This window comes from Berghia stephanieae, chromosome 2, assembly GCF_034508935.2.
Source record: "Berghia stephanieae isolate SIO BIC M18660-M18661 chromosome 2, UCSD_Bste_1.3, whole genome shotgun sequence".
NCBI classification, from domain to species: Eukaryota; Metazoa; Mollusca; class Gastropoda; order Nudibranchia; family Aeolidiidae; genus Berghia; species Berghia stephanieae.
Window position 1 is genome coordinate 121,220,366 of NC_088361.1, and position 72,089 is coordinate 121,292,454.

Here is a 72,089-nt window from a genome sequence, read left to right on the forward strand (position 1 = left end):
AAAACAATTTTAAACCAAACATACTAAATGTTTTTAACCGCGTCACAATGCTATAAATAGACTTTTTAAAATATTTTATCTTACTATCTTTTGTTTCTGTACTCTATGTTTATGTGATGTTATACTTTTCTGTTTCAGAAACCTTTACCAAAGGCAGCTATTTGCTTCATTTGTATTTGAACATAATTATTTGTCATAAATATAGTCATTTCTTCAAAGAGATGAAAATCTCTTTATTGTATCTTTTTAATATAAATTTTACCTTCGCCGGTGTCATATTAAATACATCGGGTTTCCCTATCTGGCTGATGACTTTTTGCTTTATCTGAATAGATGCCATATTGATTTACCTGGTCTTGAGGCTTGTTAAAATCTTGAATTATATTTGTTATGGGGTCTTGTTTTGAAGGGGGGAAAATAATCCAGTTCTGTCACCCCTTCTACATGTTTGCCTATTCTCTTCACTAGTCCAAAGGTGGAGCAGTGTTTCAGTATGTCAACAGAATAGCCAAATCAATAGCTGAAGCACATCAAAAAGTAAAAATTGACCTCCTTGTTGGGTGGGAATAACCCATCCAACATTTCCACAGGGTATATCATCAAGCCAATGGATTTAGGCACTTGGCATAACATGCAGGCACCAAGGAGCAGAGCCACATAAAAAAGCCGCTGGGGCAAAATATGAAGCTTCCATCTTCTCACAAGAAGATTTAGCTGATCTAACACGACAGGAGGAGGTTGAGGGTCTGAAGTGAAAAGGAGATCGTTTAAATCAATGCAGACCAAATAAATATAGCAGTGATGAGAGACCTTGGTCAGTATTGGTGAGTTGATTTTTTTTTTTTAAAGATGAAAGCATTAGTAGTTTAAAGACAACAGTTATGGGCAAGTTAGGTGGATATTTATCCTTTTTTTATGATTAAGAGAAGCTTTCTCCCATAGTGGGCAGAGAGGTACTTGCTTTGTCTTCTATACCCCTATTCATGTTTTCCAATTGCTTTCTGTCTTTGTCTTGGAATGAGATTACTTAGTTTTGTCATGACTCTGACAGGAGACCTTGGCTGGGAGGAAAACAGTCGAATGTAGTTATAGTTTTAGGAGATGATATTTTTTTCCTTGTAAATCATCTCTCTGTTATGTATTATTATATTTGTTATTTTGAATTTATATTGTAAGCATTTGAGTGTATTCCTCTTAGTAGAGCCTGTGTTCGTATCTGGATGAGACTTTTAGGTGATCTCAAACTAAGTACATTGATGGTATGCTCTTGGAATCTACACCAATTCCTTATTTGTACAATTCCCCTTCGTCTTAAATTTTCTTGTGTTCTTTAATTGTAATTCTAGAACTTTTTACTATCCCATTTTCTTCCTTTTTACTGGCGCTGATATGACCTAAATGTGTTGCAAGCGCCGTAAAACCCTTAAAAACAAACAAACAAGAGAAGTTTTGTGCATAATATTTTCACATAGTCTTTACTCAAAAAATATTCAGGCTTTTTATTTGTTCTGTATTGGAGGGTTTTTTTTGGCAAAGAGCCAAATCCCTAAATACAGCCGTAAAGTTTGAGTGGAGATGAACATTTTGGATATTTTAATTATGTCAATGCAGATGAATACTGTAAAAATATTGTAATTTATTTATAAATATGTATGTGTGTGTGTGCGCTATTATTTGTAATCAGCCTTCTCAAACAAGTATTATGTCATGGTGAACCATTCACTAATAAATGATTTTGAAGTGAAATTAACATGAAACACATGAATTTAACCCAAGTTTCATACTTAGGACTGTAAATTCAAATTTTAGCATCCAAACCACCCCGACATAATACTGTTTTGAAGTGATGGATCACTTTTGGTTTTAGTGCCTTTTATCGAAAAATAAAACTACTACTACTATGATTCAAATTATATGCAATCACTGTTGAAAATGAATTCAGTTGACAATAAAAAATAAATCTGCTGATAACTTGTCACTGTTTATTTCTTATGTTTTTGCTATGTTACACACTTCTGTGAAACTTTGTGGTGGAATATAGCTAGGTGGAATATATAGCTCTGAGGGCGTGGAGACATTGGTTGTCTCTGGGCTGGTGGGTTCTTCATCGGTTCAGCTCCTTACTATCTCCTCTATCCCCATATTTTATCATATCGTCTTTTCTTTGTGATTTTGCTACTTTGTTCTGGAATGAGACCATCTGGTTTCTTCAAGGCCCTTTCTGAAGTCTTCTGAGACGGATGGATTAAACTTATTTTTTTTATGGTGATATTTTTTTAAATTTGCATATTGATATGCAATGTATAACTCTTGGTGGGAACCTGTAGTCGTATCAAGGTGAGACTTTATGGGTGATCTCAAACTGGATACACAGATTAGACACACAGTCACAGATGGAATGCTGTTTAGTTATTTGTTTGAACTAGCCCCCTTTTTTGTTTTCTCTTTGAAGCTTTTTAAGTCTTGATCTTTTATTTTTGAGGTTTTTCTGTTGCTGGTGATGATATGACCTAAAACAGCCACAAAAGGAAACACAATGGTTATGTTAGGGTGGGGGGCATAGAATCCCTAACCGATGGTGTCTTCATCAGTCCAATGCCTTACTATATCTTCTATCACTCTAAATCACATGGCTTTATGTCCTTGTTCTGGAGTGGGGTCATTTGATTTTGCCAGGACTCTCTCTGTAATCTTTTTCTGAGACGAGAACAATTGGACTTATCTTTTTTGTGAGAGTTGACATAAAAGGTATATTATATGTGTGCGACTATGTGGTCTTGTGGTATGACACTCACTTTTGGATCGGAAGATCCAGGGTTTGAGCATCTCTTGGCTCATAGTTGAGTCCTTGGAAAAGGCTATTTACTCACATACTCTCACTGCACTCAGGTGTAAAATGTGTAACTGGCCGTTAAAAGCGTTGTCTCTTTCGGAAAACATTGTAATATAGCCTAACAGGTGTCATGTATCGTTCAATGTTACGTGTTGCTATTGGTCTTTTGTAAAGCGCTTTGAGCATGTTTAGTGGATATTGCACTATATAAAACCTCAAGTTATTTTTTATTTTTTAAAAAATTTTCTTTGTAAATCATCTCTCTGTCATATTTGTTGTGTTGATGTTAGGTTTATATTATAAATGATTATTTTATAACTATCTGATTGTCCATTTTGGTAGAGATTTTGTAGCAGTGTCACTGTGGAACTTTTAAATGCGTTCAAATTGCTACAAGGATTGCTCTTTGATCTCTGTTATGTAGAGATAAAGACTTGGTCAAATCACAATCTCAAATTCTTGATCTTGCAAATTAGTGTTGGAGATGCGTGTCAGAAGTGACACATAGTATGATAATGATATCGTAGTAGTAGTAGTAGTAGTAGTAGTAGTAGTAGTAGTAGTAGTAGTAGTAGTAGTAGTGTAGTAGTAGTAGTAGTAGTAGTAGTAGTAGTAGTAGTAGTAGTAGTAGTAGTAGTAGTAGTAGTAGTAGTAGTAGTAGAAGAAGTAGTAGTAGCAGTAATAGTAGTAGTAGCAGAGGTAGTAGAAGTAGAAGTCGTCCTTCAGAGCCATTAGACCCATGGAGCCAGACTTTATCCAGGTGATTGTAGTGTGAAACAGACAATAGCTTGCTACACTTTCGATGAGATGGTAGTCTACCCCATCACTGCTAAGTGGTGATGGGGAGGGTGTCACAAAAAAATCACTGGGACCATGGATCTAAATGTCAGGAGAGCCAACGAAGAGGAGTTTTCGATGGGTTGATCAGCTGTTATTACTGTGTCATACCGAAAGTGGGTTCTTTCCATCTCAAGTTGATCCCGCCAGCTTCCTCAGAAGACTGTTGCATTTCTCAATCTTCCGGGCAACTCCTTCGAGATGCATCCGATCTGCAAGGCAGTCTAATGTAACCCACAGGTATTTCGGATTTGGCTCATATAGAAGAAGCTGGTCCCCGTCGACCGTTCAGTTTACGGGTATGCATAGGTCACTGCATAGGTGAAATATAATGGCCACGGTTTTCAAAGTGTACCACTTGTCAAAGTAGGAATTGAGTCTGGTGACGTCCTAAGTACGCTTTCGAGACGGGTCCACACTTTACTTTGAGTAACGAGCACCCAGTCCGTGTATCCCAGCCTCAGAGAGGAAGTGTTCGGCATGTCGCTAATATAGACAGTAAACAACATTGGTGCCAGAACAAATCCCTGAGGGACCCCATTCATCAGTTTCCTGACTTTACTTGTAGTGTCTCCCAGGGCGAGGTGGAATTGTCTATTCCCTAAGATTGAAGAGAACAACTTCAAGGTCTTTTTTGCACCTTATGATCTTTGCAAGTTTGAGCATTAACCCTTTGCACCAGACCATATCCCATACTGCTGATAGGTCTATAAATACAGCACCAGTTTGCTGATTTCTTTCAAACACTGCCTCAATATGCTCTGTAAGGGCAATGACATGCTCCGTGATGCACCTCCCTTCCCTGAAGCCTACCTGCTCGGCTGGCAGGGCAGCATCTAGAACCAGCCCCCATCGGTTCAATAGAACATGCTCCAAAAGTTTGTACAAGCAGCTCAGAAGTGATATGGGTCTGTAACTGTCGGCTTCCTTTGCCAGTTTCCCTGGCTTCAGGATGGCAACTTTTTGCAACGATGTCAGACATTGCTTCTGCCATCCAGGCCTGTGCCCTGGGGTCCAGATGCATCACCATATCGGGATATATGCCGTCTATCCCTGCTGCTTTGCCATTCTTTACTTCACTAAAGGCTGCACCCACTTCTCGGGGACTGAATGGGGATGTCCAATCCGACTTCTCTGCAGGTGGTGAGTCCAAAATCGTATGGTATGCCTTGTGGACACCACGCTCAAAAGACTGATTCAGGACCTGTTTCCTGCGGTTTTTTATATTCTTGGCAATTGTGTCTGCCTCGCACTCTGGTGCAGCTGTCGCGAAATTCCCGTCAGGATCCAATTACTTTATCAGTCGCCAGATGTGGCAGCTAGTGTGTAAAATAGAGACTTTCCACAGTCTCTTGCAACTGTTTCTTCCTTCCTTCTGCCAGAGATTGAAGTAGTCTATTGGCTATATCCTGGGACTGGGTCTGCTGGTACTCCTTGTACAGCTTTTCCAACTCCTCCGTCCAGCAGGGTGTGTAGAATTTCTATTTGCCCCATGGAATGGAGCAGTGAACGCTCTTAACCAGCAGCCTGTTAAATGCCGGAAGTAACTTCGCAACTGTTGACTGTAAACAGCACATTTTTATTTGCCATAAAATAAATACTTTGTTATTTCGAAACCAAAAAATATTTTGTTGTGACAATTATTATTTGCAAAAATCATACATATCATAAATACATATAAGTTTAAAGTTAAACTTTAGAAGTTGAATTGGTTAAAAGTCTGCGTTAAAAGGGGGTGGGGGGGGGGGGCGTTCATCGTTCCACAGGGGAACGATTGCCTTAGTATGGAAATTTAAAATCTAGTTTTAAACTAATTTAGCGTTTAAAAGGGTAAAGTAATGTGAATTCCATAAGCCTAAAGTTAACCATTATCAATGAGATAAAGATGTATATCATAGCAACTCTTATTATTGCAAAAATCACAAAGAAGTCGGAGAGTATTTTATAGAGAATTAAGAGTTAAGAGGTATATAAGTCTAAGGTAAACTCTTGAGATTTAGACACAATACTCCATTAAAATGGAAATGTCTCTGCGCATGGCGGAAGTCATCGTATTTTAACAAACGAAAAGAGAACCACTTCCACTTTGTTTTGAGTCATTTCCTTTAAGTCCATGCTCGGGATCTATCTCGGTCTTATGCGTATGAAGTAAGTGTTAGGCTAGTATGCATTAGAAAATTTGTAAGCTGAGGGTCATTTAAATCAATTGACGTGGTCAAAATTTTCTGTCAAAAAAACTTGAGCTTTTATAGAGCAATATCCACTGAACGTTCTGAAAGCGCTTTACAAGGGTCCCTGACCAACAGCAACATGTAACGTAGAACGAGACATGACACCTGTTAGGTGATATTACAATTTTTTTCCGACAGAGACAACGCCGTTCAAGGCCAGGTTCTCATTTTACACCTGAGTACGGTGAGAGAATATGAGTAAAGAACAGGTGTTTGGTGTAAAAAATAAAAACGACTTAAAGTGTGTGGCGATCGGTAAAGATGATGTTGAGATAGTTGACTATTTTAAATATTTAGGAATAACCATTGATAGTTCCCTCAATTTCTCTCAACATATTAATATAATATCTAAGAAAGTTGCCCAAAGATTATACATCCTAAGGAAATTGAGAACATTTCAAGTAAGGAAGAAAACTATGTTAAGAGTTTATGACTCATTGATTAAAAGTGTAATTGCGTTTGGCTGCACCATATGGTTTGGAGGATGCCGACTTAAAGATAAATCAAAAATTTCAAAATCTATCAAAGAGGCATCAAAAATAATAAACCATCCTCTTGATGGAGTAGAAAGAATTCATGGAAAAGCAATAGAAAGGAAAGCATTCTCAATTACCAACAATAAAAAACATATTTTATACCATGAATTTAGTCTTTTACCATCTGGGAGAAGGTTTTGTCAGATTAAATGTAGAACTAACAAGTATAAATCAACGTTCGTTCCATCAGCAATAAAAATTTTGAATATTTCATATGGTACAGAAAAACCAAGGATTGATTCGTTGACTGATTAACTGATTAATTTATTTAATGTAAGATTAACTGACCAATTGATAATGATGATAATTTTTGGTGTCGAATTGCCACAATCGTAACAAATTGAAAACGAAATGAATATGTTTATGTTGTGTATATCGCACGTGTGAAAGAAAGAAAGAGAGAGAGAGAGAGAGAGAGAGAGAGAGAGAGAGAGAGAGAGAGAGAGAGAGAGAGAGAGAGAGAGAGGGGAGAGAGAGAGAAAATAAGTAGGAGTGAAATATCTGTTCAATCTTAGTTATCGTTTAACATTATAACAAGTGTAACTAAATGACAAATTGCCATATTTATGGACAATAAAGATCTATTATTATTATTATTATTATTATTATTATTATTATTATTATTAAAGAGCTTTTTCCAAGGACTCAAATATGCGCCGAGCGAGGCTCGAACCCAGGACCTTCCGATCCGAAAGCGAGTCATAACGCTAGACCGTATAGCCGCACAAAACCGTCCAAAATGTAAAAAGCGTTTTGTCAGTGTAAGAAAGTTGAAGTTTGTGCGGCCATGTGGTACCGTAGTATGACACTACAGATTGCACAGGACTACTCTGTGTATGGCACCGCCTTCGGATGGGGGGGGGGGGCGTCTTGTGTTCGCGTCCTGCTCTGAGCGGCGCTTAGTTGAGTCCTTGGAAAAGGTTCCTTGCCTACTTTCTTTCACAGTACTCAGGTGTAAAATGTGTACTTGGTCGTCAACAGCGTTGTCTCTGTCGGTAAACTGTAACTTCGTTTTGTCTTGTCCTACCTGTTAGAGTCTTGTGGTTGGCTAGGGACCCCATGTAAAGCGCTTTGAGCAGGTTCAATGGATATTGCGCTATATAAAAAGCGCAAGTTTGAGGCAACGCATTGAAAACCATTTTTGTAGTAATTATATTCTTCGTACTTCTATTCAATCGCTTTGTTTACATATCCATTTTTTAGTGCTCAACTACAAACATAAAAGGTCGATTTTAACAATCAATCAAATAACATTCTGCTGTCTTCATAAACATCGAGCAAATGTATTAAAATTTAAAATACAAGACGAAAATCTCAAGTCGTTTATTAAGATGCTTAGATTGAATTTAGTAGTCTCACATTATTTCCTGCAACCTCTCAAATAAAGATTTCATTGTTATCATAACTATGGATTTCGTCAAGCTTGACTCTCAGGTTGTGATCAGTTTGAAACGGTGCCTTTGGGGAAATTCTGAATTAAAACAAGATGTTTTCTCTCGTTGGTCCCAAGGTAAGATTATGTAAATGTTTAAAATGTTGGTAAACATATCTGAAAAAAATAAGACTGAGACCAGTCGAGCAGTCATTATTTTACCAACCAAAGTAAGAGTATTCTTTGAGAAGGAGTTAAAAGTAAGTTCTGTCTCGGCGGCTTTTGACTTTTGAAATTAATGGAACTTTCTTAGTCTAGACTAGTTTTAATTTAAAAAACACGAGAATGGGGAACACTCGTCCTCCCATGTATTTATTATTCTCATCAGCCATATTATTCAACAACAAGACAATACAACCGTCTTTTACTAGCTGGTCTACTTTTGTATCATAATGAAGTGTGATCCTTTCTCAATGATTGAATGATTGTGTGTAAAATTTTTACCATTTCAAGTCCTGGTTTAAAAGATTAAAAAACAGACAAGATTCTACTTAATGTACTGTTGAATGCCTTTTATAAACCCATTAGGTCTCATTACTTTTTATCTAAATATAAAATGTTGAATATATTTAAGTTATTACAAACAAAGTAAATGAAAGCAAATAATTTTAGCGTAACCACCGGATTTTAGGGTCTTTCTCTGGTTGTCGATATTGCCTCATATTACTATTATTATTATTATTATTATTATTATTATTATTATTATTATTATTATTATTATTATTATTATTATTATTATTATTATTATTATCATTATTATTAATATCATCATCATCATCTTCATCATTAATTATTACGGCTGTCATTATCCCCAGACACCTGTCTGGTTGGGGGGGGGGGGGGGGGGAGGATGGATGGGACATTTATCCCTTGCAATGTTCTGTAAAAAGAAGACGGAATTTAAAAAATAAAAAAATAAAAAGTTGTGGAACCAGGATTCGATGCATATTGTGTATATGTAGTAACAACTGATTTAATGTTGGTTAATTTTATGTTTTTATAGATATTTTATTAACTTTCCTTATTTCTATGTGCATTCGGAAACATTCCATATTCTGGACTGTGGATAATCGTTTAAAAGAGCTGAGTTTCAAATATCTGTCTGGGGATATCGAAATTTGTTTATCCCCAGACAGGTGTCTGGGGATAACGAATTTTCATTATTCCCAGACATGTGTCTGGGGATAATCACAGCGAATTATTACCACCACGACCATAGACTAGTAGCAGTAGTAGTCGCAATTGTACTAGTTGTTAGGTATTGAATTATTATACTCTCAGTTGTTAATTCAAAAAGATATTTTTGTTTTGAACTGCTTATTCTTATATTTTCCAACCTTCCTCAGGATTTATTTTCAGTGATTCGTCACCAACAGCTTTAATACAATACCATGGTGGACCATGCGCTATTCTGGTTCCTGTGCAAGCGTTCATGGTCAAAGCTGCTCTTTCTCATTGTCCCAATGAGGATCCCAAAACTTTGTTAACTCTTATGTGTAAGTGTAACTGGCAGCAATATATGAAGACTAAGGTTTTACTTTGAAAATTAAGATGTGAACATTTTTTTCATATTTTCTTAATAAGCTTAAACAGTAGGAAGAGAGTTTTGACAGTAGGGCAAAGTCAGAAATGTGACAGGACAGAATTCAGAGAGATTTTATTTGATAGAATCATTCATATGGGCATCCATCGTCTCTTCTTCAATTACATACTAGAATCAAGACTACTATGACTACTACTACTATTACCACTAAAAGTACTACTGTTGCTTCCGCTGCTGCTACTGCCACTTATGATTGTAGTAATGCCCACATCCCTTACATTTTGTATTTATTTCCAATTCCATTGTATTTATTTTCTAACAATAGGCTACACTTTATTTTATTTCACTTTCTATACTGCACTACACAGTTCCTCCCTGCTTCTCCTTGTTTGACTTAATTAATTGCGCACCTTTTATAAATATCTATTGTTCTATTTTAATTCATGCTTCCTTACAAAAGAGCATACTATTTCCTGCCCATCAACGTTTTTGTTTATTCACCTTAACAATGCCATTATCACATTATCTCATTCGTCTGTAGTGATTCATTCATCCTGTTTTGTTGATAAACGTCCACATTATCTGTTTTCTTGTATTAGATTGAAGCTTACATTCAATTTCACATTGTTTTTTAAGATAATAAAAAAACAGGAATGTAATGACTGCTCAGCAGAAATTGTCTTTAAAACTTTGTTCTCCTTTTATTTTCAGCGGAAAAAGCCAAAGATTTACTTCTGGAGGCCCTGTTAGATATTCTAAATCAAATGACAGGTAGTGAAGAGTTTGTTTTTGTTGGTTGTCAGTCACCCATCAACGCTGGCAGCACAAATGAATCAACAGATGAAATGAATCCTCAACAAAATACAAGCATGGCTAATCAGTCTTCAGATGATCTGAACGAGATTATTTTTCACTCCAGTTTAACGTAAGTCCTAGACATAACTGATCACATGCTTTTTTTAAAAAAAAAAACTTTCTTAATTTGGGCAACTTCTTGGGTTTTGGGAACCTAGATGCCATGGTTGCTAATGTGTATCATGGCCTTTTCTTATATCGATTACTGTATGATAGAATAATATATTTTTTTATTGCATGAAAATGTGTGCCACTTTTCAACAGGAATCACTGATATCCCAGTTATTCTATTGAATATGTTGTTTTAAAAAACGTTAGCATCGTAGGCATACTCTGTAGTGTCACTTTTGGTGGCAAAAAACTTCTCTATAGTTTCTAAGAAAAAAATATTTGACTTAATACTGACATTTTAGGAAGTCTTTTGACAAACTGACTGATTAATCTTCAGATGTTTATTTTGATTATATTAATGTTTATTAAGGGAGCAAGTCAACTTTGAAACTTGATACAGCCTAAGAATTTAAGCAAAAATATATGATTTTCTCTTTTAATATCTATTTTCAGCATCCATAAGTGTTCAACAATCGCAGATGCTAGAGCAGTGCTTAGTTCATCACTTTCCTCTCTCCAATCTCCATTTGGTGTTTTATTGTACCTCTACTCAATTCTTTTAACTAAGGTAAAATGGCCTCAAACAAATCTTTTAACAGTACAGATGGCTTAAAATGCTACAGCTGTTGAAATAGGCTTTATAGTAGGAGTTCAAATTATATAGCTTTAGTGTCCAAACTTTTAACACTCCTCTATATAAATGTTGACTGTCATTTCTCCATTGTAGTTATTTTCAAGTTCTCTGACAAACAAATATACATTTTTGATGTGTGATATAGTTTCAAATTTTTCCATAAGCATTATCATTGAAATTAACTGGTGCAAATCAATAGTTTATTTTTGAATCTGCCTTTTCAGCTTTATGATTCTGTCAATGTGTATAGTTGACAGCTCTGTTGATAATGGGAATCATTATAGTTTTTGAAAGAAATTCAACTTTGTCACTGAAGGTTAAGTGCAAAAAAAAGTGTTTTGTTTTTTAAAATTATTTTTGTTTGTTTTATTTTTTTATTTAAAAAATATTTGTAAAAAAATATATCTATACTTGCCATTTCATTTCTTATTAATTTCTTTCAGGGTGTAGAGCAAATAAAGAATGAAGTGGAGGATCCCTCAGAACCTTTGATTGACAGTACCTATGGCCATGGAAGGTCAGTTATATTTTATTTTGGTGTGAATTGTCTCATATGGTATTTTCAACAATTTGTTTTTATTTTTGAAGTGATATTACCTTGTCTTGTGGTGATTTTTATTCCTCCACTGTAGAACAGGAGTTAACAAAGTTGGCTGGACATTTCTGGAGCTTCTGGTTTTTAGTTATTAAATTCAGGAGATTATAAAAAAACAAAATCACTGACGTTGATGACTAATAATAAAAAAAATCCATTGAATCTCAGTTTGGGAGAAAAACGCAGGTAAATGCAATATGATGCTTTATTTAGACCTGTAAATTCTCAGTCAATTAACTGAAATCAGTCAATTCGTCAAATTCAAATATTTTTAAAAAGGAAAGAAAGAAATGAAGAAGAAAGAAAGAATTCATGAATCGTAGTCGAATGACCGTGAAGTAATTAGGAATGTTCCACAGCGCTACGCATAGCTCAAGGGCCATTTATATTTACGATAGATATATTGCCAAGGCTAAGCGAGCTTCTTAGAATTGCCGTGTCTGAACACACCCCAAGTGTATTTTCACACAGCCTTCGTGAAATTTTCTTTTCACTTTCCAAACCTGTCGTGATCCCAATGGTAGCCAATTTTAACTGAGCCGCCGAGTGATAAATTTCACTGTTTCGTTTAAGCCAAAATTGACCACATTTACTTGGTAGAACCTAAAAGTATGAAAAAGTTTAATGCAAAAGCCGGAAGTGCGTTATGAAGACACCTTCAAATCGAAAGTTAAATGATTGTTACAAGCAGATCTCAATTGCCTCACGTTGTAAACAAACTGCCGTTTCTTCACTGATGTGATACCTAATTATAAGAAACAATTGTAAGTAGCCTGATTAATTCCCACGTAAATTAGTTTTCTGCCATTATTTTGCTCAAGTGAGCTTGCTGTTTACTATTCATCTCGATTCTTTGGATTTTTCTGATACGATACGAAGAGTTTCCGTGAGGTTCAGTTTCATTTCAGTCTCAGTCAATTTTTATAGAGCTCATTTACAGGTCTATTTATTTTAATGACTGCATTTTCGATCCATCAGTGGAAAGAACTTACTCAACAAATCAGAGAAGCTGTCAGAGCATCTCAGTCCAAAGATTAGGAGGCAATCTGTAATGTCAAAGTTTTAGATCTATCTTCGCTTTATTTGGCAATCTCAGTTCGCATCCGGTCAACATGGCAGCAGCAGCCTCTTATGGTTTTCACACTACTATGTTATGACGATCGACCCAATCAGCAAAGTCCAGTCTGCATTCGTGCACCATCACAACACACGATTCGACTAGATGCTCTGCCGTCTCAGGTTCTTGCCCACAGCGGGTACATGATGTACAGGTAGAAAGACCCCACCGATGAAGCACACTTGCCGTTAGGAAGCTCCTCGACCGAGGCCGATTCGCAGCTACCCAGTGTCTCCTCTTACTGGTATCAAAGCCTGGCAACTTCTCACCAAGCTTAGAGGAGTGTACGTCCCCGCCCCCGCGAGGGATTGAATTCGTCCAAACCGACTTCCATCTCGTATGTGCAGCTCTGTTCATAGTCAGAGATTCTTCGTACAAGGGTTGCCGGGACTTATTTCGGCTTGAAACGGGGGTGCCGTTCATTATGCGCTTCAGAGGGGTATCCCCATTCCCTCTCTCTTAGATCTTACTCACCAGTTTCCCGTCATCTTCTCCCTCCGGACATCAGGGGGTTGGATCGCTGCCATTATCGGGCCCCATTCTCTAGGGGTTGTTGCCAGCGTTCCTGACACTATGTGCATCGACTTGCGAAGTTTTACATCCACCTTCTCAACGGTTCTGCTTCTACCCCACACTGGAGCGCAATACTCCACGGTAGAATAGCATAGTGCCAGGGCGGACGTCTCAGGAGCGCTTGGCTAGCGCCCCAAGTCGATCCCGCCAGCTTCCTCAGAAGACTGTTGCATTTCTCTATCTTCCGGGCAACCCCTTCGAGGTGCACCCGATAGGTAAGGCTGCGATCCAACGTCACCCCTAAATATTTTGGATGCGGCTCATATGGGAGTCAACATGGCTGACACCTGTTGATACTGTTACTGAGCTTTAGCTCAGTGTATTTTGTCTAAAGCTTTTCTTATTTTTTAGTGAATGGATACTACATTAAATATAAACATTGCTACTTTAAATGTTAGATCTTTGAACAGTAATATTCGAAAGGTACAACTCATAAATGATTGTGTAAAATACAATAGATCTGTTGTATATTCAGGAAACAAATAAAAAATGGTGCCGACAACAATCTAAACAGATTTAGACTTTTGTGCTTTCCAAACAGTCCTCCTTATTATGGAAGTTGTTTTATTATTAACAACACTTTTAGCAAATTTCCATTCAAGGCATAGGAAATGTCTAATAGAATATGTGTTGCCCAGCTCAATCTTAAGACTACTAAAGGTAAGACCATTTTACTTTTGATGATGTATCAGTTTTTTAAATATACCTTTTATTTATTTTTTTTTCAGCCAAAGTTTGATCAATTTACTCTTGACATCTAGAGCCAGCTCCAATGTTTGGGACAATGATAAAGAAATTGATGGTCTCAAACTGAGAGGAATTCAAAAACAGTCTTCAATTGGTTTTCTCACTCTTCTAGAACAGATGCGATATTGTGAGGTTGGATGGTACCTAAAAAATCCTGAATGTCCTGTTTGGGTTCTCGGAAGTGAAACTCATTTGACTTTATTGTTTTCATCAAAGTCGAGCCTCATCATTAAAGACAGCCCAGAAATTGCTGCCAATTCTATTTTTGCTCGATTTGACCCAGAGGGCAACGGATTTATAGCTACCTCTTTACTAGGAGATCTAATGGCAGCTTTAGACTTAGTAGCTGAAAAAGAGTATGTTGACATAATGGCAACTAAATTGGACTCAGAAGAATTTGGTATTATCACACGTTCTAGTTTCATGGAAGAGTTTTTTCCAGCACAGCCAACAGAACAACCAACAAAATTTGTTCTGTATCATTACAATGGACTGCCTCAGTCGTGTGTTAATGGCAAGCATTTTCTGGAGTGTAAAGCCACCGTCGTGGATGAGATAGAGACTCAGTTTATTACTGATACGAGTCCGATAAAACTATGCCTGCAAACCAAGTGGCCTTCTATAGAATTGTCATGGGAGGGTGGTACCCCTCCATCACTGAATTGAGATTTCAATAATCATATATTTGACCAATTCGAGTGCTTTGCAGAAGGTATGATTTAGACTAATTCGCTAAAACTGAAACCCAGAAGAAATTTCTCTGCATTTATTTTATTGCTTTATTTACCATCTAATATTCAGAAAACATCTAAAACAGTTGAATCTCTAATTTTAGACTGTATTTGGCCTTCTTTTCATCTAATAAGTTACTTTGTGCTTTGTTCTCCAAAAACTTTAATGCTGACTTTTTTAAAAACTTCAACCAAGATTTCACCTTTTGGGCAGCATGTTTCAATGATTTTTTCCAGATCAAATATTGAGATATCAAAACGAATGAGGGTACAGTGCAACACATATTTGACTAATTACATGGGGCAGCTGGGAAAATTCGTTGAATCCATATTTTGATGATTACGTGAGCATGGTTCTAAGACAAGCAGCACAAACTGTGATGTAGCCTACTGTACAAGTATATGACCTCAATGTTAACGCATCCTGATCTCGTAGGTTCATGCCTTTTTGTTGGCAAAATTCTCCTGAGTTACTCGCTTAGACCAAAAAAACACACACACACACACACACCAACACGCCATACAACATGACATGACATGCGGGATAACATGGTACAATGTGAGAGAAGTGGTAAGAATGGAGGGAAGAAGGCACTTGTATGCACACGTGTACATTTCATAAAACTATAGCCTGAGTCCATGGCTATTGGTGCTTGTCACGGGCGATTGAGAAATAAGCATGGCATTGTCAGGTGACGCAATGCATTTCCTTTATTAGTGTGTCAGAATATTATGATAAATACTCATACATTGAGGGTCTGATTGTTTCGGGTCAAACAAGCACTTATGATGGCTATACCTGAGACTGATCACAAATTTTATGACACATTACAAGATGGTGATCATAAGTTTTAAATAGTGAAAAATGAGTTGTTGTTAGTAGTGCTCAAGGAAATAAATGATTTCATTGGTTGAGGTATTGAATACAACTCACAGTAATCAAATTTTTTTTGTTATTGTCCTCTTGATTTATGACTTGATTTTCAGGCTATAAGTTCACAAAGGCTACGGCACACTTGCTTGCTCTCTCTCTCTCTCTCTCTCTCTCTCTCTCTCTCTCTCTCTCTCTCTCTCTCTCTCTCTCTCTCTCTCTCTATCTATCTATCTATCTCTCTCTCTATCTCTCTCTCTCTCTCTCTCTCTCTCTCTCTCTCTCTCTCTCTCTCTCTCTCTCTCTCTCTCTCTCTCTCTCTCTCTCTCTCTTGTTCCCAGATTTTGTGCAGAAGTGGGTATAGCATGTCAGTTGATGTCTGGATGTCTGCTTTGAGTGCAGCAGTTGGAATTCCATCTGGCCCTGCAGCTTTGACTTGTTTGAGGGCTTTATGGCTTTGGCAGTCTCTGTCTTGGAAAAAGTTGAGACCAATGGGCATGATCTATATTACATTTCCATGTGCTCGAGGTCATTGGTCACATTGGAATATGTGCTCAAAATGACCCACAAAGTGAAAAGTGTTCACAGCTTTTGAAATATCTCAAATATCACACCATTTGTCATTTTGTTCTGCTTGACACATGGGTATGTTTACAACTTTCATAAACAAAGCAGTGTGTTTATATTTCTGAAGAAATATCCAATCGTTGGACAGCAACAAATCATGTGATTGATGACTTGGTTGGACGAAAACATGGATATAGATCGCTCCCATTGGACCAAACTCAAAGTGAAAAGGACAAGAAAGAAATCCAAACCATTAATTGGGAAAAAAACAGGCAAATGAAAAAGAGTGCAAGAAAAGACAAGATTAACTTTATTGAGGAGTTGACCTCAGAAGCAGAAACTGCAGCAAGGGCAAAGGAACATGCAAAGGCTCTACGAAATCACCAGAGCATTCTCAGGAAAAACAAAAATCTCCAGCCAGTCATTTAAAGACAAGAACGGCAATCCTATTTCCGGAGATACAAACCAAAGAGCAAGATGGGCCGAACACTTCCAGGAAACACATAATAGACCTGCACCACTATGCCACCAGATATTCGACCACAGATTGCTGCTTGAATATACACTCCAGCACGGTTTCCTTGAACTCCTTGGGACATACAAAAACGTTAGAGGAAATAGTACCTTGTTATGCAATTCCCTTTCCAAACAAAACAAGACGGTAACCAACTGTAATCGACTTGATAATACGTTGACAACAAAGAGTCATTACTTAAATTAGGAAATTAAACAAAATTGAAAATGTTTTAGATCTGATTTACAATGCTGTGAAATTTCTTAAACTTTTTTATCAAGTAGTTCTTTGTTTCGATTTTTTGCCTTTTTCATTCAATTTTGCAAAAATCTGCCAAAAATGCTGGTTTTCATTTTTAATCTCCTTTTTTTCTTCTCTTTTGTTCATTTTTCTTCATTTTAAAAAGCATTTTCAAATACCAGATTGATTAAAGCTGAAATGACCAGGAATAATAATGTCACGAGCGCCATGTATCCTGTAGAAATCTTTCCTGGCCAAAAGTAAAGCATTTTGTGGTGAGGATGGCAGATCAAGCCAAGATGTTTGTGTTAGTATAGGTGGTTACGTCCTTTTCATGAAGATTTTGCATTGTCGTCTTGTTTTTTTAAAAAGTCAACAACTGTGATAGAGATATGTTTACAGTGGTGCTTTAAGTAATGAGAGCTTGGCAATAACAAGACTTTTTCAAAACTCCGTTTTCCCCCCTACTATTTCTCTATTGTAAATAGACTACATAGTTATAACAAGAGCGATTCAGAGACTGGGAATAATGAGAACTCGATCTAAAATAAAAAACAAAAATGCATGTTTATTTTTCAACAAACATTACAATCACACACATGCCATGCGAAGCAATCGGTATTGGCAGTGCTACAATAGCCTAAATAGCAATATGATAGCTAAAATTAAAAAAAAGAAAGAGACTGTCTTTTGAGACTAAAGTCTCCATCATTGAAGAAGTGGACAAGAATGAGATGACGAGTACAAGTACAATACTTTGAAGGATAAGCATTGTATTTAAAGGGTCAAAATAGTATTATGTGGTTCTTTCCTTTGAAAATCAGTTATAACGAGAGCTCTGGTACAACAAAAATTTATGCTTGGAATGGAAGTTCTCGTTATAACCAAGCTCCACTGTATTTATTTTGTTTTTCTGATTTTTTTCACTGCTTGCGATTCTTATGTCAGTAGGAAAAAAAAAATTGGATAAAGTATTTACCTATCTTGTGCTCAGAACCTACAGACCAATAGCCACCCCATAATGAGAAGACTATTGGTCAGTTCTGACCAATGGGTGCTAGCACCTGTTCATTAAGCTGACCAATGGCCCTTGCCTCTTTCCTTTGATAAGAAATAAAGTCTTTTAACAAGGAAAATAAATGCAACGACGCATAGAATTTGAATACTCAAAATGTGTGTGCGTGTGTGTTTGTATGTATCTATGTATGTGACTGTGTCTTTTTATTGAAGTTGATGGTAAGTATTATTATATATTTTCATGCATTCCCTTTATCATGGAAATGTGCAGGAATATCAGGCATTGGTAATGTACTTGAACTTGTACTGTAACTGTGAAAGGATTGGAAGACATTTTATTTCGCTTGTTGCTGGCATGTGAAAACAACAAATTAGCATTGTTATTATGAAGCCTCCGCTCACCCAGCACCTGTTTGAGAAAATAGAACTGTAATATGCAGACATCTGAGCCACCCACTGCTCTGCTGTTTTCATTAATAAATAAAAAGAGAGTAATAACTGTCATAATTATTGGAAAGTTGCAACTTAATTAACCACATAGATCATGACATATAACTACTGAGTGGGGTTCCTGACCTCCCATAGTGAGCAAGGAGGCTCATACGGTGTCTTCTATCCCTCTCTATCTGCTTTCCAACATGCATTCTGTCTTTGTCTTAGCATGAGATTACTTGGTTTTGTCCTGGCCCTAGCTGGGAGGGAAACAGTCAAATGTATAGTTAGAGTTTTGGGAGATGATAATTTTTGTCTTGTAAATCATCTCTCTGTTATGCACTGTATTATTTTTGTTTTACGTATGTACGATAATTTAAACATTTGAGTGTGTTCCTCGTAGTTGGGACCTGTACTTTTGTCAGGATGAGACATTTCATTTAGGTGATCTCAAATTAAGTACACTAATAGTGTGCTCTTGGAATCTACACCTGTTCCCTAATTGAACTAATTCCCCCTTGCCATCCTTTTTATGGATTACTTTAATTGTAATTTTAGAACTTTTTACTATCCCATTTTCTTCCTTTTTACATGACCTTACTGTACTGCAAGCGCTGGAAGCCCTTAAAAACAATCAAAATCAAACATATAACTACATATATCGAAGTCATACCCTATTGATCCTCTAATATAAATGTTTTGTATTATTATTATTATTATTATTATTATTATTATTATTATTATTATTATTATATTATATTATTATTATTATTATTATTATTATTATTATTATTATTGACATATGAGAAATTTTATGAAATCTGGCAGATAGTTCTAAATAAAATTAACTAAATGTAAAGTTAAAAGAAAATGGAAATTTTGAAAACGTCTAAAATTTCATTAAACATAAAAGTATTTGATGACGATTCATCATCTTTTTTATTTCATAATCATAGTGTCTTAAAAGTCCTGAAAACAAACAATCCATCAAAGCCATTGGAAAAAAAAAAAAGATAAGAAAAGAAAAAAATGTTGAAGTGACAGCTGATAAAACAAGCTCTAAATATCAAGCAAATAAAATAGGGATGGGTCTGAATAATTGTCTCTCTTTGTTTTGATTTGACTAAAATTATCTCAGTCCTTTACAAATAATTATTTATGATGTCTGAAATTCGATTTTATCATTTTAATTTCTTACTGATCACATTTTTTCCACTTTTAATATATAACGTCAGTATTTAAGTTGAGTTTTAAATATATAAATAATTATTTAAATAGCTGACAGATGCATGTCATTTAAAATTTTTAAAATTACCACCTACTTTTTACCATTTCTTATTTTTTCAAATATTTCTAAAGAAAAAAAGTGTAGATTCTTACCTATTCTGATTCTTGCACCATCATTATTTTTAGCAGTAATTTTTTTACGAGTCTGACTGTAATTCACTACGTTTTCCTCAAGACGAATGAATATATATCTGTGCATATTATATAGTTTATTCTATTAATATCCATATATGTGTACAAAAGAGACTAAACAAAAATAAAATTTAATTTCAGCTTCAACTACAGGACTTTTGGGGTTTCATTTTAGAAATGTATACATGCTTCTGATTCATTGAGTGGGGTCTTTTGACCTGCCGTCATCGATGGGAGGTTACTGTTGCTGTGTTGTGTCTTTTATCCCCCTCTATTCCTTTTCCGTATTGTTTTCTGTCTTTGTCTTGGAATGAGATTATTTGGTTTTGTCCTGATCCCGTATTGTATTCGTTTTTGGAGATGATATTTTCTTCCCTTGTAAATCATCTCTCTGTTGTGTACTGTTATAGTTTTTGTTTTGAATATATTTTAGAAACTTTTGAGCCTATTCCTTTTACTTTTAGTGAGATCCTGTGCTTGTGTCTTGATAAAACTTTGCGAGCTCAAATTACGGACACTGATTGCAGGCTCTTGGTATCTACTTCTGTCCCCAGCTCGAACGAGTGCCCTTTGTCTTCCTTTGTCTTGGGTACTTTTGTTACATTGTAAATCAAAATTTTTTTGATAATCTCATTTTATTCATTTTTACTAACGTTGAAATGACCTAAATGTGTTGTCAGTCAGTGCCGTAAAAGTCTCAAAACTAAATAAGCTTTTTGATTAGACATAATATCATTTTGTTTGGTTTTTTTCATGTTTTTCTTTTTCTTTTTCTTTTTTTTTTCTTTGGTGTAGTTGTGGAGTTCTTTTCTTATTGTTTTCTTTCTTTGTTTTTCTTTTTCTGTCTTTTCTTTCTTGTTTTTTCTTTTTTGTTTTGTTTGTTTAGGTTGTTTCCTCTTTATTTGCCAGACTTTCACATTCAATGTTTTACAGGTTTTAATACTGTAATAATATTGACATTACATTTCTATTCTGATTGTCTAAAGGTAAAAGCGAAGGGAGTAGAATAAACATAATAAAATAGAATTCAGTTTTAGCAGAAATGTTGGCATTGTGAAATAAATATATATATATATATATATATTAATATATATATATATATATATATATATATATATATATATATATATATATATATATATATATATATATATATATATATATATATATATAATGCAAATTTTCACTCACATTTTATTGGCCGAGACGAGTCGTCTCGGCCAATAAAATGTGAGTGAAAATTTGCATTATATATTAGCTCTAACCACCATTATCGAGCACTTTCGTACCTACAAGTACCCACCAACACTCATAAATATATATATATATATATATATATATATATATATATATATATATATATATATTATAGTTATCCTATATGATACACAATTATACTTGATGTTTTATTAAAACTCAATTTTATCAATGCTTGTTCAATTATTTTTTTTTTTTTTTTTTTTTTTTTTTTTATCTCTATCCATTTAAAGTGGATAGTGCGACAAAGTTGTTACTGGCCAGGTTCTCACTTTACACCCGAGTACTGGGTGGGGTTCCTGACCTCCCATAGTGGGCAGGGAGGTACACACAGTCATGTCTCGTCTAACATGTTTTTATGTTGGCCAAGGACCCTTATAAAGTGATTTGAGCACCTTTATTGAATAAAGCGGTATATATAGCGCAAGTAATTTTTTCTCTCTTTCTCTCTCTTTCTATCTATCTCTCTCTCTCTCTCTCTCTCTCTCTCTCTCTCTCTCTCTCTCTCTCTAGTTAGATTATTATAGCTATTGCTACATATGATGCGAATATCTTGGACGGTTATTGATGTTATGAGTTTAGGTAAAATGCTCACAACATCCACCAGTCGGAAATAACGTACCGTCACACAAAACTACGAGTAACCTTGAACGTTAAAAGTCTGATTGATATAATTTAGTGAGAACTAATTACCAAAATGACTGCCTTAATACAATAACAAAGAGTGGAATAATGTTAATGTCGTTCCTTCAAGTCTAATTGATATAATTTAGTTCGAAGTAATCACTGTTGTGCGCAAGACGAAAGATAGAATAACAGACAGTAACTGGGATCGGTTCTGTCGGCCACATAGCCTCACTATTAATTAAAATTTATTTCTAATTTCACCAATTTTTGGAGTAAACACACAGTTCTTAGTATCAAACCTATTGTAAATTTGACGATGATCAGGAATCCGATGTGAAAACTTCGAAAATCCGAAAAAAATGTCCACTTTTTTATACTGCCACGCCCCCGACCGCCGATCGCCTCAAAAAATATCTCCCCGTGTGTGGGCAAAAATCATCAATCAGACTTTTAACGTTCAAGGTTACTCGCAGTTTTGTGTGACGGTACGTTATTTCCGACTGGTGGATGTTGTGAGCATTTTACCTAAACTCATAGCATCAATAACCGTCCAAGATATTCGCATCATATGTAGCAATAGCTATAAGAATCTAACATGTCGAGAGAGAGAGAGAGAGAGAAATTTACTTGCGCTATATATGTTTACCGCTATATTCAATAAAGGTGCTCAAATCACTTTATAGGCGTCCTTGGCCAACATAAAAACATGTTAGACGAGACATGACTGTTAAGCGATATTGCAATTGTTTCCCGACAGAGACGACGCTGTAAACAGCGAGGTACTCATTTTAACAGTGAACAAGGTGAGAGAATGCGAGTAAAGAGCCTTTTCCAAGGACTCAATTATGCGCCACTCGGAGCGGGACTCGAATCCAGTACCGTCCGATCCAAAGGCGAGTGTCATTTCACAAGACCACATGCATAGCCGCACAAAAAAGTGATGAGAGAATAGATTCATATGTATTGAAGGAGGAGAGAGCGGATGGAGTGAGTAAAGTTCTTGGATATTTATAGAAGGAACCAAATTGACGTCACTCATCTCATTGTTATTGTTTTTAGACACCCATTTTTATGATTAGTTCTCATTAAAATATATTAGACTATAACGTTCAAGGTTCCATGTAGATTTTTGGGCTGGAGTGATATTTCTGGCTGGCGGACTTTGTGAGTATTTTAATTTAACACAGAGCATCAATAGAAGGAATCAATTTGACGTTAGTCAACCCGTTGTTATTGCTTTTAGACAGCCATTTTTATAATTAACTTATCACTAAGTTATATCAATCAGACTATGAACGTTCGAGTTTGCAGTTTTGTGTGTTAATATGTTATACCCCGATGGAGATGTCGTGAGTATTTTTCCAATACGCATAACATCAATACATTTGCAATCCGATTTAAGTTTAAAAGCAACGTAGACCACGGAAATTTTTCCATTTTGTGGACAATAAAGATTTGTTATTTATCGTCATAATTTATTATTATTATTATTTATTACTATTAATATTATTATTATTATTATTATTATTATTATTATTATTATTATTATTATTATTATTATTATTATTTATAAAACAAATCGACAGTGCTCCCGTGGCAGGTTAAACGGGTACTCCTCGGGACTACTCGCATTCGCACCCCCCCCCCTCCCCCCCACCACCACCACCACCACCCCACACACGCACACAGCTCTTTTTATTTTTTATTTTTTTTTGGGGGGGGGGGGGGCGTTGTCTGTAAATTATAATTCAAGGTTACAATGCCCCCCGCCCCCCCCCCCCCCCTGTCATCACGTAGTCAAGGCTTTTTGGCATCTGCCAATCCCAAATGTCTATGTCAAGGTCAACCGTCATATCGTGTCAACGGGTGAGGAAAAAATAAAATAAAAACTGGCATATTATTATATCATTACATTGAAAATTATGAAAACTATTTTTTTTTATTTTGTATGATATCCTTTATAAATTTTACGATGATCAAGAACGAAACTTTTGCCATCTACCTCTTCCTGGCGCAACATTTATAAAAATATTATTTAAAAAAAATAATAACACAGCATTTATTTGGCGCAATATCCACGTGCTCAAATCGCTTTACAACGGGTCTCAAGGCAACAGCAATATTAAACTTGAAAGACGATACATGACGCCTGTCAGGCGATGTGACATTTTTTCCCAACAAAGACAACGAACGGCCATGTACTCATTTTACACCTGAGTACGGTGACAGAATGTGAGTAAAGAGCCTTTTCCAAGGACTCAACTCTGCGCCGCTCAGAGTGGGTCTCGAAACCTGAACATTCCGATCCGATGGCGAGAGTCATACCACTTGATCCATCACAAAACAGGGAGGGGCACTGTTCTGTCGGCCACATAGCCTCAATATTAATTAACATTGATTTCTAATTTCATCAATTTTTGGAGTAAAAACATAGTTCTTGGTATCAAACCTATTGTAAATTCGACGCTGATCACGAATCTGACGTCAAAACAGCGAAAATCCGAGAGAGAAAAAATGTCCAATTTTTTATACTGCCACGCCCCCGATCGCCGATCGCCTCGAAAAATATTAAGCAAGGCGGGTTTTGCGAGCGATCGACCGTCCCTCTGCTTATCGGCCAGGTATTTGGGTATTTGGCCACACACATTGCGTTTTCAACCCGGTTTGCCTGATCGGCGTCCGAACCACGATCAAAACCGGGCGTGTATGGAGTCTTTATGATTTGAGACAGAGAGAGTTCACAATTCATTCATCCTCAATTTAGAAATTCACGGATGGTACCAAACCCCCCCCCCCCCCCAAAAAAAAAAAAAAAAACAACAACAACAAACAAACAAACAAACAAAAACCAATCCTATTCTAGATATACATCATATAACGCAAAACCAGTTACGTGATTCACATTGTATCCTGCAAATGTTGGCTCCACTAAAGTCTCTTCCTTGTTTCTTACATGAAGGATCATGTAGTGGGCGGAGGGCGGAGAGCTGGAATTTTTTTCTTTCACTAGTGTACACCCCCCCCCCCCCCAAATCGTTAATTTTGCTTTCGTTTGTTTGTTTGTTTTTTGGGTACTTTTCATGGAAAAACTATCCAAACGATTTGAAGAACAAATCACAAATTACTATGATGAAAAGCGGTGTCCCAATACAATTAATTTGCACAATATTGTACGGCGCCCAAGGGTGGTAGGCTACAGGAAAATTATATACAAATTCATAAGAAGGACACAGAGTGCACCTTGAAGAAAAACCCCCCCATTAATTTGACTTTACGGTAGCACTGATCAAATTTCTTCCGTGAAAGTTGTCATGGATAGGGAGAGATGTGTTTTATTCACAAATGGGTGCATACTATCTATTGATGTTGTGTATTTAAGTGAATTGCACAGCGATTCTACCCGCCATATCAATCATGCAAATACGCACTATAATATATAAGTTAGAAAGATAATATAGTGAGAACTAATCACCCAACAGAAGATAGCAAGGTGGGAAAATCTGAGCCAAATTTATATTATATTACAATAAATAAACATGAGCGACAAGATGTTAATCGACTTGACACGGCCTGACATAGATATGCGGCTATGTGGTCTAGTGGTATGACACTCGCTTTCGGATCGGAAGGTTCTGGGTTCGAGCCTCGCGTTCGGCGCATAGTTGAGTCCTTGGAAAATGCTCTTTACTCACATTCTCTCACCGTACTCAGGTGTAAAATGAGTACCTGGCCGTTAACAGCGTTGTCTTTGTCCGAAAAATTGTAATATCGCCTAACAGGCGTCATGTCCCGTCCTACATGTTAAATGTTGCTGTTGACCAGGGACCGCTTGTAAAGCGCTTTGAGCACATTTAGTGGATATTGCGCTATATAAAGCTCAATTTAAAAAAATATTTTTTTATTAAAATAGAAAATACGTTTCCGTATTTCAGTCTTGTATTCTTCTATAAACTTAAATGGTTACAAATATATTTTTGTGTTTGTTACCATTGCTTTAGAGGACAGAAGTGATGGGCAGTCTTAACCTCATGTCATCGATTTTAGTGGACGAAATGAAAAAGAATTGTGAAAACTTTCTGTTTCTATTTCACGTCCCAGTCGTTCACATAACTCAATAAGTGGCAAGCAGAAGAAACGTGAGGTAGGAGTGACTCTTGAACCTGATGATGATGATGATGATGATGATGATGATGATGATGATGATGATGGTCTTCCTCTTCTTCTTCTTCTTCTTCTTCTTCTTCTTCTTCTTCTTCTTCTTCTTCTTCTTCTTCTTCTTCTTCTTCTTAATATTATTATTAATATTATTATTATTATCATCATCATCATCATCATCATCATCATCATCATCATCATCATCATCATCATCATCATTCTTCTTGTTGTTGTTGTTGTTGTTGTTGTTGTTGTTGTTGTTGTTGTTGTTATTCTTCTTCTTCTTCTTCTTCTTATTATTATTCTTGTTGTTGTTGTTGTTGTTGTTGTTATTATTATTATTATTATTATTATTATTATTATTATTATTATTATTATTATTATTATTATTATTATTATTATTATTTGGACTATCTTTGACTGTGATTTGGATTACGATCCTTTGGATAAAAAATGTTTCTATCTGGCAACCTTGTCTTGGCGTGCAGGGTTGCCAGTTTGGCATTTTAAATGCCAGATTCCAAAAATCTGGCATTTTTGAAAACCGTTTGGCATTAGAAAAATCATTTGGCATTTGGCATTTTCATTTGGCATTTTCTTTTCTTGTATATTATACTTCAAATGACACCTTTTCTTAATTAAGTTTCATAAGAAACACGAAACAGTAAGTTTTCTTAATTGTCAATAATTATTTAACTGTTTACGTATTTACCTTTCATGTTAATGTATTTCTTTTTCATTCTTAAAATCCAACCGTGGTGTAGTGGTTTACCACTCCACTTAGTAGTCAGTAGATAAAAAATTACCCCAACAGGAAATTTAGTATAATTTAAAAAAAAAAGAAAAAAAGAAAAGAAAACACGCAAGCCACCAGGATATGATAGTAAATTGTCTATCAAAAGTGAGTAGTTTTCTTAGTAGGGATGGGAGTCAACAGACTTTGGCATTTTTTTTAGTGTTTTGGCATTTTTTGAGTCTTCCCCTGGCATTTTGTTGTAAAATAATCTGGCAACCTTGTCTTGGCGTGCGAGTTTTGAGGCGTGAGGGAAGACAAAAACCTGAATTGGTGAAACTGAAAGTAGGCCCACCAAAAATTGAGATTATAAGTGTGGACTGTGGACTCTTCGACCAGAATAACAATTGGTGAGTGATTAATGGTCAGGCCTTTGAAAAAAAAATGATAATGAGAGGTTCCGTTAACTCCGAAAACAGCGGTACTTTTAAACTTCTTATATTATTTTATTCTCTATTGTCTTCTGGCACTTTTCTACTCACTTCATATCTTGTTGTTACCAACATAAGTGCCTGCTCCACTCACTTTTCTGAATTAAAAATTCACCCCATACACCGGAGCATACTCAATGTCTCAATCGTTTCTATGTTATATGTTTGTGATGAGAATATTGGCTATTAAGCTTAACTGCTGGTCAAAATTACTTCGCGATGGTGGTGAACGAATCGGCGATCTCAAGAAGTGGGTGAGAGAGGGATCTAGAAATGACTTTGGGTTTGAAACGAATATTTTTGTGTTCGTGGATAGCTCACACGGTAGAGCCACGCTCTCACCTGCCAGGCGGAGTTGTCGTACCAATAAGGTCGCAGGTTCAAACCCCACCACCGCCGCGAAAAATTTTTTTATTCTCTATTGTCTTCTGGCACTTTTCTACTCACTTCATAACTTGTTGTTACCAACATAAGTGCCTGCTCCACTCACTTTTCTATATTATGTCCACTCACACTCAGGCCAACATTCGCAGCTCACTCCTCACGAACGTCTGGGTGGTAATTTGTTTCCCAAATTAAAATCAGTAAAAATCAAGTTGATTTATATCTATTCTTAAAAAATCAAAAAAATAGGGTTGGGGATCAACATTGTTCCATACAACCAAGATAAAGGAGTAACTTCAACTTCAATTCTATTGCCCGTCTGTTGATTCAAATGTTTTTTTTTGTTTGTTTTTTTTTAAGGATATAATAATCGCCGTAATCGGGAGGCCTTCTGAAAGCTCCTACATCCCCAGTATTTTTTATTTTTATAATGTTCTAGTAGAGGGTTTGGGAGGGGGGAAACTTTTTTTTTAAAGTCTACCCCCTCCCAAACCCTCTACTAGTACTAGTCTATTAAAAGTCCAATGATTTAGCATTTTAAATGGCTGAGGCTATTCATATTCGGACTCGAGTCTGAATAATCTCCCATGGCTATTCGAACTCAAATTCCAATGCGCATGTACAATTAAACAATCATTCAAACTCCAGCCTGAATAGTCTCCCGTGGCAGTATTTTTTTTATTAAAAAAAAATATTTTAATTATTGATGATTACATAAAATTAATGCAAATCAAAATTACAATTTTAGTAATTGGTAACTATCAACAGGTAGTCTAATCCGCTAATTTGGATGAGAAAGACAAAATCATCGATTAATTGGGTCCAGATAGAAATTTAAAAGAAAAGAGTTAAAATTCTTCAAAAGTAACAAAAGTCAGTCAAAGTAACCGTGGTATAAATTAATATTAATAGCTTTTCTAACATAACACAATGTCTAAATAAAATCAAGACAAAGAAAAAACATTGTGAGACAGGCAACACTCCTTCTACAGTCCAAAGTAGGGGTATGAGCTGAGTCAGTGTGATATGGGTGGGCAAAACAGAATTTCTTCTGAACTCTTTTTCTATTTTTTTATCAGTTCCATCCTCTGCCTACTGCCCACATTGTGTCGTCCTCCCCTCTGTATGCGCACGCACATTGGGAGTCCAAATAGCCATCAGAGACTATTCAGACTTGGGTCTGAATTGCCACTTTGTTTAAAATTTAAACTTTATTTAGAAATTAGATTGATTATAGTGCATGTGTTTGGTATCCCAAGAGTAAAAAGCAGATGGAACAGTTAGAAAAAATTTCAAAACAGAGCATGCAGGTTTGTTTGTAACAACTACAGGAGGACTGAAAGTATCAAGAGCTGAAACTGGTCACCATTGAATGAAATGCAATGGTGACCAGTTTCAGCTATACTAAAAGCCAAAGTCCTCTTTAAGGCTCGTCATGGACTGACAACGATCCCAGTTGATCACCTTATCCCAAACAAAAGAAAACAGCAGTCATACCAGATCCTGCAGTCACAAGTTAATGGTCATTTCAACTAATTTTTTCCAAGCACCATCCAAATATGGAATTTTCTGCCCGAAAATATTTTAAAAAATCAATAGCCAAAGTGAATTTGACAGAGAAATCAATAAAATCAAATTAAAAGCCCATGCACTTCCATTTGTCCCTACCATACTCACAGTCGCGATTATCTTTGATGTACGGAGTTGCGACTTAATGACAAAACCAGGAAGATAGGGATGGTGCTGGAAAGTGTTGCAAATTCAAATCACTTTTCAAATCCTTGTTGGGGGGATCCATCAACGAACCCCTTGGACACTTTTTGTTCTTCTTTTGTCAGTTTGTTTGCATCTGGTATCCGCCATTTTGTTTGTCTGGCACTACTTGCAGGGAAAGGGTACTCCCCTCAACCCCCTCCCTATTTTTCATTTGGGAGAATCCTACCCCTCTTTCCTGCTTCAGCTCTTTAACCCTCTCGTGTTCAGATTCTTTTTGGGGGAGTAGATAATGAGTTCCCTATATGGCTATGTCAATCATGTAGACATCCTTTGATGATATAAGCCTACTCTTTGATATCTGCAGTCGCATTTTCGTTTTCTATGGTCACTCATGGCTAAACTCCGCCCAGAAACGATTTCATAGGTCCGTCCATCACCAAATTTCAAACTTTTGTTCTCGTGAGTTCTTAAGTTTTTTGACCGAAGAACGAGTGGCTACTGAGCATCTTGACCCTTCAACGATTGGTCGTTCTGACAGCTCACGTGTCAACAGCCATCAACAATGAATTGAATCATCGTTGAGGCAGTGGAAGACGGCCATGGAATAGTTGCGTCACAATCACAACGTTGATGAATAAATTATCCAGGCATGGTTGATAGGTAAAAAAGCCAAACTATGTTCTAGTTACATTTGAAAGAAACAAAGTATATCACTGATCTCGTCTCTTTGAGATATAAAGAATGATATAAAAAATCAAGAGAATCGGCCGATAAAATAAAGAAGTTGCTAAAAGAAGCTAAAATAAACAAAAGCAATTTTTAAAATCAAATTTATTCGTAAAACAGTTGGTTTTCAACCGATTTTTATGAAACAAAGACCAATGTACTTCTTTTTTCAAGCTGATTTCAGCAATGTGACTTTCAAATTCCTCAGAATTATATTTTTTACTTTAAGATTTTAGCTTTTAGGCCTACTCAATAAGGTGTTATATTCCTTGCATAACAATAGCGTAATACATGGACGAGGAGAAGCGTCTTTGTTTCGGCCAGCTGGATAGATAGCCTATGATTGGTCGAAGACTTTGAAACGCTTGATTCACAACTCTACACGAATGGACGGTGGCGGTCTATCAAAGAGGTGTTAACAAATTTATTTACCGACTATTTTTCTTGGTGCTAAAATTACAAAGTAATAATTTCGCATCAGAAAAAATAACTCTCAAGTTCCTATCTCTTTATTACCATAAAATTGATACCACGAATGACAAAATCGACCCACAAATAAGGGAGTATAAATTATTCATAATATTTTTTAAAGTTTATAATAATTGTCTTCAAAGTCATTTTTCATCACCAAAGTCGTAATTTTTTACCGATTTTTACCCAACAAAGTGCAATGTCGATGATTTTCCCCCGCAAATAAAATAGGATCCAATTCGCAATTTCTGAAACATATTTTCTTTTCTGTCGGCAAATTTATAAAAATCAAAGCTGAAAACATCCTGCGATAGTGACAGGGCCTTCACAACGATTGGATTTTACTTACTGAGGCCAGTCTTGACTACCCCGCCCATGAATATTTGGCCGTTGTCGGTTTTTGTCGGGTTGAATCTTAAAGAGTTAAATTGACTTGACTTGAAAGATCTGATTTATTGCCCTGTATAGAATATAGCAACTTAATAATAGCACTATACAGGCGTGCAAAGTCTCATTATTCATGTTAAATCATGTTGCTGTTGATTTGGGGCTCCTAACTCCTATTGTTGGGCAGGGGGGTACATACTGTGTCTTTCATCCCCTTATATCTGTTTTCGAACATGCTTTCTGTCTTTGGCTTGGAATGAGATTACTTGGTTTTGTCCTGGCCCTTGCTGGAGTCCTGGCTGGGAGGGAAACAGTCAAATGCATAGTTATTGTTTTTGGGAGATTATATTTTTTCCTTGTAATTCCATCTCTCTGTTATGTATTATTATATTTGTTATTTTGAATCTATTATTATGTAAGCATTTGAGTGTATTTCTCTTTGTTGGGTTTCATGCTTTTGTCTGGATGAGACTTATAGGTGATCTCAAACTAAATACATTGGTGGTATGCTCTTGGAGTCTACATCTAATCCCTATTTGTTCCCAGTTCCCATTTGTCTTACTTTCTCTTGGGTGCTTTAATTGTAATTCTAGAACGTTTTACTTATCCCATTTTCTTCCTTTTTACTGGCGCTGATATAACCTAAATGTGTTGCAAGTGACGTAAAACCCTTAAAAACAAAACAAACATAACTCCTATTGACAATCGCTTTGAGCACATTTGGATATCACTCTTTTAGAAAGCTAATGCATTTTAGAAAACTGGTTATTAAATTACCAGGGTACCTCATACTATGAAATGGTTTCCTCTTTCAGAAAAGTATTCTTTTAGCATTTTCAAAGTATCTGGATGTTATTGTTATTCAACTGTAAAGCTTAAATAAATAATGCAAACTATTATTGTGTTGTAAAATTTGTCTTCTGTTGCATTCTTATATTATTTTATTTGTTTTATTATTTTTTATTTTTCTGTTTTGCTCGTCATAATTGTTATTTTTGTTCATAATGTGGTCGTCATTGCCAAGGTTATTGATGTGAGCGACGCTCACATTATGGTTTCTGTTTTTCATTTCATCAATATTGTTGATGCAACTTTGGTGTTGATGATTTCAATTTCTTATTTATATTTGAAACAGATAGGTTAGTGGGGACAGTAGCGAGTGTGAACAATAATCCCTTTTTATTTTGTCCTCTTCCTCTGTTTGATAAAAATAAAAATGATGTGTTTCATTCGACAGAATATGTTCACTTTTGTAACTTGTTATAATATTCAATATGAATAGTGATCTCAATACAAGTAAAAACTGAGGTTTTGAATATGTGAAAATCCCTGTGTCAAACGTGTTCTGGGTGGGGTCTTTGACCTCCCATGGTGGGCAGGAGGTCACTCTGTATTTTCTATCCCCTTATATCTGTTTTCCGAGTTACTTTCTGTTTTTATCTTGGAATGGAATTACTTAGTTTTGTCCTAGCCCTGGCCGGAGTCCTTGACTGGGCGGATAACAGTCAAATGTATAGATATAGTTTTGGGAAATGATTTTTTTTTTCATTTTAAACATCTCTCTCTTATGTATTGTTTAGTTATGTATTCTGTTAAGGTGATCTCAAACTAAGTACTTTGAAGATATGCTCTTGGTATCTACATCTATTTGAACCTATTTGAACCAAATCCCCTTTTTCTTACTTTTTCTTGGGTGCTTTGATCGTAAATTTTGAATATTTTGACTATTCCATTTAATTCTTTTTACCAGCGCTGATGTGACTTAAATGTGTCGCAAGCGCTGCAAAACGCTTAAAAACAAAACATATCTGTTTTTTAAATCTATGATTTCACAGAACTTTTTTGATGAAATTCAGTAAATGATATGTCACATGATATAAAAAATTGACACAGATAAGTAGATGTAAAAATCCATAAGGAATATTAAGAATAAAAATCCTGTAATGAGAGCAGCACCAACACATGTCTGCCTGTTAGGCAGGGTACTCAACATATTATGTGGTTTCAACTGTAAAAGCTAATTAATTGGAAATCGACCTAAGAGGCATCAGCTTATGTGGTGTCAATTGTATAATCTCTCTCTCTCTCTCTCTCTCTCTCTCTCTCTCTCTCTCTCTCTCTCTCTCTCTCTCTCTCTCTGTCTCACTCTCTCTCTCTCTCTCTTTCTCTCTCTCTCTCTCTCTCTCTCGCTGTCTCTCTGTGTACAGGAGTGTTGCATAGTGACACCAAATAACCATTTCGAACTTTGAAATCAACATTATAATTACACCGTCACCTTTTCTGAACACTTGAATTCCATATTTAAAATAAATTTCCTTTTTAAAATAAATGCAGTTATGCCAAAACTCCGATTTCGCCGGAAAAAAAACCTCAGGTCTGGAGCAAAAAATTCCGGGCTCCGGGCAACTTCCGTCAAATTCCGATGAGGTCAATTTGTTCCAAGGATACCCCCCCTCCAACCACAACATCATCATCACTGCCACTAGTATTACAACCATCATCACTACCACTGCTACTGCAACCACCACCAAATCATCATCACTACCACTACTACTACAACCACCACCACCACCACATCTCATCACTACCACTACCACAACTACCATCACTATTACAACCATCACCACATCATCATCACTACCACTACTACTACAACCACCACCACATCATCATCACTACTATTACTACTTCAACCACAACAACCAAATCGTTATCACTACCACTACTACTGCAACCACCACTACCACATCATCATCAATACCACTACTACTACAACCACCAGCATCACATCATCACTACCACTACTATTACAACCACCACCACCACCACATCATCACTATCACTACTACTACAACAACCACCACCACCACATCATCACTACCACCACTACTACAAACACCACCACCACTTCATCTTCATCACTACCACCACCACTGCTACTACAACCACCACCACCACATCATCACTACCACTACTACTACAACCACCATCACCACCACATCATCATCACTACCACTACTACTACAACCACATCATCATCACTACAACTACTACCACTACTACTACTACAACAACCACCACTACATCATCATCATCATCACTACCACTAATACTACAACCATCAGCACCACATCACCATCACGAGCACTACTACAACAACCACCACCACCACATCATCACTACCACTACTACTATAACCACCACCACCACCACATCATCATTACCACTACTACTACTACTACAACCACCACTACCACAATATCATCACTACCATTTGTACTACAGCCACCATCACCACCACATCAACAACACTACCACCACTACTACAACCACCACCACATCATTATCATCACGACCACAACTACTACAACCACTTTACCACCACCACATCATCATCATCACTACAACTACTACTTCAACCACCACCACCACCATATCATCATCACTACCACTACTACTACAACAACAACCACTATCACATCTTCATCATCACTACTACTACTATTACTACAACCACCAACACCACATTACCACCAGTACTAAAATCTATACCATTAGGTTTTGGCGCTTTACTTCATTTGAAATAAGGAAACTTTGGGATTGTATTTGGCATTGTGTTTATGTATCATAATATAATTCTAATCAGTTATCTATTTAGAACTATATAATATGTCAACACAATTCCTTTTTCTTGTGTGCGGAAATTCCTCTTTCGGCGTTGAAATTCCTACGAGTGGTGTCTGAAACTCCTGTGAGCCAAATTTAAAGTTGGCGTCTCTGTAAATGCAGAAGAAAAATTGAAAATTTAATAACTTTCTCCAACTTTACGGAACTCATCCCATGATATCCTCAAGAACTAGTGAAACAAATCTACGACCTTCTTGCCTTTTTTCAACTTATAAATGTGCAGACCCATTTTTTGTTTTGTAAACTTTGTTTACTCTCTCTCCCCCTTTTTTTTTTTTTTTTTTTCTTTCAACACAGCTTATACAGTGCTTATATAGTGTCACAATGGTTGCCTACGGTAAAGTGATGGAAGCAGTCAAAAGAAAAGTCAGTGAATTATTGTCTTTTGACGAATATTCAGATGGTATTCGAATGTCAGATTTTGCCAGTAAATATACACATCATATGGGTCGTCCATTGAGTTATCATGATCTTGGTTTTTCTACACTGCATGAGTTCATTACTGCCATTCCAGATGTGGCGAGGTTTGTTTGGTCAGCAAAGGCAACATTCTTCTCTGGAAGTTGTGTTTTCAATTGCTTCTATTATCTTTTTATTCATCTTTTTCCTTTTGTTTTTTTTTTTTTGTTTGTTTTGTTTTGGCGTGATTCATTCAGTTCTGTTGTATTTTGTTTGATGACATATTATCTAAAGAATTTTTTTTGTCTTTTTGATAGTGATAATAACAAAGGCTAAAATAGTTATAGTGAATCAGGTTTTTTTAAATGCATATCACAAATAAAAGTGCTGAACTTACCAGTTCAGGTAGTTTATCAGCCATAATAGTTAACATGATAATTTCATTGCATCACAACCATTAAACTCCTTGATGATATAATAACTATGAATGATATTTTCTTTTGAGTAAAGTAAGGTTATTTCTTTCTACCAGACATTTTCTATACATATTCACATCTCCATAATCCAAACACCTCTGTTCCCAGTATTTTATTTTTTCTGGATATCAGTATCAGAGGCATCCGGAAAGTGAAATCAGTACCTCTAGTAGCATATGTAGTTTTGACCTCAGACCGAGGTAATCTAAATAGCAATAGGACTATACTGCTTTCATCATTGGCCAATGTGTGGTATACATATAAGAATTGTTTTTATTTATTATTAAAAAAATTTTCACATGTTTTTACCAGTTTGTTTGTTTTTTTAAAAAGAAGGCAATGTTTGTTTGGGTTGCTATGTTTTTCATTACAGGATACCGTTTTTCTTAGTCAATTTCTTCTCAATTGTTCTCTTTGCTGAAGGTGATGTTGAAATTGTACAGAAATTAAAAAGAAATATAACTTGAATAGCTGGGTGGAGTTCCCGACCTCCCATGTCTTCTATCCCCTATATCTGTTTTTCAACTTGCTTTCTGTCTTTGTCTTGGAATGAGATTACTTGGTTTTGTCAGCTTCCAGATACCTTAGCTGGGAGGGAAACAGTCAAATGTATAGTTAGAGTTTTGGGAGATGATATTTTCTCTCTTGTAAATCATCTCTCTGTTATTGTTATGCACTGTATTGTGTTTTGTTTACATATTATTTATGAATTGTAAACATTTGAGTGTATTCCTCTTAGCAGGGACTTGTACTTGTGTCTGGATGAGACTTAGGTGATCTCAAACAAAGTACTTTGATAGTGTGCTCTTGGAATCTACATGTTTTCTATTTGAACCAATTCCCCTTTGTCTTACCTTTTCTTGTGTGCTTTAATTGTAATTCTAAACCTTTTAACTATCCCATTTTCTTCCTTTTTACTGACGCTGATATAACCTTAATGTGTCGCAAGCACCATAAAACCCTTAAAACAAAACAAACATAACTTGATTAGGTTAGTGTTAATTCTTGATGAGCAATTGAGGCAAGTTAAAAGATGATATAATGTCAGGTTTGTAAGGTTACGTTTCCAGGCAGTTGAAAGGGATGGATTATCTATTCCTCCGACAGCGGGCTCAGGTTTGTAAGGTTCCACTTCCAGGCAGTTGGGAAGGGATGAATCATCTATTTCTTCGACAGTGGGCTCAGGTTTGATCCTTGATGTGTCGAAGACTGCACTGTCAAAGGTAAAAGCTCAGGCATCTTGATGGTGGAGATAAAATATCCACAAAGTACCAAAAGATAAAAATCTTCAAATATATCAATGTGTGAGGAATGGAGCGGCTGGCTGTCCGGCATAGATTGTAGAGAGAAGTGAGTGTAGAATGTTAGACCTATCAGCTTTTATAATAAGTGGCTACGCGACAGAATGTAGAACGAAAAGTATTCACTAATTAGAAATTAATTCGAGGGAAGGCTATTAAAGGAAAGGTGATCTAATATTAGAAGGTAAAGTTTTTCTAAGCCTACCGAAATATAACTGGAGTGAGATTAATTCATTAATTCTTATTAAAATATAAATTAATAAGATAAATGTGAACAACCTTTACTGTGACAGCATCTGTTGTGAATCTAGAAAGTAGCTCGAATGATTGCCATGCAAAATATAGGCTTTATTCAACATTTAAATCAACATGATCTGGAAAGAAATTAAAACACGAAGAGTTAGACAATACAGACAGTACAGACACAGATCAATTACAAACATTAAGTGACAAATAGAACTATCTCTAAACAGTAAACAATATCATGACAGCATCAAACAATATAAGTTAACTGACTTGTCCCACATGATTGTTGCCTGCTGATTATTGCACAAACACTGCATTGCTATCTTGATTTAGGAGGTGGGGTTGTCTAAAAATGGCTGGACTGGATTGGATAGACAAATAAGTTACCTACCTGAACCTAATTTAACTCACTCAACCCTAACACCAACTATATCTGTAATTTACCAGGGTCACTTTTACCCCATCCCTATTAATTACACTTTTTCTGAGACAAATTATAGGTGTAGTATCAAAGCTAATGTTTTTCATTTTTACACATTAATGATAGTTGAATAAAAATATATATGCACATGCTCATTTCAAATACATTTCTTCCAATTTTGAAATGTAGCCAAAAATCTCTAGGATTGAGTGAGAGTTAATTGGATGTGACAATGTGCTTTAAAATCTGATAATTCTTCAATCATTTGTCGATTGCATTGAACTTGGGTTTGGTGCTAAGATTATAGAGTCAAAAGTCCTCTATACTGTAATCGCTTGTTTCCAAAATGTGTTCTTATACGGAAATGAAATTTCTGGAATATGGCGTACAATTACAAAAGAAAAAAATCTGTCCCTTGGCGACATGTCCAGATAATGGAGATATCTGGATTGTGGAGTTCTGGATTAGAGAGACCTGGCTGTATTTGAATTGATTTAGCTATCTCTTGCACTTATCCTTATGTCATTTTTATCCTTTGAAATATATTTTCAGCATAAATAATGTAATTTTTCAGAGAAGTAAACAAGCGTTTTCATTCAGATCTCAAATTTCCTCTGATTAAAAAAAAACTCACAAGAAATTTAGAGCTTTTATATAACACAATATCCACTAAATGTGCTCAAAGCGCTTTACATAGTGTGCCTGACTAACAGCAAAACGTAACATATAGAACGAGACATGACGTGACGCCTGTTAGGATATATTACAATTTTTCTGACAGAGACAACGCTGTTGACGGCCAGGTACTCATTTTACACCTGAGTAAACTGAGAGAATACGCTGAGCGAGGCTCGAACCCAGGACCTTCCAATCGGAAAGCGAGTAGCATACCACAAGACAACATAGCTGCACATCAAGATCCTCCTTTAAGATAAACATTGGCCATTATGGGCTTTGTAGGAACTTACAGGATGAAAATCATTTGAAGAAATAAACTCTTAAGCGTTTGTATGTAGTGGTTTTAATCACATGGAATCATGCATTTACGGTTGTCATATTTTCTTTTTTAAAGCTAGGGATAATATGCATAAAGAACATTTTTATCTGTTTGCATGGGCTTCCTTAGCTATCACAGATTGTGAGAATAATTCGTATTCCAAATGTTCTGCAAGTTACTAGCAATACAAATACCTGATTTTAGAATTATATGTAATGAATTAATTTTTAGTTGGTGTTTTAAATGTAGAAGATCATTTAGAAAAAGATTTAATAATTCACCCAGAATTCATGCTTTGTTAAAAACTTGACTGGATTGTATGTTTGTAGCTTTTGTTCTAATTCATTCTTCAGGTGTTCTGTTGTTAAAGCTTGCAGTTTTGAGTTTTCGATTTTGCACTTCATCGTTCTCATTACACAAAAATGTTTGTCGTTGATCTTGATTTATAAATAGTAATGAAATGAAAATGTTTTAATTTTTGATTTCTTCTTCTTCGCATTCACCAAGTTTTGATTTGATTTGTTTGAAGTTCCCTGCATAAATCATAAGAGCTTATAACATCTTTTGATAATTTTCTTTCTTTTCTGCCTTGAACTTGAACAATCATGACTTTGATAATAATCTCTTCATTGTGAGCTTTTTTTTTTCTTTTTTTCCGTCCTTCTTTCTTTCTTTCTTTCTTTCGTTCTTTCTTCCTTTTTTTTTCTTTCTATCTATCTTTAATTAAAATTACCAAATAGAAACATATGTCCTAAGTTAATGAGTTGAATGCCTTTGACTCTCACACCTGTTGCCAGACTATTACGAAATATTCGTAGAGTTCTGAAATTTTGTCTCTGATTTCAGAACTTCATGAGCATCTCTAAGTCATTGAAATTTATTGAAAATGAAATTTGATGTCAGACTACACAGTTGTAGTGATTTTGACGTGTTATTTAATCTTTGGGAGGGTAAATTGTTGATTTTTGAGGTTATCTATAACAACTACAATTTGTTCGAGTGAGCAGCTCAGTGTTGCTATTTTTAGTCAGCCAGAGAAGTGACTGTTTCTTACGACATTCTCTCCATCCAGTGACTGGGTGGGGTTCTTGACCTCCCATAGTGGGCAGGGAGATACATACTGTGTCTTCTATCCCCTTATATGTTTTCCAACATGCTTTCTGTCTTTGTCTTGGAATGAGATTACTTGGTTTTGTCCTGGCCCTGGCCAGAGTCCTGGCTGGGAGGGAAACGGTCAAATGCATAGTTATTGTTTTGGGAGATGATATCATCTCTCTGTTATAGATTATTATATTTGTTATTTTTAATGTATAATGTAAGCATTTGAGTGTATTCCTCTTTGTTGGATTTTGTGCTTGTGTCTAGATGAGACTTATAGGTGATCTCAGACTAAGTACATTTATAGTATGCTCTTGGAATATACATCTGACCCCTATTTGTTTCCATTCCCCTTTGTCTTTGTCTTACTTTCTCTTGGGTGTTTTAATTGTAATTCTAGAACTTTTTACTATCCCATTTTCTTCCTTTTTACTGGCGCTGATATAACCTAAATGTGTCGCAAGCGCCGTCAAACCCTAAAAACCTAACCTAACCATCCAGTGCATTTGTGTATTGGGTCTCCACTTTGTGTTGTTTAACCAATCATTTTCAGGAAAGTAATGCATTGTCCTATAATTTCAGAATCAAACCTTCAGAAGCTGATCCAAATTGTATGGTTGTTGCCATGGCAGGAATGAGGAAACTTCCAAGAAAAGCTAATTCCGGTCTACAATCCTTGTCTAGACAGGAACTCAGCAAGTCAAACAAACGAATTCCATTTGAACCGGAAGTGGAAGGCCTTGAAGCAGACAGATATGGGAGATATTCTGTCTGTATACCCGTAGAGAATATTTCTTCTTCTGTTACTAATGATGTAGGTATTTGTTTAACTTAACTTGCAACAAATAAATGCATAGCGACCAACTGTCCTGATTTTGAAATCTGAGAAAAACTTGAGGCAAAAAAGTTGGAATATGACATTATTGAAAATCTGTTTTTACTTAATGTAGGATCAGCATAATTTTAAGCACCATGTCACCCGGACATGAATCTGGTTTAGGACGATTGGTCATATAATAGCTTATGATTTGTTCCCCCTCCCCCACTTTTGTTTATTTTACTAATTGCAAGCATATGTCTATGTGGCAAATGTGCATTCAATCCAATACTTCTTTATAAGTGATATGAATCTATGATTTTTTGATCACACTTAAAAGCAGCAGCTCAAGAAGAGTACCAAAAAAAAAAAAAAAATTAAATGAAAATTTTGTTAATGTCATGTGACAAAATTTAAACTATTAGTATTTTCTCTATTTATTTCTGTACTGTCCTAGGACATAAAGGAAGAGTTCAGCCTTGCTGGAGACGTTGCAGATGTACATAGGACAGACAAGTAAGTTGACAAGGGGTACCTCTAACCCATTTTCTCAACCTTGTACTTTGTCAGGGGTGTATGCAGTGATGCCAAAACTTAGGTTTTACTGGTAAAAACCCGGTCTGTAGCAAAAAATTCAGGGTTACGGGCAAATTCAGTCATTTTCCGATGAGGTCATATTTTTCCAAGGATCCCCCCCTCCCCAACCACCTCTGCCACCACATCACCATCATTAACACTACAACTACAACCACTGCCAACTCATCATCATCACTACCAATACTACTACAACCACCAACACCACATCACCATCCAATGCTGCTACAACAACTTCTATCACATCATCGTCATCATCATCATCATCACTACCACCACTACTACAATCTGGGTGGGGATCCTGACCTCCCATAGTGGGCAGGGAGGTACATGCTGTGTCTTCTATCCCCCATACCCGTTTTCCAATTGTTTCCTGTCATTATCTTGGAATGAGATTTCATAGTTTTGTCCTGATCCTTGCCGGAGTTCCTTGGCTGGGAGGGAAACAGTCGAATGTATAGTTATAGTTTTGGGAGATGATATTTTTTTCCTTGTAAATCATCTCTCTGTTATGCATTGTATTATGTTTAGTTTACATATTATATTATATGATTGGTAAACATTTGAGTGTATTCCTTTTAGTTGGGACCTGTGCTTGTGTCTGGATGAGACTTTTAGGTGATCTCAAACTAAGTACTTGGCGGTGTGCTCTTGGAATCTACATCTGTTGCCTATTTGAACCAATTCCCCTTTGTCTTACCTTTTCTTTTGTGCTTTAATTGTAGTTCTAGAACTTTTTACTATCCCATTTTCTTCCTTTTTACTGGCGCTGATATGACCTTAATGTGTTGCAAGCGCCGTAAAACCCTTAAAAACAAAAACAAACCACTACTACAATCACCACAACCACATAATCACTACCACTACAACAACTACCACCTCATCTTCATCACAACCGCTACTACTACAACCACCATGACCACATCATCTCTACCACTATATACTACTACAACCAGCACCACATCATCATCACTACCACCACTACTACTACAATCACTACCACTACTACAACAGCCACCACAACTACCTCATCTTCACCACAAATACTACAACCATCATCATCCCTACCACTACTACTACAACAATCACCTTCCATGGTGGATAAAGATTCCTTATCTCCATATCAATTTTCCTTTTCCAAGTTGCTTTCTGTCTTGGAATGAGATGTCATTCTTTCACTCTTGGCCGAAGACTTTGCTGAGAAGAAAATTTCTAGTATTTTTTTTCCTTGTAAATCAACTCTGTTATGTAGTTATAGTTTTTTGTTCTGAATATATTTTTTTGTAAGCATTTAAGTTTAATCCTCCTAGTAGGATCCTGTGCTTGTGTCTGGATGAGACTTTAAGGTGATCTCAAACCTAGCATATTGATAATGTGCTCCCTGAAATGTACCTCTATTTGATCCAGTTCTCTTTGTCTCACTTCTTCTCAGATGGTTTTAATTGTAAATCTATAATTTTTTACTGCCCCATCTGAATGATGCTGAAATGACCTTAAAAATAAATAATTTTATTTTCAATAATTTATCAACAAAACAAAACGGGAATCATTTAAATGAAGATATAAACAGTTCTTAATAGTTAGGATGTAAAATATGATCTGTGGTAATCATATCTGTTCAAATTGTTTTTCAGATTCATATTTGTTCGGTTTTTCAACAAAGAGGAGCTTCAAAATTGCTTGCACATGTTTAGAAGCGAATATGATCTCGGCATTGGCAGACAATCAATTAAAAATGAAATGTCTTCCAATGAAAGTCAACGTTATCAGAATAATTCAGAGCAGTCATCGACAAGAAACCAAAACATGTCACACAGAGTCCCTCATAGTGAGGGCCCTGCTGGTGATGCAGATAGGCGGAGAGGTGGAGACCGATTTAGGAATCAGTTTAGTGGTGATGCAGACAGGTATAGAGGAGATGACAGCTATAGTAATCACTCAGCTGAAAACTCGGACAAGCATAAAGGTGGAGATAGGTCGAGGAATCAATTGGGTAATGACAGAGACAGGCCTAGAGTAGACAACAGATATAATCATCACTCAAATGGAGATACAGATAGGCAAAGAGATGACAGATATGGTGCTAATGTAGATAGATTTCGAGGTGGAGACAGAATTAATAATCATCAGATGAATAGTAGTCCGAACAGTCGAAAGTCACAAGCCTCAGGCAGTTATAATGATAATGAAGGTAGGTAAACTCCAAAATTGACCAAAGCATAACTATAACCCAATTTCTCATGATGTATCGAAAGTTTTAATAACTAAGTCTTACATATGCAAAACATGTGAAAGGATCGCTTTAGTTGTAAATGAATTAAACAATTTTCAATGTATGTGTTGTGTGCAGTTTTGATCATTTAGGAATCCTATGAGATTTTAAAAGATATAGACAGGATTTGAATAAAAATTTATTAAAGAAACCCTTTTCTGTCAACAGTATGTATAAGTACATGTGATTTCCTTTGCGCCTTTTTTCAATTTGGATTTTGGTTATATTGTATATTAGTAAATTATAAGAATTGCAACATTTTCAAACTAACATTGTTAAAAGCTATACATGAAAAGAACAAACAAGATTTGTCACAGAAAATTATGGAATGTTTTGAAAAACCATTTTGATATATTTAAAACCAAAAAATCAGAGGTCTTTTAAAAAATTTCTTTGTTAATAATTTCAGATGAAGAGGCATCAAGTACAGAGTTATTTGCGGCTAACATTGAATCTAAGGTAAGTCTGCCTCAATTTGGTTTAATGATAGGGGGAATTGTAGGACTGAAAATGTGTAAGGTTCTAAACTATATAATTTAAGTTGATTACCTTGCCTTTCTTGTAACCAAAAAAACCCCAAAAGACACCCTCCCTCCCCATATTTTTAAAAACTGCAAATTACTCGTATCGGGTGCGAGAAAAAAACCCCGGAAAAGTTTGATCAAATCCTATTATTTAAATTTGTGTATACAATTTTTCAAAACATATATTAACAAATTTTAATTCCATTTTTGTTTTACCGTACAAATGTCATATCTAAGATTTTAGATGTCATTCTCAAATTTAGTTGTGATCTTTCAAACCCTCATTTTACTATATGACTGATCTGTACCATTGATTTTCTGTCTTGAGTAGTGAGTCGATCCCGTGCATTTTGAATTGACTCTTTTTAACTCTGTTTGTGTGTGAAATGTTGCACCACCTTTATAAACCTTCAATGACCTAATGCTGTAGTCCATGGGATTCAAGTCAGGAAACATTGGAGGCTATTTATCTTTGAAAATAAATCAAATATGATTTCTACCCATGTGAAAATGATGTAGCATTGTTAAACAGTGCTTTCTGCATTTTTAATGATCCTTGAAAAATCCGCACTTGTCAAAAACCAAGAGAAATATCCGCGGAAAATTTCAAGAAAATTTTTTTTTATTGGAGTGCTTAACAAAAATCATAATTTTGATGCCAAAGTGGCTCCAAATGGCTCTAATTGCATGTCAATTAAAAAAATTTTCCGGGGGAGCATGCCCCCGGAACCCCCTTCGGCGGGCTTCTAAAAAAATCCTCCTTTTTGACAATTTCTTGGAGGAAGCACTGGTTAAAAGGATAAAAACTTAATCCAGACTTTGTCCCGATTGATCATTTTTTTTTCAACCAGACGCGGCAACTTCTTAAACTAGTAACACTGCACTGGAAACTTTCGATATCATGATGTTTATACGAGTTTGGTATAACCGGCATAGTTTCTAAACCAATAAAGCATTTTATATGAAACTTGGCAACAGTTAATTTAAGGATTTGTTCTTCTTGCTTGTAAATTTTCGAATATTTTTGGTTTCTACCTCCTACTGAAATAGTGTAGTAAATTTTCCGGGATATTTTGGGTGTGCTTTTTTTTCATCCTATATTATATCTGCTGTCTTGGAAGATCTGAACTTCTTTTTTTTCTCTTCTAAATCTTCATTTTCCTTTTCTCATATAGATAATACTGAATTGAGTTGCAAGTTCATAAATCATTGCCCCCCCCCCCCCCCCCCTGTATGATATGTGATTCCCTGCCATGTTGTGTGGCCTTGAGCAAGTTATTTTACCCTAAGCTCACTTAGCAACACTGTATTTCACGGACACTTGGATCTTCACTCTAAAGTGACCCTAAAGACAAATTTCTCCTTGGGGATGGATAAAGGGAATTTATAAGTCAATTTTTTAATATTGCATTTGATTATTTTAATTTTATTTTTACTTCCAAAATGTTCTTTGTACTTTCAAATTTTTATATCAACGCATTTCCTTATTGGTATATGTGGCGAAAGAGAAAACAAATAGCCTTCAAGTGACATAGAACAATACCGCAAGGCTTCTTTTAAAAGAATCTAAATTTTCCTCAGCAACTTCGAGAGCTTTATTGGCTGGTAGTGGAGAGGAGACTCATTTATAAAATTACTATCTCGGTTAATAAATCTTTGCACAATGGTCCCTTCAACTGTGTGCCCGGTGTAGATAACTGGCAATTATTATTATTATTATTATTATTATTATTATTATTATTATTATTATTATTATTATTATTATTATTATTATTATTATTATTATTATTATTATTATTATTATAGTATTATTATTATTATTATTATTATTATTATTATCATATATATTTTTATATTATTATATATTATAATTATCATTATTATTATTATTATATATTATTTTTATTATTATTATTATTATTAATATTATTTTATTATTTATTATTATATTATTATTATTATTATTTATTATTATTATTATTATTATTATTAATTATTATTTTATTATTATTATTATTATTATTATTTTTATGTTCATGATAATTTTCATTCCCCAGTCTCTTTATGTCTCTCTCTTTTTTGTTTGTTTTTGTATGGATAGGAGGAATTTGAGCAAGCTCTCCAAAAATACCGACCCAAACATATGAATGTGGTAGTAAAAGACCATACAAAGTAAGTTTGTATCACATACAATATATCTGAAAACCGTTTTTTCCTATTTGTGCAGTTTTCCCTCACCCTAATATGCCATCTTCCTCCCTCCTAAGATTTGCATTGTTGTACGTGTACCATGAAGAAATAAGTAAAAAGTTATTTTTAAAATTTTCTTCGTAATCAATATGTTCTCCCAATTGAACTTCATTGAATTTTTTCAAATAGGGTCAGAGTAATAGAATAATGACATTTTAAAAAGTCTTTAGATAATGTTAATGACTATGATGATGATGATAATGATGATGATAATATTTTGTAACTTCTCAAATGTTTCATATTGTAGCCTCTGATATCTGGTTCTAATTGTCAATGAGTAACAGTAGGCTTGAAATTGAAGGCTTCTATAGTGATTTCCATCATTGTTTAAATACCACTGTCATTTGCATTATTTGTGGGGCCGCAAATGTCAGTACGATCCGCAAAATTTGGCAAATTTTTGTTAAAAAAAAAAAAAGGAAAACAAAATAACGAAATAAAGGTGTGAAACTTTTCTGGAAGTCTGTGGCTATTCATGTTCTAGCTCTCTCTGCCTTGGCATCCCGGTATGCCTTCTCAACATGCTCGTCAGCTGATGCTGAACGAAGTTTTTCTTTTATATAATCTCGGACCTTCCGATTCAAAAGCGAGTGTCGTAGTCATACCACAAGACCACAAAGCCGCACGTAGATTGATGTTAGGTGGTATTGGGATTTTGATGTGAGGCAGATAGTATTGAACTCAGTCCACTTCTTTGCTGGATGCCTCTGCAGGGAAAATGCCTTGGATTTAAAATATCAAACATATAAATATATAGCAATCTGTATATTCTTTTGGATCAAGATTTGCATTTGTGAGCATGTGGAACCATGAAGATGCATTGGCTGTTATTAGGAATATGGACCAGAAAATGCAGACAACTAGAAGATTGACTATAAGATTTGATACCAAAAAACAGCGCTCACAATCAGGTCAGTGATGTTAGGATTCTTTTTCTTTTCAACAACTATGATTCTTTTTTCATTTATTATTTACTTATTTTTCGGGTTTTTAGTTTATTTTTAAATTGTGTGCTTATTGTAGACTTTGTCACATGCATTTCATTTGACAGGTCACATGCATTTCATTTGACAGGATAGTTTTATTACGACCTTTATTTAAACCATTTTATAGTAGTTCTCTGATAATTGTATTGTCATGTTATTTTTATTGTAATGATATTACAGTGATCAGCGACTATTAACCCACTCAATGTAATATTCTGCTACTATAATGTCAGAATTTTGACTAGTATGAGGAATTTCAGGTTTTTGGGATTTTCTCAGAAATTTTCCACTGATCTTGCTTGCAGTGTCAAACATTTTTCTTTGATTCAAGCTTTGGCCCCCAAGTGGTGGATCTGTAGAAGAATCACCACCATGTCTGGTGGCATATTTTGACACTTGTGCTAAGTTGCATGAGTTGTCAAAAGTAACTCAAGAAGTGGTGGGCGGTCCTGGATGAATTGGTGGTCGTAAGTGAAGGGGATTGGGGGGGGGGGGGGGGGGAGGCAACTGGGTTAAGATTTTGAAAATCCCTTTTAAGTAGTAGTAACATGGTAGTACGTTTGGTGAGATTATGTTGTAGGTGTGTTTAAAAATATATTCATTACAACCTCCTAATTGAAAAAATAAGATCAATTCACAAAGAGCTATGATCTCCTTATATCCGTATTTGCTTCTCTCTCTCTCTCTCTCTCTCTCTCTCTCTCTCTCTCTCTCTCTCTCTCTCTCTCTCTCTCTCTCTCTCTCTCTCTCTCTCTCTCTCTCTCTCTCTCTCTCTCCCTCTCTCTCTCTCTCTCTCTCTCTCTCTCTCTCTCTCTCTCTCTCTCTCTCTCTCTCTCTCTCTCTCTCTCAAACCACCCTTCTATCGACATGTTCTGTTTATAGAGAGATGAAATATTACATTGAAAAAGGGTGATCCACCCACAATGAGCAAGGATGATCAACTTAGTTTACTAATGGTATATTACAATGAGCAAGTGTGATCAACTTGGTTTACTAAAGGTATATTACAATGAGCAAGGGTGATCAACTTAGTTTACTAATGGTATATTACAATGAGCAAGTGTGATCAACTTGGTTTACTAAAGGTATATTACAATGAGCAAGGGTGATCAACTTAGTTTACTAATGATATATTACAATGAGCAAGGATGATCAACTTAGTTTACTAATGGTATATTACAATGAGCAAGTGTGATCAACTTGGTTTACTAAAGGTATATTACAATGAGCAAGGGTGATCAACTTAGTTTACTAATGGTATATTACAATGAGCAAGTGTGATCAACTTAGTTTACTATTTTTACCTTTGTTAGATATAGACATTTTATTTTATGAAAGATCCAAGAGTACTATTTATAAGCTACATAACCACTATGTTGCAGACACAAAGATTTGTAGCTTAGTAAAGTAAAAGCAAATACTTTCTGGCCGTTTTTAGTCAAAATAAATAGGTAATCATAATGTCTTCATGTAGGTAAGGACGTAATAGTAATATTATAGGCCTTTAATAGTGTTTTAAAGGAAGGACAATTCATTTTATATCTACAAAAAGTAAATTATATTGAATGATAAGAAAATGGATGTACACACATAGTAGTAACATAACATGATATTACATAACTTAACTATATTTTATGTTGGTTGGATTTTGAACGATGGACTGGTACACTTTTCTCCTTATTGACATATTTCCATTATCATCACTGTTTTAAAACACCATATTCAGCTTGGTATATAAGACTTATGGAGACCTGAGACTGGGATCATGGGTAGATTGTTATTTTGACCCTCCTCTATACTTTGGTTGAATTATTCCTCCTTGTCAACATTAACTGCACTACACAGAAACACATTTTCATGATACAATTTACTAGTTTTTAAAAATCCATTTTGAATTTTTTCATCAACTTTGTTTTATTTTATTTATTTATTTACTTATTTATTTATTTATTTTTCATGCGGATACTAACCCACGCAGTTTATAAATGATAATTTTCTATCATGATTTCATAATGGTAATAAATCCATTATTGATTTAACCATCTTAATGATTATGATGTTTCTTACAGCGGTGTTCCTGAGGTATGTATTGTTCCTCTTTTTGAAATGTTAGGTCAAAAGAATATGTCATATTGGGCATTTATTTGATTGTATATGTATTACATTTTACCAGAACACAGCTCCTCATTGTCTGATTCATGCAATGATGTGGGAGATATGCCAACTAGAAGAGCGCAAAATAATTCTAGTGGTACCAGGCCCAAGATGAAAACTCCTCTTCAGGTGAAAAACTAACTAACGGACATGAAACAATAATCAGTTTTATTCTTTAGAGTCAGATTTGCCAATATGAGAATTGAAATAATTCAAAAATTAATAAAATATTGCAAATTCATTAAATTTAATGATAACATATTTTCCAGTTTACAATAAAAATCAAATTTATATCAGTTACCTACATCTAAATTTTGCTACAGATTAAATTATTTTAGACTCTTTTAAAAACCCATGTTATCGATTAAAAATAATTATTTGGAATGGCTGACAAATTAATATTTGCCACACTCTGGTTGAGATAATTTTCTGTGACCCATACTTGTGTGACAAGAATATTTTACACTTTTTAAACTTGAAGCTTTTTATATGTGAACCATTCTACTTCTGTGTAATCTGTTCCCTGTTTGAATAAGTCCCCTATGTCTTCCTTTCTTATTTAAGTTAAAATAACCATACTTTACTTTTAGTTATACATTTTACTAGAAGAGAATCATTGCTTTTCGAATCTTTTTATTTTTGAATGTAGGTAGAGGTCTTAATTCAATTATAACTCTTATGTCATCTCTAGAATGGTTTATTAGAACGGCCCATGCCAGGACTGGAGAGTAGTGTTGATTATTCTGGTATGCCTCATCTCGTACCCAATGCAGATATTGTAGACCCAGATGGCTTATACGATGTGGACACCAGTGTTCTCGTTACAAACTTTCCTCCCCGCACCATGGAGGTAACAACAAAAGTCAATTCCATTTTTATTTCAATTGTATTAGTCAGACCCTCTATGAATCTTAAAGTGGATGTATACAACTCATTCTTCTATTCACATAATTTCATAAAGTATTTCAGGAATTGTAAAACATCAGAAAATGTTTTTAAAAGTTTTTAAGATCGATATCATTCTTCAAAACTAACCAGAAAATAAAAAATCTCAGTTTTTATAATCCCATTTGAAAATGATCAATTTTTTTCACCAGCTCTTTTTTATTTCTTCTTATAAATAAAAGTGAAAAGTAGTTCAGGTAAACTACTCCTGATAATCATTTGACTTTGAGGAGTAAATGACGTTTTTAATATAGATAAGTAAGAAGCACATTTCGTTTTTTACAAATGATGATTGGTATAAAGTAAAGATAAAGAATGTTGAGAGGTTGAAAGTTCGACACCAGCTTTGTAAAGTTATCTCACTTGTAAAGCATTTTGAGCACGTTTCGTGGATATTGCGCTATATAAAAGCTCATGTTTGTTTGGTTTTGTTTTTTGGTTTTTTTTCTAAGATTTAAAAGATTGAAGCAAAGCAATTAAAATGTTCACCTATCCAAAACATTCAGATTTGGTGAAAGCAAGTGAAAATATGCTTTGAATGTATATTTTAAAAAAGTCATCTACAGAAATAGAGTAAACTGTAGAATGAAATACTCTTATGTGTGCATGGTGATGAGGAATGATTGATAAGCTGATGACCATAACATTATTTCAGAACAAAGGAGGATGATAATGGAAAATCTATTATTTGAGCTTTATAAAAAAATTAAAATCACAAACTACGATTCCTTCTTTCTACTTTCTTTTTCGTTTCTTAAAGTTATTGTTTAAGCGGTCGTATTTTATCAATAAAAACAAAGACAACGCGTCACCTTAGTTCATTTTTACCACATAGTGTTCGAATTTTAAATGTGCAATAGTGCTGTAAATTAAATACTATTTTTTTTTTTAATGTACACTCACAAGTTCGGACTAGACGTCATAAGAATAATCTATCTCAGTTTATAAAATTGATATATATAGTGTCGTTATTAATTCTTAATTCTATATTTATACATTTTTATGCTTTACATATAAATTCAAACTTGGGGTCATTGGGACAACATATTTCACTTGTAGTAGTTTTTGTTTTTATAATGTATATATATATATATATATATATATATATATATATATATATAATATATATATATATATATATATATATATATATATTAATAATAATTCGCTCCATTACTACATGTCGAGCACTTTTCGTACCATATTTGTATCAAACACGATTCAATATATATATATATATATATATTCTTAACTTTATATTTATACATTGTTATGCATTTTATGCATGCCATGCCTGTAAACGAATTTCCATTTTTTTTGATGAATAAAGTATATTATTATTATTATTATTATTATTATTATTATTATTTATTATTATTATTATTATATTATTATTATTATTATTATATTATTTTATTATTATTATTATTATTATTATTATTATTATTATTATTATTATTATTATTATTATTATTATTATTATTATTATTATTATTATTATCATCATTATTAATTGATTACAGCCATAGCTGATGCCAAAATGATAAAGTTTTGGGGCAGTGCATTTTGCAAAGGCTTAACAAAAGAAATTTATTATACTTTTATTTATGGTGTAACTGTTCTTGAGACTAAAATGATAAAGTTTTGGGGCAATGCATTTTGCAAAGGCTTAACAAAAGAAATTTATTATACTTTTATTTATGGTGTAACTATTCTTGAGACTCCTTTTGCAGACATTGTTAAACCCCTAAAACCAATTGGAATTTATAATAATTACCTACAACCACTAACATGAGGTGACCCCATTTGGACTGTTGATTTCAATTTGCTTTCTTTGAAAATCAGAGCCAACTGAGAGCAGTCTTCAAAGGATACAGAGTGATGGATATTTGTGTGTTGAACAATGGCTACACGGATGAATGGTAATTAACACACTCGTTTTGTTTTTACTTTATCTTGCTGTCTTTGTCGGTTCCCAGGCGGATAGATGTGATACATGTCTGATGTCACGCTGCCTGGCAATGGCGACCATCTTGGTTCTAAACAAAGAAAATCATTACTTTTTATTATTCATGCTGGCTAGAACTTTTCATATGCCTTGTGATCAGAATGTGTAAAAGTCAAAACATGATCAAATTTATAGGGTTTTTTTCCTCTGGATACGCTTTTATGCTCGCCGGAGAAATATTTCATACGGGCGTCCGCCATTGTTCCGATAGTTTAGAGCCAGTGTTACTAAGTTACCATGCGTCATTAGGAAGGAAGTGACGTTACGACTGTTGAAGAGTATTGGCAGGGGTAGTTTTTTAAAATTATGAGGCATTAGGAGTTCTTATATTGATAGTCTACCTTATTGCTGATTCATTTGCTCTTCAAAATCTGATGATCCTCTCCTATCTGTCAATTATGTAGGATGAGATGTTTTTTTCCCCCATATATCTCTTATTGGGGTCACTATAGCTTGATTGATACAACACTCACTACACAGACAATAAAAAAAGACTGGTATTGATTCCGAGCGTAGCCTGACACCTACTCCTATGGATGAACTTCTAAGGCTCTTAAGGACTAATTTGTTAATGTCTTTTTAAAGAGAAATTGTCGAATTGTGACCTACCTGCTCAAAATGTTATTAGGTCGGCCAGACTTAAGTGTTGAAAATTTAATTTATAGTAAAAGATATAATGCTTGGGCTAATTTTATATGTTTTATTGAGGAGAGAGGAGAAATGATTTCCTTATTTGTCGAAAGTGAAAAAGGTCATATTACTGGTCATTTTGGCTTTAAATTCACTCTATTTGTATTTGATTCATACAGATAGAATTAAATCAGTCAATAATGAATCAAAATTTTTCAGGCTAAAATGTAAAAAAGATCAAACCAAATGTTAATGCATAGAAAGGATTTTACAAATAAAACAAAACATACAAACACAATTTTGCCTTATATATCGATCGATTTAATTGCCTCCACTCCCCCCAATCAGGTCAAATAATTTTTATCTTATGAAATTACTATTGATTTAATGTGTTTGAAAGACATTTAGATTTTTGTTTTTTTTGACCTTTCGGTGACTAGCTCTTCCTTTTGTTTTTAAAAAAGATATAGAAATAGAAAACTGATTGATTTAGTCTTTTATTAGAACTCTGTAAATCAATTGCTCACGTGACATTTATATCTTTCTGGTCAGTTCTTTATTAAGTCAAATTATATGTCTGGCTTCTCCAACCACCCTACTGCATTGATTAGGCGTTGTATTTGATATATAAGGTTTATCAGAAATTACCTTGTAATAGGCATACTATCATGAGGATAAATGGCCATTTTACACGATAGGGTCCAGGAACTATGTTTGCTGCAAGAGGTCTTATTATGCCTAAAGTTATGATAATTTTACCACCTCTCATCAGATCCTTACTGTTTTATATCTTGTATTTATTATAAGTACTATATCAAATGCTATTATTTTTATGTATTATTTCTATCATCATCATCATCATCATTATCATATGTCACTTTGTAATCGAATATATTTGATATGAAATATTTCATTAATACTTTGACAGCACAAGCGCCTTGGTGTACATGAGCACTATCTACGAGTCAATCAGAGCATTGAGAAGTGAAGAGAGATTTATGATGGATGGGTGCCCTCTTAAAGTAAGCTGTAATGATTGAAGCACTTGATTTAACAAATCAAAATATTATGTTTGTCTAGAGAAAAAAAAATGACACTTAGAAAAAATTAAAGGAAAAAAAAAAAGAAAATAATTATTTTCTAGTCAGTGCAATATCCACAAAATTTGCTCAAAATGCTTTACAATGGGTACCAAGCCAACAGCAGCATTTGAAACATAGGGCAAGACATGAGTCCTGCAAGGCACTATCACAATTATTTTTTTTTTTTTTGACGGAGACCACGCTGCTAGAGCCCATTTACATATTTTACACTTGATTATGTTCAGAGAATGTGAGTTAAGAGCCCTTATCAGGGACTCAGATCTACAATGGGGCTCAAACCAGGGCCTAAGGGACAGAAGCCCATTGTCATACCACAAGACCACAGTAAATGCGGCACTCAAACTCGAAATTATACTCCACCTTTAAGTTGCCATCAATTTTTTATTGTATTTGGTTTTTCTCATCTGAATAATATTTCTAAAATATTTAAGACATTATTTCAAAATTATATACTTTCGGGTAAATGCGTCGCACACCATTTTCATCATACAATAATTATTCTGAAGATGATATTTTGCCTGCAATATAAGGTGTTATCAAGCACTGAAATCTAAGTTAGTTTAGAAAAGAAATTATGGAAGTGGGAATCATAACCAGAAACCAGTTGACTAAGGTGTAGATGGCCAGTTGGCTATGATCTCGTAACTCTGGCATTGTTATTTGTCCCCAGGAAGACTCTTTACACACACCATCTTACTTGATTCAAGTGCAAATTAATATTTGGCAATAGGCAGTATCAGACGATGTCAAGAGATTTGAGACAAAAAGTGTTTAAGAAATGGAAATTGTTCTCCATATTGCCTTGTAGGGGAAAAATATAAATATTAAAACCTGGGGCGAAGTTACCCGCCGGTGGCAGACAATTTAAGTGCCGTTCGGCGAATTTTCCCATCAGTAGTGGCAGTAAAATAAGAGCTCTTGTGAATATGCAGTCAATTCTGCAGTCGTAACGAAAAAGACTGCGTGTGACTTAGTAATGTTTATAGTCTTTTTCCATAAGACTGCAGAGTTCCTCAAGGAAGACATTTATTTTAACTAAATTTTCATGTCTCTCTCTCTCTCTCTCTCTCTCTCTCTCTCTCTCTCTCTGTCTGTTTGTCTGTCTGTCTGTCTGTCTGTCTGTCTGTCTGTCTCTCTCTCTCTCTCTCTCTCTCTCTCTCTCTCTCTCTCTGTCTGTCTGTCTGTCTGCTCTCTCTCTCTCTCTCTCTCTCTCTCTCTCTCTCTCTCTCTCTCTCTTTCTCTCTCTCTCTCTCTCTCTCTCTCTCTCTGTGTGAGTTATAATGGATTAGGCTCTTAAAAGTCCCTGCAAAAGCCAACTAATTTTACTAAGGGCAAAGAGGAAAGAAAAAAAACGGATTAAAAAAAAAAACCCTGTTATATTATAACTGAGCCCTGTTTTTCCAGACCTATTCTACACGGGTTCCACTGTAGTTAAAAGAGAAATTTGGCTTTCATGATGCGTTCAATTTTTTAAATTTTAAAATGATTTTGACAACCTTGAAAAAAACCTGGAAAGAGCCTTGAATCTTATTTTTTATTTAGCCTTGTAATATGTCATGAAATAATCATTTTTCCCTTGAAAATTAAAACAATTTGAATTTCTATATTATACTTTTTCAGGTAATTCCACCCCTGGAGAATGTGCTTTTAAAGAAAATTCTTGTCAGAATGGATACAGGCCTAAGGGAATGGAACTAGTCACAGCATTGATGGTTTTTGTATGTGGGCTCAGGGATTAAAGGTTGTTAATTGCTGCTTTTAACGCTGGTTTTCTTTTTTTTTTCTTCTTCTTGTAATGCTGAAGTAATTTAGTTAAATATAGTTGTTTTATTTTGATGTTTTAATTTCAATGTTTCTGTTATCCCTGTATTAATTTGTTTTGATCAACTGTGTTGAAGGCCGCACTGAGGTCTAGCAACACCAACACACATTTACCCTGGTCCGTAGAATTAATTATATCACTGCAAATACAGAGTGGTTTCTGTTATGTGCATTGGTCTATAAGAGGACTGAAAAACAGGTAACATGTTGTTGATTGTCAGATACTCATGTAATTTTTTGGCAATAACTTTTTCGAGAAGTAAGATGCCAGTTCGATATAGGCCTAAAATTTCCCATGACGTTGGGGTCTAGTGATGGCTTTTTCAGGAGCGGCCTCACGATTGCTCTTTTAAATCTATCTGGAAAGTCAGTGTGTATTAAACTTTCATACTAGTGATTGAGGGTGATAACAATTCCCTTAAAGTTTTTAATAAGCTGTGTAGGATTTATTTCCAGTGAACATGTTTTATTTGGAGGTGCTGATAGAATTTCGAAAATTTTGCTTTCTGAGGCTGGTGTAAAGCAAGAAAGCAACATGTTTTCATACTTATTTTTTTACGGTGTGCTTTTGGATTGTTGTCCAATTCATCTCTTAATTTTGAGATTTTGTCCACGAAGTAATCTGAGAAGTTTTCAGCTAATTGTTGTGGACAATTGTTGGAAGGTAATTTTGTCATTGATGAGTCAGTTCTTATTAAGCTATTTATAATTTTAAACAATCCGTTGGAACTCTTGTTTTTCAATAGCAATCTTTTCCTCGACTCCTTAAGTTTATTAGTTGATTGTTTTTTAGTTTTATAGATCTGTCAATGTATTTCTAATCCTGATGCCCGCCTCTGTTTTTGTGCTTGTCTACGTTGATATTTCACTTCTTTTACATCGTCATTGAACGTGGGTTGGTAAAAAGATTGGTGTTCATAACAGTTGTCTTAGTCTTTATTATAATAATCGAACTCATTGGAGTTTCTATTAATTTATTTAAGGTAGTGATTTGACAATTTTGGGGTATCTCATGAGAACGATTTCTAATATTTCATCGTTCTAATCTGTTATTTATCATTGGCCATCCAAATTTTCACATCATGTATACACACCCTCTCAGTGGCTCGGTCAGTGTCATTTCAATCATTCACAAGACTATTGTCCCTTGCAAACCTCTTCATTTACCCATTATCGTATATTGTGAAATGTTTGTGATGAGACTTAATAAGATCCAAATCTACACACAATATATCCAGAGTTTAAGAGAATGAAATAATAATGCTCACCTTTTGATAAAAGGAGCTATTTATAAACATTTCAAAGATAATTATGATTGTTTGACTTCTACAACGTTGTATCGAGCGTTAGCTCTCATCAGGAAGTGGAAGTGAAAGTAGATTGTTGTGTATTTTTCAAGATTCGTGTTTATGGAGGTTCATAATTACATAAAAGGTGTTTGTTTCTATGTCTGCATGAGGATGTTAGTTCGTTTCTTCTGTTGAGTGTTGCCATGTTTGGTTTTGTGATGATGAAGAATTTTCCTTCTAAGCAGAGGTTGCAAATCTTAGAGGAGGGTGAGTACGACTATGCTCTGGAGATGATTTTCCATGTGATGCTGTATTGTATGTTATATTTTTTGAGGTTCCAAATGTGTTCGCTTAGTGTAGTAGAATGTCGTTTGTGTATGTTTCTGAAGGAAGATTTATGCAGGTTGTGTCTGGTTTTGAATGAACACTCGGTGAGGCCAATGTATGTTTCTTGTTTTGGTGTGTCTGGTCGTGTAACTGTGGCTTGATAAATAATGTTTTGAGTCAGGCCATTACCGTTTAGTGGTCTTGTTGCCTGGGTCCTGCAGTTGCATTTTTTCTCTAGGTTGTTGCTGGGCTGAGCTGGCTGTGATAGTTTTCGTTTATTGTTGGAGGAAATAATGTTTTGTATGTTTGGCATGCAGGTGTATCCTATTTTGATGGTGTTTTTGTTCATGATTGGGTGTAGAATATGACTGGGAGGGAAGCATTTTTGTAGTAGATTGAAGAATTTGTTACCGATAGAAGTTGTCACATTCTTGATGTAGGGTGTGTTGAACCATGTTATGTGTCGTTTTATTTGTCGTTATTTTGTTGGGGTGGTAATGGTCTCTTCCTCATATTTTAGTTTGTAGTTACATCCACTTTTTTGTAGTGCATTTGTGTATGGTGGGGTTGCATCGTTGAATATGTTGTTGTTTGTAGAGTTGTTAGATAGTCGTTTGTTAATGCTCTCTGGGATGTTTTTTTGTTATAGATGGCGGATGATTGCTATGTCTATGGACGTACAATTGGATGTTGTTGGGTTTTGAAAATGGTTGATAGGTGCTGTCGTTTAGGTTGATGGTTATGTTCAGGAAGTCGAATGTTTTTTTGTTGGCTTTGATTGTAATTTTCAGATTGTTGGCCTGGAAGATTTTGCATATTTTTTTCTTTATTTATTCTGTCTCAGTCTTTTATTTCACAATGCGAGCCTGTCGTCCCTGTATAGTCCAATGTTTATATCAAGATTTTGCATTTGGGAAAGTAGATATAGTCCGACGAGCTCGCATGTTTCTGCTCCGTTGTAGCTTCCCATGGTGACGTCAAAGTTTGTTGATTTTTTTGTCCATGCTATTCCATTATTGTAAAGTGATGTATTCTTCGAGTGCAGGATAATATGGATTTCTTCTTCGGTGATGTTGTCAAAGGTTTTCGCGAATTGTAGTGCTTTGAGGAGTAGGGTTTTGGTGATTGAAGGGTAGAAATTACAGATATCAAAGATAATAATAATAATAATAATAATACACATTTATATAGCGCTCATTCTCGTGTAAAACACAAGCTCTGGGCACTTTACAATATAAATATCAATTTTAAGTGAAAAAATAAAAAAAATAAAATAATAACAACAATAACAATTCATAGCCAAATCAAGGATTCATATAGAGTCAAGAAAAACAAATACAGTAAAAATGTGTCTTGAGATTCTTTTTAAAAGTAGGTAAATACTTGCACTCCCTCAGACCACGTGGTAGTTCATTCCAAATCTTGGGGCCGAAACAAGCAAACGATCTATCACCAAATTTTGTTCTTGATCTTTTTTCCGAAATTTTCGTTTGGTCATTACATGATCTTAAAGTGTAATTTTCAAATTTACACATGACCACGTGATCTGTGAGATATGCCGGTGCTATACCAGCCAAACACTTATAAACAAGACACGCTGCTTTGTAATATGTGCGCTTTTCAATGGGCAACCAGTGGAGAGAGGCCAACAAAGGGGTTGCATGATCAAATTTTTTTTTGCCAAAAACTAATCTTGCTGCACTGTTTTGCAGTAGTTGCAATTGTTTAATAGAAGCCTGAGGCAAGTTGACAAGCAGCGAGTTACAATAGTCTAGTTTCGAAAAAATGAGGGAAACAACCAATGTTTTACATGTTCCAATTGCAATATACTGACGGATCGAACTGATTTTCTTCAATTGAAAGTATAAAGATTTACAGAGAGCAGAAATGTGAGCTGACATTTTCATTTCTGAATCAAAATAGACACCCAAATTTTTCACAGTCTTTGAAACTTTGATCTTTTCACCCCCAATCAACACCTCAAGACCATCATTCACCTTCAACTGCCCTCTATTTCCCACAATCATCACTTCTGTTTTTGACTCATTCATTTTCAACTTGTTTGCATCCATCCACTCTTTCACATCCGTCACACATTCTTCCACACGTTTCACAATATTTTCGAGATTTTTAGTTTTATCAGTAGCATAAAGTTGCGTATCATCTGCATAGAGATGATAGCGCAGCCCATGACCAGTGATGACATTAGATAATGGAGAAGTATACAAAACAAAAAGAATTGGACCCAAAACAGAGCCTTGAGGAACACCAAAAGACAATGTATGTTGACGAGAAAGTTTATCTAAAATCATAACCTGTTGCTTTCTGCCATCTAAATAAGATTCAAACCACTGCAAGACAGTCCCAGACAAGCCAAAGGTTATATTAAGTCGTTTAATGAGAATACCGTGATCAATAGTATCAAACGCCGCCGAAAGGTCTAACAATGTCAGAAGAGAAACAGAACCTTTATCTAAAACATCAAGCAAATCACTCGCAACACAGCACAGAGCAGTTTCTGTGCTGTGGTAAGAACGATAAGCTGACTGAAATTTTTCCCATAGATTGTTTTCATGGAGATGTTGTGAAAGACGTCTGAGTACAACTTTTTCAAGGATTTTAGAAAGAAATGGCAGATTTGAGATGGGACGGTAGTTACTAAGGTCATTTACATTGAGATTTTGCTTTTTTATGAGAGGCTTTATAATTGCATGTTTATAGATATCTGGGACGTCCTGAAATAAGTGACTGATTTATAATATAAGTTATGCAAGGTAACAATTCAGGAAGACATAATTTCAAAATATTAGTTGGTAAAGGATCTAAATCACATGACTTCGAGGAAGATGAAAAAATTATTTTAGAAATTTCTTCTTCAGTTGTTTCTTTAAAACAAGAGAATCCCTGTGAACCCGAAAAAGGGTGGAAATTTATATCTTCATTTTGCACGAGGTCCAAATTGTTCCGAATTTTCGATATTTTTCCCGAAAAGAAATCTGAAAATGCATCCGGCTGCTTTTCTACCGGGATATTAGTGGGTAGACACATGCCCTTTTCTTCCCCTAAAAGTTCCTTTGAAACAGAGAAAAATTCCTTAGTGTCCCTCACTGATGACAGTTTTGTGTTATAATAGTTTCTTTTTGCTCTTTTGCAGGTGGTTTTATACTTATGCTTTTTTGCTATATATATCAGCCGGTCAATCTCAAGGCCCGATTTTCTCCACGATGCCTCTGCATTCCTTTTTTCCCTTTTGGCAGTTTTTTCACTCTGGTTAAACCACGGAGACGGTTTCCTGGAATTTATTATTCTAGTTGTCTTTGGCGCATGCCTGTCGATGACGTTGCGCAGTACCTCGTCTGTTTTCTGTGCTGATGGTATATCCATTCTTCCTAGTTCCTCTGACAGATTGTTTTTGAAGGAACTAATGTCTATTTTTTTGGTATCCCTAGACACTATCTTGACTTTCTTTGCTTTCTCTTTGATGCATTTGAGAGTTGCCAGAATCAGATTATGGTCTGAAATTTCTTTTTTTGATATTTTTAATTGATTCAACAAGCGAGGGTGTGTCAATGATGAACCAGTCCAAGATGTGCCCCAATCTTTGAGTTGGAGAGGTCACTAACTGAGTGAGGCCATGTTCATTCAGCATATTTTTTATAATTTTAACGAGACTATTCTGATCAACATCAAACTGAATATTAAAATCGCCGATATAAATTTTTCGCTTATTTGATGTGTCTTTTGATACAAAATCTGAAAATTCGTCAGCAAAATCATTCTGTCTCAGTTTGTTCTTTTTGCTTGGGGGTGGTCTGTAGATACAAGTGATTAAAAATGAAATTTGAGGGTAGGTCAATGTGGTTTGGACACACTCGAAACTTTTGAACGAAATTGGCCTGTTTTGTATTTTAGACGAAAGAGCGTGTTTGTATATGATGGCGATCCCCCCTCCTGATCGTCCATTTCTTGGGAACGATTCCATCTTGTAGCCGGGAGGTGTCATTTCTTTCATTATAGGTTCATCACCGAACTGACGCAACCATGATTCAGTTATATATAAAATATCGATATCGTGTTGATCTATGACATCGATTATATCGAATGTCTTGTTTCTCGATGACTGTGCGTTAATATGGCCAATACAAATGTTATGATTTCCATGACTTGGTCTTGTGTCATTTGTCAATATTTTTGTTAACGTCTGTGGTGGTCGAGTTGAACGATGACAGTTCACTGGACGTCGCGGGACTGTTGTTTCAATTACATGTTGTTTACGTCGACCACCACGTTTACAGACAATCTTTTGTTGATTGTAATGGTGTTCACGTTTGAGGTCGGAATGTGTGTTTTCAATTTGTAAACAATAAAAGCGCAGGGTGAATAAAAGTCCAACGACAGCCGACAGTAAAAATTGGTTGTGAGAACGAGTAAAAATGGCGGGGTCTTGGTGAAACATTGTAAAATAGTCCGAAACAATTTCGATAAAAATGATGTCAAAACCGATAAAATATAATTAAAGCAATATCACAATGGTATCTTACGTGTTGTACAAAAATCCTTGAATAAAAATTGAATTGAAATAAGACGTGTAAATCCTTGAAATCGGTAAAAATTGAAGAGAACAACAACAAAAACACGTCTTGCCTGTTAGGCAACTACACACATGATTGCAAAGATGATTGCATTTTGTCGTTGTTTGTTTTCTGTGTTTCTATACCAGTTGATAACTTCAGCGGTGTTTCTCCATTGGTTGAATTCGGTTTCCTTGACGATTTTGGTGTTGATTCTGTCTAAAATCTGTTTACTTATTTTTCCAATTTGTGATTTGCATGGGTTTATGAGACGGCATTGTGCGTTGTTACGAAAGTTTGATTTATGGTCTTTAGTAGTGATGAAGATGTTAGATTTTGCTGTGGTATCTATTCTGTCGCTTAGCGGTGGGTTTTCGGCGATGCTTTTGTCTTCTGCTGTAATGTCAGGTGTCGTAGATGGTGTTTGTTTCTTGTACTCTGCTTGTATATTTTTTTCAAGTAAATGTGTGTATTCCTTAGGAGTGAGCTTGTAGAAATTTGTGGTTTTGTCAGTGGCGACGTAAACATTGGAGTCTTGATGTATTGATCGTATGTCTTGTTTTCGTTTATTTTGGAAGGTGTCGTTGATTTGTCTGAATTTTATGTTTGGGATGATATCTGTCATTCCATCCTCAAATTCTCGTAGTTCAGGTATGGATGGAGCTGGTCTGGTAGATCTAAATCCAAAAGTTTCTTTATTTTTAACTGTTTGGTCAGGGTTTAGATAGAAAAAAGCTTGCCATCTGGTGTTTCTTATAAATTGTTCGGTTTTGTTGATTAGAGATTTTAGGTATTGTTTGCTTGTCAGGATTGGGATGTTCTTTGTCGAGTATTCAAAATTAGTACTTGCGAGGTTCATTTCAATAAAGTGCTCAACAGGACAGTAGAACTGGAGCAAATGTATAAATTATAAAAACAAAAACCATGAAATAATAGTGCTCAACTTCATTTCAAAGAGAATTATGATTGTTTGACTTCTACAACGTTGTATCGAGCGTTAGCTCTCATCAGGAAGTGAAAGTGAAAGTAGATTGCTATGTTTTTTGTATTTTTCTAGATACGAAAAACACAACAATCTACTTTCACTTCCACTACCTGATGAGAGCTAATGCTCGATACAACGTTGTAGAAGTCAAACATCATAATTACTTTGAAATGTAATTCATAATATATATTATATATTATATATATATATATATATATATATATATATATATATATATATATATATATATATATATATATATATATATATATATATATATATATATAACATACATGCACACATATACACATACACACAATACATACCTACTAATACATATCTACTCACATATATGATATACATGTATAGATTCACACAAACACACACACACACATAGTACATTGCTCTCTATAAAATAATGATAATATTAAAGGTGGAAGAAAACTTATAACAGAGGACTAGATCAGACATGTCTCAATCATTTAAAGATGTTTTAATTTTATTTAACCATACACCTTTCTAAACAGCTTAGTTTTTAGAACAACAAAGTTTCGAACAACTGACAAAGTTTCGAACAACTGACAATTTATAGTTTTCATTGTGAGGGAATTCCAAATACATGGTGCTGCACTACAAAACAACCGATCTAAAAGCTTTGTCCGTGAAAGTTTGGACTCGAGAAGAACTGAGGAAGAAGATCTTAAGGTATGGGGATGATTGTACAGTTTTGGAAGAGAACAGACTTTAAATAATCAGGTGATAGATTGTAAATACAATTTTAAGCAAAACGTGCAATTTTGAACTTAATTCTCTTCTCTATTTGCAACCAAAGCAATTCCTTAAGAACTGGGGTGATACTTTCTTTAAGGAGAGTTTTGATGATGAGCCTAGCAGCTTTATTTTGTGGGTCTTTCAGTGCAGGCTTTTGGTGTCCCAAAGAGAAGAAGGTTCCTAATTCTGCTTATGTTTTTTTAGAGGAAACTGAAAGGTTTGGCAAGTATTCAGTCGTGATATAATTATTTAAAGTGAGGAAGCCATTTAGACAAAAGCTAAAATTTTGAATGACGTTTGATTTTTAAATTTCTGTTTCATTTACAAAAATAGAATTTACTCAACATTTCTTGCGAAATAGTATCAGTTCTGTTGTGTCAGCATTCATCTTTAGAATGTTTTCAGTCATCCATCATTGGTGTATAGATGGTAGTCGATTTGTACCGATGATTTTCCTTGTGGAGCTGTAGACAGTGTGAACAAAAACGGACCCAACACTGATCCCTGAGGGGACTCCGTAATCAAGCATGGATGGTTGTGATAAAATCCTGTCAACAGAACTCTCTGTGTCCTTTTGAGGTATGCCCTGAACCAATGCAATGCCGAACCACATATTCCAAACATGGTCTCAAATCTGTTCAACAGCACGTCTTGCTTGTTCCACTGTATCGAAAGAGGCACTTAAGTCCAGAAGAGCACATTGTCACATTTCAATTATTGATGACATCGTTGTATATTTTCAAAAGTGCTGTTCTCTATCTTTCGTTGTTGTCAGGTTTGCGGTTGCCATTAATGAAGTGACGTTTGGCATTACAGGTGTCTCCCTATCTTCTTCAATAACCTTAATGGATGTTTCTCCTTTCATTAAGGCTAAGGCGCATTCTTTTTCCTTGTCTTTTTATAAATCTATATATGCAATACAAATAAAAAATATCGAGATCTAAGAAGAGAAAATGTCTTTTATAAATTTTAATGTTTACTAAAATTGATTCTGGAACAATTGTTTCAAGTAAACAAATCAGAAGTTCAGTCTAGCATAGATTATCAAAAATATGATTACCACATATAGCATAAATATACTCTTTACAAGATAGGTATAGTTTGTGTTTTAGTATTCACATAGCTTGTATTATTACCACAACTGGACAATATATTGTATAAAGTTATCTATTGTCCTATAGTACATACTTTTTAAATTTGGTACTTCCACGACTGCCACTGATGATAATAGTTTGACTCAAAATTTCTCTTTGAAACCAACAATCATTTCATTGATGCTTAACTCTGTAGAAAAGGTAAAGTGTTTTCAGAAAACATTTGAAACATTTGTCATTGGAAAAACTTATCCTTTCCTGTTGATTGTTCCTCCCTCTTATGATTAGCAGTGTGCTTCAAACCACTGTCATGGAATATTCATTATGATGCGTAACTGCATGTAATTGGATGTAAACAATGACCAATATCCTTTTCTGACAAGGAGCTAATTCAATCTTTTTCAGAACAACAAACATTTTCTAAAGTCCTCTCTAATAAACAGCCTTCCAAGCATTTGAAAAATGCATGTTTCGTCAGAAGGCGGCCTTTTTGATATTTTTCTTAAATCATGTTGATTTTCTCTCTGCAATAAATGCATCAACAAAGGGATGGATTTCGGATGCAAAAACACATTAGCGAGTGCTCTTTGTTGTAATATCTACTCATACTGTCAATTAACAAAGAAAAACATTTACAACTCTTTACACAATTTATGCAGAAGATTGTAATTGTTTCTGAGGAAGATGATGATGGTAATAATAATGATAATAATAATAATAATAAATGGAATTTATAAGGACTTAACACTGTAACCGCAGGCAAAGAGCTTTATGATAGTAGTCCTATCATATATAGCAATGACGTGAATAATGAGAGATTTATCAAACGTGAATAAATCATGATTAAGCAGTCAGCACATCTGAGATGAGTGGGAAGCCAGTTCCTGAAAACAAACCCCCAAAAAACAAGGGGGAGGGTGTGATAGTTTGGACTGAGGTGTCCTCCGTAATAAAGGTGTTAGGTTTTGTCATTTTCGTTAGCACAGTCATCAACTTGTTCCCTAGTTGGGTGATTGGATTGGCTTTCAGCATCATTGGGTTACTGGTTAGATGCACTTCTAAATATAATGCTATCTCAAGTTTTCTCTTCGTCATGACCACTGGGAGACATAATTTGCATTCTGTTAATTTTGACTTTTTTAAAAACAATATCTGCTGTCTTGGCCAGAACATAGATTTTTTAAAGGTACATATGGATTTCTTCAACAACCAACCCATTGCCATAATGACCACAATCTGTGTCTAATAGAATCACTCGATGTCCTTTTGTCTGTACTTTAAAATCTGGATGCCAGATTTTCCTTTTATTTTCAAACTTGCAAATGATTAATGGATGGTATTTTGACACTGTTGCTTCAATGCAGAATTTGTCTATAAGGCGTGGAATAGGTTTGACATAGGGATTCCGTTTAGAAAAAAATGTTTATTTTATTTACTATTCATTTCATTGGTCATCATATATTGTATTTGATAACTGAATAAATGGTCAGAAAATAGTCACAACATGACCAATATCATCTTCATATTGTCATTATATTATTATCAGCATCATCGTCTTCATGATATTTATTATATTATCATTATGTCATCGTATTACAGGGTATGGAGCTAAAAAATGACTAAAGGAGAGCTGTTTCTTTTTTTGTTTTTTAACGATTTTACACCACTTGCAACACAGATAAGTCATATCAGCACCAGTAAAAAGAAAGAAATTGAGATAGTGAGAAAAATTCTGGAATGCCAAGTAGCTTAACCATGTTTTAAAAATTTTTTTAAAACTTTCTCTTTTTAAAAAAAAAGTTTGACTGCTGACACCCATGCGGTAAAGTCTTGAGAGGACTGGACTTTGTCAAAAAGGGTTTATTCTATCTGATTACATTTTCTGATTTTTTTTTTTTCAATTGAATTTTTAAGAATTGAAAATTCTGTTGCCTCTTTTGAAATAAACCTAAACTTTGCCGTCCCATATAACATCAGAGTTCAAACACCAAGCAACATTATACTCTCTGTAATTGCACTATACTGATATAAAATAGTTATCCATGTAATATTGCTAATTTGAGAGGTTTCAAGTGTTGTTTATGGTATTTCTATCGGGCTTCTAAAAACTTGCAATTCTTACTGTGTTATTATTTATAAAAAAGAACCAATAATTTTTTATGCTCTTGAACTTGTAAGAAATCCCAATTTTCAAATCAAAATCCTGATTTTGATAAATCGTATATTTTATTGGCATTGTATATCGACTGTTCTGTCCATTACCCTTGATGGAAAGAATTTCTGGTCTGTTCACTGCCTGTTCATTCCATTCTCCATTACCCTGTTCTTTCTTCTCCAAAGAACAATCGTCTACCTGAAAATACTTTGAGACATTGCGTTTTGGTTTGCTTTTGCAATCAGGGAGGTCATCAGAACCGTTAATGGTCTCTCTACAACAGTTTGTCAGAAAGTGAAGGTGGAATAACCCTTCTTCATCAAATTTGCTGTCCAGGCAGCTATCTTGGGGCTGTTCATCTGGTAGCCCATCAGCATCTTTAATGTAGACCTGTAAATTCTCAGTCAATTAACTGAAATCAGTCAATTCGTCAAATTCAAATATTTTTAAAAAGGGAAGAAAGAAATGAATAAAGAAAGAATTCATGAATCGTAGTCGATTGACTGTAAAGTTAACTAGGAATGTTCCACAGCCCCACGCATAGCTCATGGGCCGTTTAATATTAATGATGGATATATATTGCCAAGGCTAAGCGACGCTTTTTAGAATTGCCGTGTCTGAACACACCCCAGTGTATTTTCACACAGCCTTCGTGAAATTATTTTTTCACTTTCGAAACCTGTCGTAGCCAATTTTAACTGAGCCGCCGAGCGATAAATTTCACTGTTTCGTCTAAGCCAAAATTGACCACATTTACTTGAAGGACAGGAAAAGTATGAGAAAGAAAAATTCGAAACACCGGAAGTTCGTTATGTAGACACCTTCAAATCGAAAGTTAAATGATTGCTACAAGCACATCTCGATTACCTCATGTTGTAAACAAACTGGTTGACCGTTTCTAAGTTTCTTCACTGATAGGGTACCTAATTACAAGGAACAATGGTAAGTAGCCTAATTAATTCCCTCGAAATTTAGTTTTCTGCCATTGCTTTGCTCAAGTGAGCTTGCTGTTTACCTTTCATTTTGATTCTTTGGATTTTACCGCTACGACGAATTACGAAGACGAAGAGTTTCAGTTTCAGTCAATTTTTATAGAGCTCATTTACAGGTCTATTAATGGTAAATCGTACACAATCGTCATTTGTTTGCGATTGAGATACTGCAGTATCCAACTTATTGTTTTTGTCTAGGCCCTTGCTGGAGTCCTTGGCTGAGAGGGAAACAGTCAATTGTATAGTTTTAGTTTTGGGAGGTGATTTTTTTTCCCCTTGTAAATCATCTCTTTGTTATGTTCTGATAGTTATAATTTTTGTTTTGAACATATCTTTATTAACATTAGCATTATTCTCAGTTGGATTCTATGCTGGTGTCTGGATGAGAATTTTAAGTGATTTCCAACTATGTACATTGATGATATTTAATGGTCGGTGGATCAAACCTCTGAAGTCCCGATTTTCACAATCAGCGGATCAAAACTCTGACATCTACATATGAGCTTTGCACACCATGTTTTATTTAATTTTGGGTGAATCAGACATTTAGTGGAAATTGCGCTATAGAAAAGCTCAATTTAAAAAAATAATTTTATATGTTTTCCAACATGCTTTCTGTCTTTGTCTTGGAATGAGATTCCTTGGTTTTGTTCTGGCCCTGGCCAGATACCCTGGCTGGGAGGGAAACAGTCAAATCTATAGACAGTTTTGGGAGATATGTTTTGTCTTGTAAATCATCTCTCTGTGACGCACAGTATTACTATTTTTTTTTTTGTCCGGTCCCAATCCGGTCCCACTTCCTCAGTCGGATTGGTTGTCGACTGGTGCTTGTCCTGCAGGTTTCCACAGCTCTTCATTTTTTATCATCTCTGGTCACCTTTTCCATGATGCCTGTGTTTTTCTCTTGGCTTGGCCTTTTTCTTCCATAAATGATTTTGTCTTGGTCCAATAAATGAATCAATCCTTACGAACTGAAAAATTCACAAATGGAAAAGCAAAATTTTGTTCATCCATTTATTTAAAAAATTTATTGTCATTGATGTGTTTGACATGAACTGCAATTGCTGATGCGATTTGCAAGGTCTTTTTGAGTATGGTTTTCAGAAATGTACTCAATTTTTTCTCTCTTTTATCCCAATAGAAGAATATCTCCATCAAAAGCAAGATGTAAATAAAAAAGCAAGTTTCTCTTTATTAATTTTATGTTTTCAGAACTTTAGTCATAATTTTCTCTCGCAAAGTCCAATAAAAGTATAGGAGAGAAAAAAAAAAGCAAATCTTCTGCCCATTCTATGTCCAAGAAGTTTTCTGATTAAATGGCTCCATGAATCTTTTTTCCTGATCACTGCTCGCCCTCAAATAATATGGAAGTGCAAATTCCTGCAAATTCCTTTTTTACCTCTGCCTGATAATGTTTAATTTTATTTTAATGTCGTTAAAAATACCTAACAGGAATTTTATTTTTCAAATGTTCATTTTTTATTGGTTTTTTGTTTTTTTTTGTTTTGTTTTAAAAAAAACCCATCTTTTCTCTTTGTAGAATTGGTGAGGTGTTTATATGGCTTTTTTTTTGTAGCTTGGATGATAGTAAATAATTCCAACAGTCTACTTGATGGATCTCGCGACATTCTCAATAATATTGACTTCTCTCATAATGTAGATGATGAGTTTGATTCATCTATACAATTTGATTTTTCCTGCATTTTATGTCATTTTTAAAAGCTCGTTATGATCATGTACTCAACTGATCAGTCATCCATATTTGCGCAAAGAGAGTTTTCATGATTTTGAATCTTGTAAGTCTGCCAAAATCTTAGGGGTTTTTGGGTTTTTAAAGTAGGTATAATCTTGTTTCTTTGTCCTTACAGGTTAGCATGCCTGATAATATTGCATTAGTATTAAAGTAGACTTTATTTTTCTACTGAATTCGGAAACACACCAACAATGTAGAATCGTATCACTCTTGTCTTATTCACATCCACTCATACATTACGTCCTATTCTTAAGGATCCTTTATTTCCTTTGATGAAAAATACAGTTGTTATTTTAAACAAGAAAACAAGGGTAAGAATATTAAAAACTTATCAAAGCCAAATCAGGCAAAATTTCCAATTGAGTCTAAAAAAGTCCCATTTGGCGGTAGTTTATAACATGCTTATTTTATCGTCTTGTCTTCTTGTAATGGCCAAAAGAACACATTTTTGAGGAGAGTTTCTTCCCTGAAAAAAATCTGTGTGATCTCGATTAGAGTATCATGAAATAATGTTATCACAGCTGCTATCTCCCATTTTATTTCCGGTAATTTTTCCGTTCCGTTTGTTTTATTGCATTATTAAATGAGGTCTTTTTTTCTAAGGGTCTTAAATTTCGTATTTTTAGATTGATAATTTAGTGATGTTTTCAGAAGTGATTTGACTAATGTGAGAGTGTTTAGATGTTGTTTATGTCATATTTCTATCGATTAAAAGACGCTGTACTGCCAATGTCTCATTGTTTTAATGCAGAACTATTGATCCAACTTAATTGTATGCACTACTATTTCATCTTATGGAATGCATTAGAAAGTTTTATCAAATAAAGTAATAAAAACGTTTGTGTTCTTTTGGCTGATTAAAAAAAATCCCACAATTCCTTGACAGTTTACTTCTCTTTTACGGGTATTATTGGTTTACAGCTCTGTTCGGTATTATCATATGGGATTACCGTGTATTTTTTCTTTATTTCTTGCATAATTTCATTGATGATGATATAGTTGATTTATGTTTAATTTCATTCTTTAATGTGTTTTTTTTTTTTTAAATAAAGCTTACTGTGAGGCTTCCACATGATTTTGTGTCCTTTTAATCTTACACCATGGATTTTTGTTGAGATAGTTGGAGACAGACGGATTGACTATAATTTATAATAATCATATAAATAATAATAATGATACTACTACTACTACTACTACTACTACTACTACTACTACTACTACTACTACTACTACTACTACTACTACTACTACTACTCTATTTCAACTATTCACACTACTACTCTCTAAATTTTTGCAAAATAATTTGAATGATACTATATTTAATAATAATAATGACGACATGATGATGATGATGATATATATAATAATGATTTAATAATGAATATGTCGAAATATGATATGGATAATAATAATAATAAATAGAAAATAAAAGATGTGGAAATAAGCGTCCAACTCCGAGTAGTTAAGTATGAAAATAGAAAATATCATTTCCCATGAATCAAAGATGTTTCGCTATTTGCCGGCAAAGTGCTTGTGTAAGTCCCGGACTCTCTTCCTCGAACCTTGACAATGGTAAATATGAAGCCGTCCTGTGGAATTAAAAAAAAACCCAAAGCAATACAGTATATTAAAAAATTGAGCTTGTATATAGCACAATATCCACTAAACGTGCTCAAAACGTTTTATAAGGGGTCCCTGGCCAACAACAACACTTAACATGTAGAACGAGACATGGCGCTTGTTAGGCGATATTACAATTTTTTTCGCTGTTAACGACCAGGTACTCATTTTACACCCGAGTACGATGAGAGTGTGAGTAAAGAGCCTTTTCCAAGGACTCAACTATGCGCCGAGCGAGGCTCGAATTCAGGACCTTCCGATCCGAAAGCGAGTGTCATACCACAAGACCACATAGCCGCATTAATGTAAATAAATATACAAAACCCCTTCTAAATATAAATAAATAAAATAGAATAAAAAATCACTATTGTAGCGAGAATGTTAATCGGAGTGAACTATGTATGTATTTTCGGTCGCTTAGAGTTAGGCATGCTTAGGAATCTCTAAAAACTCAATGGGCAGAAACTCACAAGCAAATAAACCGGTATCTGTTCTGTTCCGGTTGTAAGATGTGGTCGCCCATTTTCATGAGCTCAGCAATGATTGCTTTGCTGGATCTGGCGGAAATCGTTTGCCCCCCCCCCCCCCCCCCCCTCTCTCTCTCTCTCTCTCTCTCTCTCTCTCTCTCTCTCTCTCTCTCTCTCTCTCTCTCTCTCTGAGCTATCCCAACATTCCCTTTTTTCTGGTTAGATAAGGGAAGGTAAACTTTTCCTCTCTTTTCTATACCTTATCACATAAGTATTACATGAATTACCAATTAGATTTTGGATTATTTTTGATGTAAACCATGTGTAGATACATTTTTTGTTGTTGTTTACATTAAAAGAAATAACCCCTTTATAATAAGCCGTTCATGAAATACATAGTATTAGTATGGGATAAGTGATAAGCGATAGGCGGTACTTAGGTTGAACCATAGCTCTAATTTCTCGCACCGGTAGGTTTGTGAAATTCTTTGCAGTGATTATTAGTTTCATATTCTATTTTTTATTTAGTTTGGACCTTTCTCTTAGCAGAAATA

General features: G+C 34.9%; 3 protein-coding genes across 5 annotated transcripts in view; 2 read left to right on the top strand and 1 right to left on the bottom strand.

Moving 5' to 3' along the window:
- Positions 1–7,631: 7,631 nt before the first annotated feature.
- LOC144966457 (ubiquitin carboxyl-terminal hydrolase MINDY-3-like) lies at positions 7,632–17,528 on the top strand. 2 transcript variants are annotated; one of them, XM_078903003.1, is made up of 7 exons: positions 7,656–7,947; positions 9,216–9,365; positions 10,124–10,337; positions 10,832–10,946; positions 11,456–11,529; positions 14,026–14,756; positions 17,134–17,217. In XM_078903003.1, exons 1-6 carry the CDS (start codon positions 7,845–7,847, stop codon positions 14,708–14,710), a joined length of 1,341 nt encoding a protein of 446 aa, XP_078759129.1. In that variant the 5' UTR covers positions 7,656–7,844; the 3' UTR covers positions 14,711–14,756; positions 17,134–17,217. The 2 variants fall into 2 exon arrangements, with proteins under 2 accessions (XP_078759128.1, XP_078759129.1); XM_078903002.1 differs by having other exon boundaries at positions 7,632–7,947; positions 14,026–17,528.
- A 9,359-nt stretch (positions 17,529–26,887) lies between these two features.
- On the top strand, positions 26,888–58,401 carry LOC144966458 (uncharacterized). 2 transcript variants are annotated; one of them, XM_078903005.1, is made up of 13 exons: positions 26,888–27,017; positions 34,767–34,835; positions 39,990–40,221; positions 40,682–40,740; positions 42,453–43,009; positions 43,500–43,549; positions 45,716–45,786; positions 46,648–46,775; positions 49,024–49,133; positions 49,696–49,854; positions 51,795–51,871; positions 53,516–53,609; positions 55,311–58,401. In XM_078903005.1, the coding sequence occupies exons 3-13, from the start codon at positions 40,021–40,023 to the stop codon at positions 55,386–55,388; spliced, it is 1,584 nt and encodes a 527-aa protein (XP_078759131.1). In that variant the 5' UTR covers positions 26,888–27,017; positions 34,767–34,835; positions 39,990–40,020; the 3' UTR covers positions 55,389–58,401. The 2 variants fall into 2 exon arrangements, with proteins under 2 accessions (XP_078759131.1, XP_078759132.1); XM_078903006.1 differs by lacking the exon at positions 34,767–34,835 and having other exon boundaries at positions 26,891–27,017.
- Positions 58,402–70,856: 12,455 nt separating this feature from the next.
- Positions 70,857–72,089, bottom strand: part of LOC144963853 (uncharacterized) — an 11,358-nt gene continuing 10,125 nt past the window's right edge. Inside the window, exon 7 of the mRNA XM_078897803.1 lies at positions 70,857–71,037. Within this exon, the coding sequence (XP_078753929.1) occupies positions 70,933–71,037 (105 nt within the window). The 3' untranslated portion in view covers positions 70,857–70,932. The remainder of the gene's footprint in view (positions 71,038–72,089) is intronic.

Bases quoted from the DNA above. Each gene is read 5' to 3' on its own strand.
- LOC144966457 (XM_078903002.1), top strand. From the start codon at position 7,845: ATGGATTTCGTCAAGCTTGACTCTCAGGTTGTGATCAGTTTGAAACGG. The intron at 7,948-9,215 runs GTAAGATTATGT...AACCTTCCTCAG, and splicing joins TTTCTCTCGTTGGTCCCAAG to GATTTATTTTCAGTGATTCG. The intron at 9,366-10,123 runs GTAAGTGTAACT...TTTTATTTTCAG, and splicing joins AACTTTGTTAACTCTTATGT to CGGAAAAAGCCAAAGATTTA.
- LOC144966458 (XM_078903005.1), top strand. From the start codon at position 40,021: ATGGTTGTTGCCATGGCAGGAATGAGGAAACTTCCAAGAAAAGCTAAT. The intron at 46,776-49,023 runs GTCAGTGATGTT...ACATTTTACCAG, and splicing joins AAAACAGCGCTCACAATCAG to AACACAGCTCCTCATTGTCT. The intron at 49,855-51,794 runs GTAACAACAAAA...TTTGAAAATCAG, and splicing joins TTCCTCCCCGCACCATGGAG to AGCCAACTGAGAGCAGTCTT.